The sequence below is a fragment of the Condylostylus longicornis genome, unplaced genomic scaffold (genome assembly GCF_029603195.1).
Source record: "Condylostylus longicornis isolate FDR11 unplaced genomic scaffold, ASM2960319v2 ptg000011l, whole genome shotgun sequence".
Classification (NCBI taxonomy): domain Eukaryota; kingdom Metazoa; phylum Arthropoda; class Insecta; order Diptera; family Dolichopodidae; genus Condylostylus; species Condylostylus longicornis.
This window is the reverse complement of record NW_026577980.1, coordinates 5,406,818-5,478,906: the sequence shown is the minus strand read 5'-3', so window position 1 is coordinate 5,478,906 and position 72,089 is coordinate 5,406,818. Positions and strand designations below refer to the sequence as shown.

The following is a 72,089-nucleotide window of genomic DNA, read 5'->3' as shown; positions in this document are numbered from 1 at the left end:
GCATTCTTAAGCGATACCAATCGAATGGTTAAAAATTTCTACGTGCTACTACGAAAATTTTTAGGTGCTACTACGAAAAATTAGGTGTTATAAGTCGTCGACTATGTTGTATCCTTTGATTATAAATGCTCTCATTCATGACTTATTTGCTTATTTTCATTCCGAGGACTTAAAAAAGACTTACTTTATACTCTGGCTGAGTCTTGTTTTAAAAGAGAGAAGTCAATAAGAAAAAGGTTATATTATTCAAACTACGCTACGGGGGGCCATTGGACTCACTTGTAAAAATAAAATTAAAATTACAATAGTTTCTCGTTAGATTTTACTAAGGTACTTTCTGTTCAACAAACACCGAAAATTTTCGGAGAGTACTGAAAAAATGTTGTTCCACAGTATCAATAAATTAAGTGTTTTTGTACAATTTCTGTAATTTCTCGCTAATAATCTTTAAACCATATGGTAGCCATAAAAAAAGTATTATACAATATCGTCTATTATATTTTATGTTTGTAGGTATACATGTATTACAAAATAATAACAATGGATATCATCTATGTTAAACTATTTATCATGACAAAAGATGTAATTTTTAACAGGTTCTTTTGTGCTATACTTATGTACGCTTACGTATAGGTAGGTAGGTACACATAATACTCATATGTACATAGCTATATACATATTTACATAAATATGATCTCTTATGATTTTTTCTTGTTGATCCAAACAAAATTCTAAAACAAAATATTATACGATATATGATTGCATATTGTTAACTGACTAAAACAACTGAGGTTAACATTACATACCACCACACTAATAGCGCAATATAAAAGAAGAGAAGAAGACATTAAACAACAATAACAAGAAAGACAAGAAACAGTAATAGCATTTATCATAAACAGCATGCAACCGTCATATATGCATAATATAGTATTTACATACGAATGTATGTATGTAGAAATGTTTGTTAATGTTCAATAGTAAATGTCACGACGAGGCTTGGTACAATAATAATTTTTCATCTAAATAAATCCACCAAACCAAATAAAACGAATATTTTGTTTTGTTTTTGTTTCTGCTTATAGAAAGTGAAAAAGAGAGACAGCAAGTTTTAGTTATGAACACTGTTATGACAAAGAATATATTAATATTTAATATATTGTATGTAAACATAAACAAGCAAATATTCAAACATTGTGCTCAAACTTCAAATAAATATACTAGACAAGAAATACAACAACAACAACAACGACAAAGAAAAAAAACTAAAAAAGTATAAGTGCTAATGAAAAGAGTAAGCGAGATATTTTTGTTCTTTTATACTTTCTTATATACTTTTATATTTATGGAAATTAGAAAATAGATGAAATAGAATATGAAAAAAGCAAGAAGGCAAAAAAAAAAATAGTAATAAAAGAAAAAATCCTTTTATATTCATTTTGTAGTCCTTGTACTTGCTTATACATTGTGAGCGCTCGCTATTCTTTAATATTTTATGTAGTAACTTAATTTTCTTATATAATGTTGAATTCCATGTGTCTGAAACGCTCCACAGTATTCATAATGGTAACATGATGTCTTTATTATAATAAATGACCATGTATTTAGGGATTGGTGTTAAAAAAGAAAAAATTAATCTGGAAAAGAGTTTAAATTTTTGATATGTAAAAGAGATTGAAGAATGTAAAAGAGACAGGGATGGATTTAGGATTTTTTTTTTTATAGAAAAACCTTTAGCATAACAAATGAAACCAAAGCTTTTAAAGTTCCGAACATTCCGTAACAGAAATATATTTTGTACATCCTATAAGTGTTACTAGTGACTCATTAGAGGAAAGGCATTAGTCAACTGAGAGTTCAATGTAATTTTGATGCATTATTCTGCATGTATTGTATTCGTTAAAATTCGTTTTGTTGATTGTTATCACCTGATTTACGAAAATTTTGATCATGTTACTGCAATATGGTTGTTGATTGTGTTGTAAGTGTTATTTGATTGTGAGTCTATTTAAAATGGTTTAATAGAGAATTTTTCATAAATCTATATTTAACCTTTTTTTGGAAGAGTACGAAACATGGTGGAACACTTAACTGTGAGATGCAAGGTGGTAGCTCACTTTCGGCTGAAATGTTTTGGGAAAATAACGAAAGTCAGGCAAGTCAGGAAGGTGGCTGTAATAATTCAATTTATCATGGGTAAGTATAACGCTAATATAGCGGTGGCGTTGTCAATTCGGGTAACCATGTATTATGACATACACGCATTCATTGTCTCTCTCCCTTTTGAGTTCATGCTATCTTTTATGTTACTTATTCGAAATCAACTCTTACTTGTAGTTCTATTCAAGTAAAATAAAAGTAGTGTGTACAATAACACATTTGTCAGTTTATATCGTAATATCGTAAAATGTCAAATTGTCTATATCGTAAATTGTTGAATTGTCAAATCTTACATAATTTTCGGAATTATTCATTTGTGATCGCTGCATTCTTAAGCGATACCAATCGAATGGTTAAAAATTTTCATTAAATAATCAAAAAATTATAAACTACGCCTCTGTTTGTGTACGATACATGTATGTATTTAAAATTAACAAATAAAAATTTAATGTCCATAAAACAACGATCATTTTATCACTTTACTTAGGTACTTAATGACAATTTTTGTTCTTTTTATAGATTTCAATCTAACTCTATTTTTCATAATAGTTCCGATTTTTTACAATAGGGACAAGAAGAAAAATAAAACTACAAATCATTTCCCCATAAATTATTTTAAATTTCTTTATTTTTCCAAGTAAATTTTGTTTCTTCTATACTACTATAATAACACGAAAATAATTTAAATAATGTACGCGTAGATAACCTGTAATGTACACCTTTAAAATGAACAAATAAAAACTATTATTTTTCTTTTATTATAACACTTCACCTACCATTTATATAACATGCTGCCGTGAAATTAGTACCCATACTCTCGAAATAATTTTAAAATTAATTTTTTCTTGTTGGTTATTTTTTAGAATATACCTTTGTTATTATTTTTACCGCACCTTCAAAATCCACAAGATTTTTAATTCATATTTTTGTAATATTCTTTGAAAAGTTTCTATTGTTATACTATACTTATTTGTGCTCATATAATATAATTTTCTAGGATTTTATGTTTAAGGTCGAGGTCGAATCCCATATTGAATTTTATACTTACCTACTATGGATACAAACTTTATTGTGCATTTCTTTGAATTGTTTTTGTCCCATAAGATATTTGAATGAGAAAATTATAATGTTGATTAAATTCACCTGTTTTCGTGTGATATCACATAAGGTAAATAAGAGGAATAAGTAAATAAATATAGAATCAAAGATCTTATTCACACCTTAATGTAATCTTGTTTTTATATTGTACTCTGGTTTGCTGTTGGGATCTACAATATTGTAATTATAAAATTTTTGAATATGAATAGAAAAGTTTATTTATTGTTAAAATTTTTAAAAATATTTTAATTTTAATTTTAATTTGAAAATTCAACAAGAAAAAAAAATTCCAAATTAAAAACCATTTAGGAATATGAATGGTATACAATAAATCATAAAATTTTCATAATTTCATTTATGATTTTCCACGTAAAGAGGCAACCATTGGAATTTTTTTCAAGTTCATTGAAAATAACAAGTCATTAACCGTATACATTTAATTTCATTTACAATTTTATAATTATGAAAGAAAAATTTATAGTATTTTATTCAGAATTTAGAATAATAGGTACTTAACTTAAGAAATTTTAGGGATTAATATCACTATTTGATTTTAAATTAGTGTAGAACTATTTGTTGTTGAATGAAAATACAAATCAAATTGGTAAGTACAATCCTATGGCAAGGACAAGATACGGAATTTTAATTATATGCAAATAAATTTGCGACATACGGAGCTAATTCCAGTTTAAGTAAGAATTTTAATAGGTCTGGAAACGTTAGGCGTTTTTGGTTAATTCAAAAAAGCAGTATTTTATTGAAGTAACAAAAGTGTCAAATAAGAGAAAATTTTTAAATTTTACGAGTATTATGTTCAAGTTTTGATTTGTGTTAAAATTAAAAAAACATTAACCTAATAATTTTGCATAATTTATTATTACGAAACTTTCGTTAATGGTCCGTTAATGATCCGTTTCACTAAACAAGGAATTTTCTGTGCATATCCAAGGTGTTCCAAACAATTTTCAAATAATGCGAAATGGACATACTTAGTAACTTTTCCCGGAAGCTTTAGATAAACAGATCCCGGTGAGAATTCTCACCTGATTCCTGCCTAGTCCTATTATTTTTCTAAAGCACCCGTGGTCATAATTTCTCAGAAGCTCCTTAGCCTCTGACCCAAGAAGAGGTGGACTTGTTCCCCCCTCGCCACGCGTCGGCCATGGCATGCACCCCAGTCTGAAAGACACTGAGATACGTCCCCATGGATTCCGAGAATTTTGTTCTTGGCCCAAAAACGTCGGCCCCCGTCCCCTCAAAGGTCTTTGATCCATCCGTGTCCCACACGATGGCATATGACCCGACCGGGTAGACTCCGTTTTCTTTTCTACTGTCTCTCCGGACACTTGTATGGTGCGCAGACGCTCAAGCTTTCTTTTCCTAGTGAAGAAAACCAGGATCGTCTTGCTAGGATTGAGTTTCAGCCACACCAGGACCGTGTCATCCTCAGGCCTCTTTGCACTATGTCGCAAAGAGCCTCATCAAACTTCCCCCTTGCGATAATATAAATATCATCAGCGTATGCTTGGACGCCTATATCCCGACGGCCAAGCTCCTCAAGTAGGCCATTCACAACCAGACTTCACATCAGTGGAGAAAGGACTGCACCCCGTGGACAGCCCTAGCCGTGCAGATGCTCACCTTGCGCCACCCGATCAGGCGGTCTTCGTCGATTTACCCGCCTAATGTGCGTGTTGACTGCCCTTTAGCGGCTTTCGCACCAGCACAGTGGCACTGATATGATTATCAATAACTTTCTCCATCGTCTTCAGTAAAAAAACCACCCTAGACACCCGCCATGATCCTCTAGACCGCGCTGCAGAGGTGCTGGTGACTGGCTGGCGTTGTCCTTTGCTAACGCCTTAAATCGAATGGTTTTATGGTATTGATTTGTTAGTACTATCAATTTTTCTCAATTATTAAAATCAAAATGTTTTGTTTTTATAAAAAGACGCCTGAAACCTGTACAGTTATAATCCCACAAAAAGTATATTATTTTTATAGGAAAATAAAGGACACGCAATTTCAATCTCTACTAATTGCAATTTATTGAACCCAAAACTTTAAAATTCCTTTTGATTTTGATTGTAGATGACGTTCATATTATAAAATACTCAATCAACTTAAAGTTTTTTCCACAAAAAATTTAGAAGTTTTCATCAGTAGTCATCAATCATAATTCATCTTTCTAGTATACAATGAAGGAATACAATATTCACGTGCCATTGTTAACTTTTTACCAATTGATCAATTAAAAAATTATTCTAGTTTTTTTTTTTCAAATTTTAAAATTAAATTATATTATCAACAGCTGTCTTAAACACAATCCAGTTCAAAAGTTAAGAACCAATCGTGTAAAATGCAATTGCACTTAAGGAACTTTATTTTTTTTTTTGTTTTAAATAAAAAATCATTTTGTTATTTCACAACAATTTCATTATTAAGAATTTTGTTTTCCATTCCATTGAACAAAAATTTTCTGTTATACATATAGTGTTATATGGAGCACTTAGATTAAGACATATTAAATTTATGGTGTTTTTTAGGAGTATGATATTAAACCATAAAAGAAGTTAAATGCAAGTGAATAACATACTGCTGAAATATTATATTCAATTTGCCGAATATGAGTTAGATATGGGAGACAATTTTACAAAATTGTGAATTTAAATTTTCATGCCTTTATAAGTTTAATCTATGATGGTGATACAAGAAGTTTTAGTTTTTCGCCTGATTTATCGTTTTGCAAAAAAAGCCAAAGCAAATAATGTAATTTGTTCCAAGTATCGAATAACTAAATGGTGTTATTTATCGCAATCTTAATTATTATGATATTATTAACAAAAATATTATTATAGACACGAATCATTTTCATGAATTGGTTTGTGTTTTTAATAATAATAATGAATACGGTAATCACTATAATTTTATTGATTTGATTCTCAGAGTACCCCAATAGTTTAATGGATGTATCTAATGCCATCGAAAGAACAGACTTTTACTTTGGTTATGAAGAATGATATTGTAGATACCGAGAAGGGTTGCAGATACAACGTCAATTCAGGAAAATTATCCATAAATCGCAAAAGTTTTTATTAAAATTACACACAATTCCTCGTTTTTTATTAAAAAATATCAACAATTTTTAATTTTATTGATTTACAATTTAAATTAATTTTAAAAAAAATTTTATCTTTATATTTTCATAATAATAACCTTCAGTAGACTAAACTAACTATATATACAAATTATTGTCTAACTAAAAATATTTTTCTTGAATTCAGAAACCTTTTTCAATTCACTTCATTTTCTTCATGTATCATTCTTTTCTTCTCATAAATTTCAATCAATTTAAAATTTATTTCTTGTTATGTTCAATTACAATAAAGGCAGGATGATTTAGATGACTTTACATCAGCAATAGGAATAGAAAACAATAAACATAATAAAAGCAACACAAAAAAAAGGATCAAATAATGTTTAGTACATTTTAAATTGGATTTTTTAAAATTGTTGGTATTATTTATTTTCGATTACATTACACTCTTTATCTATCTCTTATCTTGTATAGAAAAAAGTTGGCAATAAATATATGTATATACATATATCATTTATAATGTACGGTAGATATATAGGAAAAACAATTGCAATCGGACCAAAACAAAAAAAAATAATAACGATTCAAATAAGGATAATAGAACTGAGTAAAAAATATTTAGGAGGAAAACTATTTTAACTTTAAATTAAAATTTAATAAATTTATTTAATTCATGACATAAATGCTTTGTTGTGTCATATTGTAGGGTAGTCTTGGCTTTGCACTGTTAAAAACTTGATATTCGTGAACAAGAAATTCAATAAACAAGTTTAACGTGTACTGATTACATATACGATTACCTATGTGATTAAGTCTGACTATTCTTCTCCGATAATTTAGAATTGAAAATATCTAGTAGGGTTCAGACTTTACGTCAAAATTTAATAATTTTTCTATGAAAATTACAAACAAAATAAAAATCAACCGTCCGCTATTTTGCAAAAATTTGCAAATATTTTTGGGAAACAAATTTACCAATAAAATTATTGGAGAAAACGCAAGACTCTTGTTCCTTTCGAACAATTTCATTTAAATTGCCGTCTAAGAGATTTAAGTAAACGTGTAGTTTATAAGAAAAATTCGCGTGATTAAATTTATCACAAAATTATTTACGAAATATAATGCAGTAGGTTGAAGACAAAATGTTTGATTGATTTGAAAACAGCATTGTCATAATATTTTGATCTAAGACTGAATCAAGACGTAAGAATAGAATCCAATAGAAATTCTCTATTATAAAATTAAACTAAGGAACTACTTAGATAAATTTTCTTTTTTTTTTAAATCATATACAGGATGGTAGCATGGTATCTCTCGGAGACAGAAAGGTAGCACAATTTTATGAGAAAAATCGTTTCTTGGGGACTTGGAGAGGAAGGGTGACTATTGAGTATTTAACCCCTAAAATTCCAGTTGAAAATTTTTGTTTTCGACACAAAGTTGTATCGACTTAAATGGTTACATTTTACATAATTATTAACCAATTTAAAAAAAAAAATGTTATACACTGGAGAGCTGAAAAGTAGCTAAAAAAACTGTGTCATTTCAGACATTACCCAAAATGTTATTGAGAAAATATGTAAGTCGAAAGAAATAAAAAAAAATGTAAAAATTTTCACAAAGTGTCCAATTACGAAAAAACTTACCCTATTCAACATTTTTTTCCTTAATAACTTTATTAGTTTTTAGTTGGTCTTCAAATTACCTCTCAATAGTTTTTTTTGTGTGATTGCCCGCCCCGTTTCGGAGATAATTCGGTTGTAAACTGGACGGTTTCCAGGAAAAAAATTGTTTTTTTACTCTAGGTAAAAATTTGTTTCACAAAATTGTCCTGCCCTTTTGCCGCCGAGAGATTATACCACATTACAGATTCACCCTGTATTTACCTACATTGTTTTCCTTAACTTGTTGTTAAACGTTTTGCAGGATAACAAGTTTAAAAAAAAGGAATGAAAAATCTATTGTATATTAAATTTATTTTAAAAAAATTTTATCCTTCTCTTTACAAAAAAAAATAATATAAAAGAAAATATTCTTATTTTTTTTATTCCTATGCACTTTATAGCTTTTATGAATTCTATGTGTATTTGAAAGAGTTGAAGAAAATGCTGATGATAAAATGCATCATAATAATAACACTAACAACACAGTAGGAGCAAACATTTTGTTATTGCAACTACAGCAACAATTCTACATACATAGATTATTATTTAGGTACAAATGTATGTAGCTAGTATGTATAAATAATAATAATAATAAATTCTAAAGTAATCAAAGTTCTCTACAATTTTCAAAATGTAATCAACTTCAAATAAAATATTGATCAATTGATCCTTTTGTTTTATGTGTTCTTGTTTTTTTGTTTTGTTGCCTATCGTATAAATTATGGGGAAAGAACTAAGAAGTAGTTTTAATCTGAAACAATCAAAATTTTTCATAAGAGATTTGGTATATGAAAAATAAAATTTAGTCTAAATAAATCGGTCATTTTATAACTCTATAGTGTTTTCCAAAAAAAAATAAAGTTCATTTTTAAAAATTTTAAAATTGGATAGGAATTTTTAATTTTAAAATATTTCATTAGATTTATGAATTAGTGTATTGAAAAAATTCAAAGGAGTCGAGAGTACATTAAACGTGTTTCCCGAAAGTGTACCCCAACTTCAACAAGAAACATTAAAACAATTCAAATTTTAAGCTACAGAATCATCTTGGTAAAATTTTAGGAAAAGAAGCGCCGACCTTCATAAGGAGAAAATTCAAATATCTTTAGGTGTGCCTACCATAAATGATGCGCTGAAAAGGAATATTGTCTAACCTATGAATTGTCCATTTTGTAAATAATATCATAACTAAGTTTAATACGGTTAAACTCGGGCATTCTCCGGAAAAACTTTTTTTTCTTTCGATATACTGAGAAATAAGATTTTTCATAAGGGTCAGCCCATTAAATGGTTACCAAATTAAGAATCATGGTCATCGTTATCTGAAATGTAAGTATGAAAAAAATAAAACTTTTTCATATAAAATTTCTTTTTAGCACAATTTTTAAGTACGTTGAGTTATTACGTTGCGTTACGTTGCGTACGTTGCGTTATTAAACAGAAAATCTTGTATAATATTTAATTTGAATTAAAATAATAATATTTATAGTAAGAATTTACATTTAAATGGGTATGTCTATTAGCGTGTGTGCTGGATAAATATAAATTACACTTTATCACAAAAATTTTTTATCCAACTAAAATTTAAATTGTCAAAAATTTATCAAACTATAAGAAACCATTCACATAAATAATTTTCATTCATAGTTTTACTCAGATAACAAAAAAAAAGAAATATAAAAAATTACAAACAAAAAAAAAGATAGGACACTCATCAAATTTTGACATATAAAAATTAAAACAAAAAAAGTATTATGCATATTTTTTTTTTTTTGATAACAATAACAATAATATTTGTATAACAGCAATAAATTCTTAACCACACCAAAGTTAAGTCATTCGAACAATATAATAAATTACTTGCGAATAGTAAAGAAATAACATCTGGTCACACTATAAGTTCAACGAATATATTTTCATTCAAAAGTCACTCTTCAATAAAAAACGAGAAAAAATAGAGTTGACCTTGTCAACTCTGTGATACCCGTACGAATTTGTTATCGAATATGCGAGTAAATATGCCATAATTGACTATGGGACAGACTGTGACTTTAAGTTGCCGAATTACCATATTAATTTATGTAAAATTTCAGTACTGTGTTCTTCAAAATTAATGAAAATGTGCCAAACTGCTATTGAAGTTGTATGGCCGCTACCAAAAAAAGCCAAGAAATTTTAACGAATTTTATCAAGTACATCGGCTCTACTAATATATTCCCTTGTGTGAAATTTCAATACCATAGCTTTTACAGTTTCTGAGATATAGCCAAATAAATTTTGAAGTTGTATGGCAGGTACCAGAAGGAGCCAAGTAATTTCAACGCCTTTTGTCAAGCAAATCGGCCCTACTATTATATTCACATGTATGAAATTTCAATACCATAGCTTTTATAGTTTCTGAGATATAGCCAAATAAATTTCGAAGTTGTATGGCAGCTACCCGAACCGATACCCCGATCATGTCCAATTTAAATAGGGTTCTGGCACTTACTACAATAAATCATTTGTAAAAATTTGGTGAAGTTAGCTCAATTAATTTTTGAGTTATCGTTGGGACGGACGGACGGACGGACGGACAGACAAAGCTAAATCAACTCAGAATTCGACGCTGATCAAAAACATACACTTGAGTCTATATCTAAGATCGTTATTTCTTAGCGTTACAAACGATAAGGCAAATTTAGTATACCCTTCGAACATACGTTCGTACGGATATAAATATTACACATACATGTATAAATAAATAAAGTATTTGCATAGCTGAAAATTTTATATTCTTGCGTTCCTAATGTGGTTTAATAATGCGACTCTTTCATTCATTTTCGATTTTTTTTTTGTGATTCTAATAAGAACTATGTATATTTTGTGTCTTCTATTTGAAAAATACTTCATAATGGTTTTAACTATATAGTGCCTACTTTTGACAATGGCGCTTTAAGCACGTTTCTGTAAATAAATTATATTTACACTATGACTATACTCTATATTGACAACCTTTATGGCAGTCAGATGCCAAGATAAAACAGTATTTAAATATAATTACAAAAATTTTAAATAAAACTTGAAGAGAAAGAGGTTAGTTGCTTGTCACTAGATAAACTGTAATTGTATACGATTAGACAACTCAAACAATAATTACCTAGACTGGTTTACATAACCTACGTTAGGATTCATTGTAAATAATAAACCAGATATTGCTTTTAAATCTTAATTTGAGCGCATATTCAAAGAAACCCTGACATTCGTTGTTCCCCTTTACATTTAGACTTTTTACTTTTCAACACTTTTGATTCCGGCTCTAGTTGACCTTTCACTTTCCTACTTCTGTCTTATTTATGTAACTGTTATGCAAGGGTTGTATATATAACATAAAATTTTCATTCTTCACTCAACGCACAAAATTTCTGTCATTTTATTTATTCGGTCATACTTTGTTTTCTTTTTTTATAGCCGTGAAAAATAACACCAAAGATAAAAATAAAAAATTAACCGTATCACAATATATGGTCAACCGAACCACCTCAGAATCATTTCTAACCACACACTTTAAAATATAAAAAAAAAAATATGAAAAAAGGGACTTTCAAAATTTACATATTATTACATAATTTGTGAATGCAAAACTTCCAAATTCCACCCCCACGCCCCCACCATTTAAAAAAAAATGTTGTTTTTATTGTATTAAAAATGACTCAATCCATTAGAAAATGAAAATGGTGTCATTACTCTTTCTCTCTCATAGTGAAAACGAAAAAAAAAATACAACACGCTCACAAAAACTAAATTGATGTCCTTTTTATGCAAATTTTTTTCTTTTGAGTTTCTTTAAAAACGGGACATTGTTTTGCCTTCACATACATATTTTTGTTGACTAAACAAAGTCATAAATGATATGCATTGCAAAAGGATGAATAATATTAAAACAAAAAATAAGGGACGGAAGGAACACACACACACAAACAAAAATAACCGCTTAACCTCAAAAAAAAATTCCTTAAATACATTGTCCTCCTTTGTAAAATGATTTCCGAAAATGAAGAGATAATAATATAAAAAAAACAAGGAGAAACATTATTATAGCACTCTATGCAGCACTCGTCTATATGAATGAATCTATAATTTATATTGGATTAAATGTTCAGTGAAATGGAAAGTATCCTTGTACCCATTTTACCTTATATGTGTATTACAGAGATACAAGAAAAATACAAAACTGTACTACTTAACGAATTTTTGTCAAAAAATTTGATTTTATGTCCAAATGTCATCGGATTTGTAATGCTGAACCCTATTAATAATTTAGATAGACTGACAGACTTTGGCCAAAATTATGGTTCCGACTTCTGTTATCGTAATTTTTATCGTAAATTTAATAAAATTTGTCTCTAAAATAAAATTTTGTTAGAAAATTATCTTATGAATTCAAGAAAATTTTAATTGCTAAGAGCAAACTTTTTATTTGTGAAAATTTTTAAATATACAACCAAAAATACAGTGAGAATTGTAAACCTTATATTATAAGAAGACCGTATACGTATTTCTTTTTCATTTCAGTGATTTTCTTAACTTGCTTATATAAAATACCTTACTAGAATTGCAAAGTCTAAATTTTACATAAATAAACCCAATATTTATTTATATAATATTTTTCTATTTTTGTTTTTCTTTTCGTTGCGTGCAGACGGATTATAATGGGTCTTATAGTAATATTTAGACCGTATTATACTTTATTATACTTAATTAAATTCACAGATTTGCAACACAATATACGAGAATAGAAAATAGAGACCACAAATGAAACAAAAATTGTATGATAAAAATTAAAAAAGGAAGGATATAAAAATTTTTATTATAAAAAACGGCCACCTATAGTGCGAGAGAGAATAAGCGAATGTTGTGTTTTTTTTTTCTTGCCTGTTAATATTTTATTTGTGTCGGAAACGGAAGTTAAGTCTTTAGCGTTTTCACCGCACTAAAAATTTCGCCAAAAAAAAAAATATCGAATTTTTTTTTTGTTTATTTTTTTTTTTGAAGATTATTTAGAAAATTTCGGTAACTCATTTAATATAGAAATCGGTAGGAAATTTTTAGGAATTTAGAAATCGGTAGGAAATATTTGAAAAAAAGAAATTCAATAAATTTAATTAAATTTAAATTGAGTAAATTCAATAGAAATTGGAAATTTACTGTTTTGTCTTATACCCCTATATTGGAAGGTATAGAATTAGAATATGACTTGTGGTAAGAAAATAAAAAAAATTATTATTTTAAAACTCCACAACTGATTTATTCCTTCCTACAAGAGAACTTTCAAAAATCGAAACGAACATACCAAACATACAAAACGCAGATGATAGAGGTCTAAAATTATTCATCGACTTATGCTACATGTAAGCAATGTGCGATAACTGTAAATAGAATTTGTTTTATTGCTTAATACAAAGTTTTAAATTCGGAATAATTTCTTAGGTTTATGCATTTCAGACATTCACATCATTAGACGGTACATTTACCATGAATCCCACTATGTGTATGACTCCTACTGTACGACTGTGTATGAACTTAATATTATTTTACTTAGCGTTGAAAGGATAATTTATTTTATTTTTCTATTAAAGATTATGATTTAAAAGGTGTTAAGTATTTGAAGTCAGTAAAATTTATGTAAGCATCATCATTTAATATTCAATTGAAAAGCAAGACGTTAACCATTTATAATTTTAGTATTTTAAATATTCTTGTCTAATAACTTAATTAAATACCAGGAATATAACATGCTTCTTTACACACAGGTTAATCAAAAGAACAGTATTTGATTTTATGCTTACAGAATAAAAGGTGCAAGACCCTTAAAAACACACACATTAATTAAGTTGTTCTCATCTGTTCATTGATTTGTATTTGTCCTCAATTAGCGCTTCAAGTATACAAAAGGAAATCTTTTTTCGTATTTATTTAGTTACTTGTTTATTTTCCTTGGAACCTAAAAAAATGTTTATTTTATGGGCATATTACAACTCTGTTAAATACTTAAGTACATACAATATACGTCTGAGTATATATAAATAAACTCCCTTTTAATTTCATCACAAAAACTTTTGAATGGAAAATTAAATGCAAAATCTATTAATGTATACCGTTTCAGATTTGTATTTTGTTGGGAGTTTAATAATTTACTAGAATAATTATTAGCTCCCAATAACAAAAGCAATATGCGGGTAGAAGTAACTTATAATACATAGGAGTATATAAAATATCAAAAAAAAATTTGTTAAAAATTTCAAGTCGACCTGTAATAAAGATTCAAATGTTGAGATCTCACTTACTACAAAACTTATTTAATTCGTCTCAACTCCAAGATAATTTCAGATGTGAATGTTTTGGAAATTTAAATAAGCGAGTACATACAAAAGGCAGACCGATATGCCCTTGCCTTGCTAAAATTTGATTTTTTCTCTATCAGGAAGAGATAAATTTCCGCTTGGATATATTAAATTTGAAATAAAAAAATACTCTGTGACAAAATTGATCTTTCAAATAAAATCTACAATAAATAGTTAAAAAATGGCATTTTTATGGTTTTTGGACGGCTTTTTGAATAACATTTACAGAGGGGAGATAGGCGAAAGGTTTCTTCTTCTGACAGAGTGAAACTAGAAAGAATTTTTTGTGAAAATTTTTTTTTTGGAAAATTACTAAAAATATACTTAAGTTACTAAAATGCTTGAAGGTATTTATTTTATCTATTTATAGAAAATATTTCAAAGTTTTTCATCCTGAGCATACGTTCATACATTCCTCATATGTGTTGAAATTATTTCCATTACCTGCGCAGCCTCCATAAATAAATTCTTCACAGTCATGTGTTGCCACGTTATAAAAGTATCTAGAGAAGTTTCCTTTACACATTCCAGTTGTTAATGGCAGATAGCATTCGGGAGCTACGTCTATAATATGAGACATAATCAAAAAATTATTAAATTTTTAATGCGATTAAGAACATTAAATGAAAATAAAAATCTATAAATTTAGTTTTTGTACTTACTGCCGTTCACCAAATTTGTAAGAATCAGTGAAATGAAAGCAAAAATAATTGAAAAAAAATGCATGATTACAGAAACGAATTCCGTGTTATCACCTTTATGTATTAGACAAAACTGATTATACAAAATTAAGAAAATTTTATTTATATTTTAAAATAACAAAGCGAGAATATAAATTTGTACAAAGAATTAATATTGTTAAAATAAATAACATTTGTTTTGAAAGCTGCTTCAGGAATCTACAAATATTTTATTTCTAATTTTCAAATTTTAAAATATTCAGTGATTATAAAATTCATTTGAATTTCATAATACAATAATATTCATGTTTTGTAGACTTGAATCATTGTATACTGTTACACAAAACTAAATTTTCAAATAAATTAGTTTTAAAACAAAATCTTTAATATTTTATAGCCTAGCGAATATTTTTAAGTAATTTTGTCGTAAACGACAAGCCAGTGATTACTAAACTATTGTTAACTTTAAATTTTCCTATACATTTGAATGAATGAGCACAAAATTTAAAGTAAAATTAGGCCTTTGAATTTTTTTATCTTGCGTCTAAACAATACTAAGGTTGTCACTTATATTATTATTATCGTAACTGCAGAGTTTATTCTAACAATAAAATTTGATTCGCATTGAATAATTTATTATTAGCGTAACTACAAAAATTTATAAAATCGTATACAACCATTGATTTAGAAACATTCGGCGCTATGCTGAAACTCTTTCAGTTTAATTTAACCGATATAAACGTTTATTGAAATTTTTCGAAAATTAGAATATGTGACTCTCAATTTTATCACTCACAAATTTTATATTGGTACTTATAAATAGGCTCATAGGCAAAAACTTTTGGGTTCACAGGTAGTTTAGATAAACATTTTGCCAGTGACCGTATATAGTCTGCTTCATTTGTTTTTAGCTTCACAAAAGATTAAAGCAAAATTCTGTTATCTATACATTATTCCGTCGGTTAAAAAGCAGAAAGCACTAAGTGCATTTTTTGAGAATTCGGATTTCATGAATTAAATCAGAATAATATAATCTTTGTTGTGGTAAAAAATCATGCAAATCCAGAATATAGTTTATAAATCCAGAAATTAAAGAGACCAATCGAATTGCACTAATTGATTAGTTTTACAATTTTACGATTTTTTCAAATTGAAATTTCTCAAAACACAGTTTCCTGACTTAATGCTTTCTGCTTCTTAACCGACAAACTTTCCTAATTATTATTTGTACCCAAATTTAGAAATTAATTTTGAATTAGTTGCTGTTTGAACGAAGTATACATACATTCATATGTACATACATCTGTTTGCATAGTTTAATTGTTATATCAAGTGAAATTAAACAGAAAAAAGGAGTTGTTGGAATCAACCTTGAAGATCCAAGGTTGAAACTCAACAAAAAAAAATTTGCGAAAAGTAATATGAAAAATTTCGCATTAAAAAAAAAGATAAAAAGTGATTAAATTACGATAATTTATCATATAATAAATGTAAAATTTATTATATATTTATTATATAATATCCAAGTAAAGACAGAAAATTTGCTGCCGACGGGATTACATGTAGTGCTGGAATCACGGACTATTGCATCTCAAGATCAGAATTTTTGTGTCGTGGTCTGACCCTTTCATAGTCAGTGGAGGAAGGCGACTCATTTGAGGCGTTTTGAACTGGCTTTATTATCGAAAGCTCCAAAGATAGAAGTGGAGGCAGTGCTGCAGTCCCCTCCTTAACGTATGGTGTGTCTGAATAGTATCGGCTTCTAGAGGGGCCGAATGCGTTTCAGGGGGAATCTTAGATCTTGGAGGGGTCTCCCTATTATAGCTGGTAATATCGCAATAGTGAACGACAGCCGGGTCACGATTCTTGCTCTAAGGTCGCCTATGGTATCTTTGCATCTGATGGCCCAATGTCATCACACCTCTTTTGGTGCTTACTCTCCTGGGCCACGATAATATAATGGGGAATGAATGAGGGAATGAGCTGGCGCGTTGCTGACCGCAGGCGGAAAATTCTGTCCACATGCGGGATAGTAAGAAAGATGTGAAAGATCAGGCCAGACTAGTTACGTGTGGCAAAGACTGAGGGAGATATAGAAAGTTAGCGTCAAAAATTTAGATAGACTCAATGATACGCATAGTTATATTTTTAATAGTCGCAATAGTTTCAAAATAGTTTCGAGTAAAATCAACGTCACAAAATATGAATAAATCAAGTATTATAGCGTCAGAAAATATGAAGACGTTAAATTTCATCTAACTTTGTTACAATACCTAAAGTTAATTTTCATTTTTGCTAAAGTTCTATTTTAAGTTAATTTTACCTTAACTAACGGTTTCTTAAATATAAGGATTTTAAAAGTCTAATAAAGCTTTAATTTTTTAAAAGATTATTTTAAGAATCTTTTCCGGAACTTGGAACCTCAACGGATTTAGTTTCAAAATAGTTTTTCGAGATCTTTTTTGTAGAATTTTTCATAACTATATTAGCTGAGTTTACAAAAAAAGCTTTTTCAGGACCAAGCAACATTTTTCAGAGTACTTTTTAAAAAGATACTTCTGAACTATATATTTGGCGATTGATCGGGTCCTTGTACAGGAAGTTTTAGTTCTAATAGGTAAATTTTGGTAGTAAAAATATATGCATATGGTAAATTTGAAGTCACTAACTCTTTGCGTTCTGAAATAGAGAGCTTCAACAACAGACGAACGGACATTGCTATATCGACTTAGAATTTGACTTTAAACAAAAATATATTTGTTTTATAGTTTTACATATATTGCGACAAATTGAATAAACCTCCTACATATTATAGGCGACTATAAGAAAGGAAATATCTTTGAATAAAATGTTTGCACGAATATATACATATATTTGTACAAATATATCTTATAGAAATGGTTTAGGGACTCCAAAATATTTCGAAAGCAAAAACCTAAATCTCTCAAGCATAATTCCCACATTATTTTATCATAATTATCGAAAGCTTTCGACATAAATTGTCATTTTACTGTACATATTTTTTTAATGGTAAAAAATAAAAAATTAACAAAATACTTGAAGGTATTTATTTCATCAATTTTACAGAAACATTTTAAAGTTGTTTTAATTATATGAAATTTCAATAATTTTTTCAAGTAATTATGCTCCTGAACACGTACTCATACACTCATCATATGTCATAAAATTATTGTCATTACCTTGGCAGCCTCCGAAAATAAATCTTTCACAATTATTTGTGCCTGTATTATAAAAATATCGAGGTAAAAAAGACAGACAAGGGCCAGTATTTGGCAGTTGGCTACATTGGTCTGCAAAACAAAACATAATTAAAAATGATTTAAAGAAATTGTATTATTAAAATCTAATATTTGTAAAAGTCTTTAAACTCACTTCCATGCACTGAACTAGCCAGTAATAACGAAATTATGCTAACTAGCCAAAAATACTTCATTGTTAAATTGTTGCAGAAAAAATTTTGTGTTTTCACTTTTATGTACTCGTATTAGACAAAACTAATTATACAAAATAAAGAAATTTTAATTTAAATTTCAAAATGACAAAACAAGAATAAAACTTTGAACAAAAAACTAATATTATTAAAATAAACAACGTTACCTTTTTCAAAACAGCTTTATTTAACCAAAAATTTTGTTATTTGTCCATTTATATAAAAAGATATCTAGCACTAGCACGTATTATAAAACTCATTTGAATTTTCAAATAACATTCATCAACATCAAATATATTATCCAAGTTCGCAACCAGTTGTTTAGTGAATACTTTATGCATTATTTTGTCATAAGCAGTTAGAAATTAATCATTTTAAAATTTAGCTAATTGTATACAATATTTGATTTTTGTCTATTTTTGTAAGGTATGTGCACAAACCCAATACCCGACATGATGAATTAATTCATAAATTAAATAATTACCATATGTCGACAGTACTTTATCTCCTTGACAATATCCCCTACAGGGAACAGTAAATGTACTCATTTAATAAAATATTGTCATAGTTCCTTATCTGTGTTAAAGCGTCAAGTAGACCTTTATGACTTTTATTATCTTTTATAACACATTTGTTATTCTGTTTATTATTAATTTTTTTTTTGCACAAACATAATAAGAAACATTTTTTACTTTAAATAAAAATTTTGTACTTGAGCTTAGAACCATATACCATAATTTATAGTGTGGTTGAATCAAATATTTACCTATTGAATCAAGTGAATGTTCAAAAATGTTTAAACAAAATTAGAGCACAAATTTCTATGTATAAATAATTAATTCAATGAATGAAGAAAATCTTAAAATTGAAATAGGTAGTTAATTATTTCACGGATAGTTTCTTCGCAAAATACAAATAATTACAACCATACTTTACCAGTAAGTTGTAAATCAGCGACTAATCATATAGAATTTTGAATTTTAAAACAAATAAATTTTGTCAAATCAATGGTTTGTAATGTAGCACTTTTTCCTTCAACAAGTAAAAATACTGCTGTTAAAAATGCTAGGTCGTTTTTTATATTCATATAAGAAAATATTTAAAAAATTGGTGGTCCAGGAGAGTAAGCTTCTCAGGTGTCAAAAAGTACAGATGGGATTTGATCAATCCGTTGATGAATTCGTGGCATAGCCAAAATAAACTCACATATAAAATTTCATCAAATCGATTCATCGATCATTCATTTCATCGATTCAGCTGAACTTGAAATACACGGGCATGTACGCATACCAACATCTAGATAAAAATAATATATACAACTTCCTACCACAGAGAAATGCGTTCCCACTGAAAACTCGACATTTGGAATTTCGTGCCACCACATAACCTCCCTTATTGTATGCAACGCGGATGGTAAATATGACCCAAAAATTTTTATTCAAATAAAGGATCCTTAAAAGAGGTTACTATTTCTTTTTTTGTAGTATTGCGGTGAATATTAGTCAGTGATGAATCTTATAATAATATTTTTTATTTTTCACTTTTGGTACGGAACAGATGACTGACATGTTAATTGTTTTCAAAGTGTGAATCTGCGATATTTTATTTTTTTTTTTGTGTTTTCATCCAAATATTTTATTATTCAAGTATTTTATGTCTATGTATATGTATATGTAAACTATGAGATTAAATACAAATTATAATTTTTTTCTTTAAAATTGTTTTAGAATTTTAAATTTCAATAGAATCATCAAAAAATCATCAGTAACTTAGAATGTTGAAAGGAAACTGTTAAAATTAAGAAATGACTTGCATAAAATATTTTTTATAATAAAAAACAAAATTTTATTAATTTTTTGTTTTGTTTTCCGATACAATCAGTATAAAACTTTCAGTGTTCTTAAAAATTTTAAATGGATACTAATAACATTATTTAACGATTTTCTAATGTTCAATAAACGTTAAAAACATTACATAAGTGGTTACTAATTGAAACATAATCACAATTGGATATGGTCTGTGTAGAAATTGGCAGCTTCATTTCACTTTTTCTAAGCACTTTTGAAAATTTTAAAAAAGTTGAAATTTATAATCGACATATTAAGCTGAGAATCCTCATTTAAGCAAACAGATCATTGATCAGTACTCAAACTATTCCGCACTATGTTTGATCACTCCTCAAACTATTCCGCACTATGGTTGATCACTGTACGAACTATTCCGAGCAATGGTCGATTACTGCTCAAAATATTCCGAACTATGGTTGATCGCTGTACAAACTATTCCGCACTATGTTTGATCACTCCTCAAACTATTCCGAACTATAGTTGATCACTTTACAAAATATTCTGAAATATTTCTTGATTATTTGTTAAAGAATTCAAAATATTTAAAATTTGAGAGTTGGTTTTACCCTAAAATAAAATGTTTTTAATGAGATTTTTCTAATTTTGTTTTTATACAAAATTCATGTATGTATGTATTTGCAAAATCGATAAAATATTTAACCTTGTATTATAGAAAATTTTTCAAAACACAAAACTGTCATGACGTAAACCGAAAAAAAAGTGATGTTTTAAAAACGGAAATATTTCAAAAGTTCATTTTTTTGTGAGTTTGAATTCATAAATTTGGTAAAATATTTACAAAATATTTTTCAAATTCACTAAAGAAACCTTAACAAAACTACAAAATATTTTCCGCAAAAAATTTCAATATTTTGTTTCTTCACGATATTATTCCAGAAAGCCGTATTTTTCCCTCAATAATTGGAGTGAAAGAAACAAATTTGAACTTCGGTTCCCAGAGTTCACAGATTGGTTAATATGCACCGGTCATATGAACCAATCAATCGACCAACCAACACCTTAAATATGAGAAAACTAAGAATAGGTGACTTATTATGTAATAAGTTTATGTCAATATAAGATTTATCTTCATTCGTGTCTACTCACATATTTAAAGCTATAAACTAGAACTTAAATGTCTTAGAAAAATATAAGGTAAGTATGAGTTTCCAATTTATATATGGATTAGCAAAATAAATTAATCAAGCCACATATGTATCTGAAAATAAATTATTAAATATGAAAATATTTTGAAGTTACAAAGCACACGTCACACAAGAAAACTTTATTATTAAATTTTTATAATCTGAAGAAAAATTGCATTAAATTTATAAAGACTTAAATTCAATTTTGGGTTTAAATTCAAAGTTTAATCATAAATGATGTAAGAAACTCAAAACCTTTATATCTGAAAATGTTTTTGAGCTCGAACCTCTTGTCTTATTTCATAATCCAACCTAACTTGCATTTGAATATCCAAAGAAAATTCGATAACTACTTAATTAACATAATCCCTAGTATGATGAAAACAAGGTTTTTTTTTTGGAATTTCAGTATTCTCGTAAAATAGTTCTTTCTTTGCAGTACAAAATATTATTTGGATTTATTCAAGTATATTACAATGATCAGAGTTAAATTCATGCCGATTCTTTTATAATATTCTATAACGAATTGAATTATTGCAATATTAAGGATTCGCCCCCTGGTATAAGAACATCATCTAAAGTCTAATCTGATTAATAAAGAATGCGCAACTCGCAAATAATCTAAAGGTAAATTTTAATTTTTCTGTTTACTTATTCCACTTAGAAGCACTATAATCTTCCACTTGACTTTAGATGATGAATCAAGTATCAGTTTTAAAGGTCATTGGAGCTAACTAGGCGGGGACCATAGTCTGCCGTAGTTTTTCTTCATACTAATTATTGAAGATTATTGATATTATTATTGTTTATTTTTGTTGCTGTATAATATCTTAATATTTATGATTATATTATATATTAGTTTTGTAATCCAAAAACCTGACATTAACTCTCCTTCTGCATCTCTTGCTCTTCTTCTTAAACTTCTATAAAATATTTCTCGTTGATTGAATGACCGACTAATATCTTAACAAAATATAAGTTTTTATATTTTAAGTAACTGTGAACTTATATGTCCATATATGGTTAATGTTGCAAATTTATTTACTCTTTTTTGATAAAATGCCAAAATATTCTCAATTAATTTATTTTTCTTTAAAATTTCTCACTTCTTCTTGAGAATTCTTCTCAGTAATTATTTTATCTATTAAATTAATTACAAGCAATATTTTATTTGAAACTGATTAACTTAATATTGTTGCAATGCTGTAAAATTATGACCCAATAATAAGAGTACACCTGCAAAACACAAGATAAATTTATGAATTTAAAATTTGTTAGTTTGAAAAATTTTATTTAATATTGTAGCTTAAATTTTTTAGTACAAAGCATTTTTTTTTCCTTATGACATGCATAATATTTTTAATAAATCCATTAATTCTTATCTAGGTGCATCAAGATGTTATGCTTTTGTTATGTAATGGGAGATTTTTTTTTACTAAAATATTCAAAACCAATAAATGGCACAAATTTAAATTTTTTAATATCAATAAATTTTTTAACAAAATATTTGATATATAAGAAATTCTTGGTTTCTAAGAAGTGTGCCTTTTTCTTTCAAAACAATGTACAATATGCCATAAATATTGCACATTGCGTCCCTGTTGTAGATCCGCCGCTGCATAATTATGTAACTCAATTTTTGTGAAACCATTCTCGTATTTGCAGAAATAGAAAGGTATTACAATACAAGTTATTGGTGCTACCTTACCCCTTCAAATATGAAAATTGTTTTCACGAAAATCGGATTCCATAGTAAGGCCCCTGGAGTGTGGCTGTACTCTGGGTCAATATTTTTCTTCTTCCAATTTTTGCCTGGCAGAGTGGTTAATTAAAAATTGTTAATCAAAAACAAGCTGACGTAACTATCTTTTTTTGCTTATAATCTTGAAATTGTAGCTCCTTCTTCTGATTCCTTCTTTCTGATTCCTTCCTTGATTCCCAACGAATAGTATGTGGTCCGATTCCGCAGAAGGGCTCCGGCCCAAGAAGAGGTGGGTTTGCCTCCCTTCTTGCAAGCGAATCAGCGATCTCATCTCCTTCCACGCCCTAATGGACCGGAAACGCAAAACAGTGTGACCCGGTTGCGCCTGCACAACTCACTGAGCTTCTCAAGACAGCCCCATACTGCCTCGGAGGATGCTGAAAACGAGTTCAGCGCTCCGATCGCAGCATAATCATTACCTCTTGTCCCCGATACCCGCTTTCGAGGCTGAACCGCACGCTCAATTCAATGGCGTGCAACTCGGCCCGAAACACACTCGAAAAATTTCCTATATGTTTGGAGAATTTGGTTCATGGCCCAAACACCCAAAGCATCCGTCTCCATACTGGTTTTGACCCATCTGCGTACCATCCGATAACGTGTGTTCGCAATGGAGGACCTGAAAAGTCACCCTCCCAGTTCCTCCTGTTACTCAGCAACGATGCAAAATATGTCTCGAAGCTCTACCTCCTTACCATGTCGTCCCTAGGCACCGATAGGAACGGAACCTCCCCGACAAGATGACCTCGATCCCTCACTACGATAATTTCAACTCCATTTCTCCCCAAACTGAAAATCAGGTAACCGCCGTTGGACAAGTCCTCATAGCCCTTGTGATGTAGACGCATGCGAGTATCTGCAATCGTTCCAGGTTCTTTCTAGCCGTACTAAGAGCCACGACCCACGACCTGCCCGAGATGGCCCTGCGAACCATAAGGGGCCCGGATTGCCCGTGTATATAGAGCTTCCTCGTGACTTCGCCAAAGAAGCTTGGAATCAAATACCACCCCCAAGTATTTAACCTCCGATTTTCTCTTTACAGCCGCGTACACACGTGAATTGTGCGGAGATGCTTCAGCTTTCTTCTCCTAGTGAAAGGCAGTTTTCTTCTCCTAGTGAAAGGCAGCTTTCTTCTCCTAGTAAAAGGCACCAGGGATACTTAGTATTTTTGAAATTCAGAGGTAGCCCTACGGATTGTTTGAAGGAAATATTGGTTTAGTTTTTCAGTCTGTCTTCTTGATTATCAGTTAGAGGTTTGATCTTAAAAGCACTAACTGGTAATTTTATGATTTCGGTCTTCAATTTAAAAAAAATACTGTTTCCTTTCTACTACATTTTTGCATTCCTTCAATATAAATAATAAGATTTTATGACTGTCATATAATTAAAGAAAATATTTATTAAATCGACGTTTCCAGGTGATAATAAAATTTTAAAATAATTAAAAAATTTTATGCTACAATTTCTACTTAATAAGAAAAAAAACCACGTTGTAAAAGTTTTTTATATCGTATATTGTCTTTGTTCAAAAATAGTATGAAATACGAATCTAATAATAATTCAGGACATAAAATATTTAAAGCTTAAGATATCCAGGGGATAATTATAGAGAATATTTTCTATAAAATTTACTCTTATAGAAATGAAAAGAAGCAGAACCATCCTCTCATAAAAATATAACGATTTTCTAACTATTATTAAAAGATAAGAATTTTATTGATAGTAAAAAAGAAGGGAGAGAAAAGCAAGTAAATACGTGCCTTAATTTGTACTATAAAGGAGTCTATTTTATATATGTGTACATAGAGAATAAAAAATTTAAATTTACAGTTAATTTATTTTTAGTTTTAAAGGAAAAAATATAGAATACTTAATCCTTTTTATATTTTATAATCGATTAATTGTCATCTTAAAAATAACTTTATTCTACACCCCTACATACCAATAATCTTATTATTTCTCATTAGATGGTTGTTTGTACATGATATAAAAAACAAATTAATCCAAATTTTATTAGCATCAATTAGTTGTGATAAAGCATACAAGTACTTACTGTATTAATATAGTGTTTGAGTATTTTAAGGAACTGAAAATACACGAAACAAAAAATCTTTTGAATGAGATATTTTTCGGCGGTATTGACTGTACCTGTGAAATACTGCTCCAATCATCCCCTATTCTTCTTGCATAATTTAATACTTGCCGGCAAAATCTCATTCGGAACAATTTACCTTTTTGAATTTTGGTTTTCAATTAAATTCAAATCTATTAATGCTAAATCCATAGAATTCTTTAATATCAAAATTCATATTGCAGAAAATCTAGAAGAGTAAGAAAACGTACTTAATATTAGAGAATGAAAATTGTGGTAAATATTTATGTACCTATGTTATAAAGAAAGGAAACTTCAACATTGCCTGCAATAAAATCCCGAAAATCAAATACAAAACCAGCATAGGAAAAAGCTTCGGTATGTTTTTTCTTTTGAATTTTTTTAAAAACTTTCAATAATAAAATTTTAAATACTGCTAAGCATTTTTGGTACCTTCAAGAACAGGGAACTTACCAACATCAAATCTTGTTATGTCCTTTCCAACAAAAATATTATACGTGTTGAAAACTTAACTACTGGCACAATGTTCTTCTTTGAATAGCCTCCTCCGATGAAGTCCGGTTCTGAGTTGTTCGACGCCCTACGCGATTTCCAAAAAGTGCACCTCTCTCTCTCTTGGCTTTCAAAGATATAAACAATATGCAATAATTATTAAAACATTGCGAAACACGTAAAGGAACGTAATCGTAAAAAGCACGTAATCGAAAAAATTAAACTGTTATATGCGGCGCCGAATGCAACTGCTTATTTTGAATATGTGATAGATCTGACGCTGTCTCCGATTCTACTTAGAGCTGTGATTCGTCACATACAAATGAAAATTGAACTTAGACTCGTCAAAAAATACGATCTGTCCTCGATTTTCAGAAATTGAAATTTTTTTCAAAACTTGATTACAACAATTGACTATCAAATCTATTCCACTTCTGAAATCTATTTTAAGTTCAAAAAGCCTAATTTTTTTTTATTAATAATAAATCAAAATTCTGCTTTAAATGAACGAACGTTTGTTAATGCCACACATAATAATTTTATGACAGCAACTGTAAACTCTATATATAACGTAAATATTAAATTTACGATAATAAATTTATTATTCTTATTTATATTTACATATTTGTTGTCGTTTTGCTTTCAGCGCTATGACAAAGAAAAAAAAAAACAAAAGAAGCAATTTCAACAGTACAGTTATTATGTTATCAATGTGATAAACGAATAATAAAATAAATTCGCGAAATACCTGAGTTAAAGGTACTTTACATTTTTTATATGTATGTACCTTATGAAAGAGGAAAAACTGCGAAACAAATTGTAAAGAATAACAAGTAAATATGCTGAGAGAAATGTAAATTTTTATTAGAAAAATTTTGTGTGTGTCTTTTCAAAATAATTTTTATTCAATTTGCGTTGAATTTTTTATATTTTAAAATGGTTGCTTATTTTTGGTTACATAATAAGAAAAATTTCGTTTATAATAAGGTTACCTACATAATTATACGAAATTCAATTTGAAGATATTCAAAACAAAATTCTACTAAGAGGAAAATTCAAACTTTTCAAAGTATGTTAACTAAAGACTTGCTAAATTCCTTATAATTGAACGGCAGTGTTCAAAAGGCAAATTTGCTGCAACACTTTCACTAAAATAGGCAATACTCGTATGCAATGCGGTCGGTTATGTGCTGACAACATCAGATTTTTTCCTACCGCTTGAATTTGATTTATTCAAGAGTAAAATACATTTTAAGATAAAATGCAAGAGTAAAATTCTTTTGAATTTGGGCTAGCACTTTAAATGTTAGTCCGAATCTTTTACCGAATCAATCCGAATTCGGAAAATGAAAACAGTTTTTCTTTACTTATATTTTTATACTCAAAAATATTATTTTATAATCATATTTTTTAAGAAGTTTTAATAGTTTAAACTGATCTCCTAATTATATTAAACCCAATATTCTAAAGAGGAATTCGCTGGGCTTCTCTCACATAATATACAAAATTAATATTTTCTGAAACTGAATCGGAATTGTACAAGAATTTCTAATGAAAATCACAATTTGGTCACATACAAAATATTGATTTTAAAAGATTTCTTCATGATTATACAAGATAAACAGAAGCTACACAGACAACACAAGGAACAGTAGCTACAGGGACTTCCAAATGGGAAACATTACAGCAGAATTAGTCTTTTCAATATAATCTTAACGACTGCTCAAATGAAATAAAAATTAATGTTTTACTACGTTCAATAACAAAATTAACGAAAGAAATCAACTAATTGTTAAAGCCATCTTCGAGACCTACAACCTTGCAAATTGTGTGATTTTTTATACTTTATTTTCATAATTATTACAAATTTCAAAACCCATATGGTCTCAAAAGTTTAACGCACTTTCAAAATTTTCAAAATGTTTGACCTTCTTACAAAAATTGCAAAACAAACTTATTAGAAAATAGAAAATTCTGCTGTATATGTGTGCGTTTATGAGTATGTAATGCTTACACATAGCATATAAGATTCATATCCTTTTGTTTCTATTTTAAAATCTAATTTTTTGCATATTATAAAGCATAAAAAAACCGAAAGAAAAAAGTGTTGTATTCTGTGCAAAGTTACTCGCATAAGTAAACATGTCAGAAAATATCCTTAAAAGACATTCTTTTCTTATTTTCTGTCTCTTTCTCTTTCTAATATTTATTTAATAAATATTTTATATAGAAAAGAGAAAGGATTTTTTTTTTGTAAAATTTTAAAGATTTACATGTACATTTGTGTATGTTTACACAATTGTATGTAATGTACAGAGAATGCATAAAGAAAAATTTAACATTAAAGCTAACATACATACGGAAGCGGAGCAATATGTGTACAAAAAGTTTAGTTATAAGGAAGTTGGATTTTTTTCTTGCCTCTTTCTTTTCTCTTTTTTTTTTAAACAATTGTTTTTTAAGAAATATAAATAAAGAAAAAAATATAAATTTCTTGTGTTGTTAAAAAATGAAATGACAATTTGTTATACTTTATTAAAGGCTCATATTATTTTTAGCCTAAAGGAAATAAGGTCTAAAAGAAGTGTGGTGTATAATAATTGAGAAATAATTGATAAGGAGAAGGCTTTAAAATTTATTGTAATTATTAATAGAAGGATCTCGATAATTTACATTTATGCTTGTTAGAAGACGCAACATGAAAAGATTTGGTTTCGGGAATCCCATTATCATTAAATAATTGACAAAAGCTAAAATTTTACATCATCGTTCATTTAAAATGCAGACAGCAATATGTTGGAAACAGTGCCGCCAATTTGGATATTTCCCAAATTTCGACATTGGTAACAAAAAAAACACGAAAAGAGTTATACAATTAATAAAATTATTTTGACATATGTCAAGCTACATTCATGCTATGCCTTTAATAGATGGAAGATAAAAGAAGAGGGAAACCAATGCTAATATCTGTATTCGCCTCACTTACAGCCAAAATATAAAAGGAATCTATTTATTGTTCTTTTACTTTATATTCTTCTTCTTATATAATTCAATTTAATTTTCAATTCAAATTCATTTAGTCTTAATATCCTTGAGCCTATATTTAGAATATACACAATGAGATTTTAGTATGTTATTCAATTGTTTAGAGGAAATCTATTTAAAGAGTTTAAAAGTTTAATTCAAGTAAATATGTTGTCAAAATGAGAAGAAACATGGAAACAAAAAGTTTTGTTTTTTTTTTTCCTTAAATAAGAAAATTTTTTGAATATTGCTAAGAAAAAAAAAATATAAAAAATAAAATGCGAAGAATTAAATTCTTTTCAAAATAAAATTTTTAAAAATTCACTACTAAAATAAAACTTAAATAATTTTTTTTTTTCTCTTTTAAGAATTATGTTTATGGATTTGCTTTATGAATCTCAAATTGAGTCAATCAAATATTTTTTTCTGAAAATTCGGAAAAAAAATTATTCTCGCGAGTCTCCTGATATACTCGTATTAAAATTGAGCTCATTGCAAGTATTTTTGTTTTTCACTGAAATTCAATATTTCATAAAATTCATTAATTTTAATTTCAGATCAGTCTACAAGACAGAAATAAGCACTGATAATCTAAGTGAATTTCAAGAAATACATGGGAGAACTCATATAAAATGCCATTTAAAGAGAAATTTGCAGTTGTTAACGTACAACATTCCCTGGTTTCATGTTCTACATTGTATTGCAAAAGTTTTCGACGATACGCTAAGTTCCAAATTGTTGGGAAATCGTCTTGAATACGCAAAGAAAAGCACAGAGCGCCTCTAGAAAAATTTCCCGATAAATTTTGTTTAAGCAGTGCTGCCACTGAATGTATAAAATTTATTAACACCTTTCTGTTTGCTAAATATTTAACGCATTGTGTTAAAAGCTAGTTATATAACCGGCTCAATTCGGAATTTAAAAACATATATAACATATTCGGGATCAAATTCAGAAATATGTTTAAACAAAAAACATCACTAACAATGAATTTTGAAATTTTATAAATTTTAAAAATTACAAGTCATGAATAAACAATATATGCAATGTTATAACGTCAAAAATTATACGTTCTCTAAAAAATTTAGTTTAAAAGCTCAAATATGAAGGCGGCTTCCTACTGGAAGGAATAACAATCACTAATTTTTTTTTCTAATTGGAAATTTTGCATTTGTTTTTTATATCGTTGGGGCCTATGGTATTTTTGTTAATATTACTAATAACCTGGAATATTAAAATATTTTTTGGAAAAATAAAGCCAATTTTATATTATGAATTTTTGAAGTCATATAGTGAAAAGTTACCTACCAATCAGTTTTAACTTCGTGACATGATCGGTGACTTTTTAAGAGCGTAATCGCGGATATATAAAAGAAACAACAATGTAAACCCGAAAACTTTAATTTGTTTTACTAAAATTATAAAGAAGTAATTTCATGCTCGGCTCAGAATCTTTTTATATGCAAGTACCGAAAACAAGAAAACTATAAAATTTATGTGTATGTAGTCTTTCTTTCGAACACTGTTATCCTTTTCAAAAAATAATGCATTCATTCATTTTCCATTATTTTTCCACATTTTTCCTAATGCACTATAAAATAAAACCGCTAAAATAAATACCTTTACATTTTTAAAACCTGGTGATAACAAAAGCAATTAATAATTACCTCTGTTTCTATTGAAATCAAATTACCTACCATATGCAATTTTTTGTTATCAACTAACCAGACTCCAGAGCTACATTAAATTATTGTGTATTTGATTCATTCATTTTTTCAAGAGTAACCAGAATTGAGAAACGTAAACATAAAGAGCATAAATAAAAGTTAAGAAAAAGAAGAAAAAAAATTTTACTCCATCATTTTAAAATTGAGAACTGAGAATAATGTGGTGAATTTCCATAATGTTTTGAGTGAAATTTTCAATTTTCCTCTCTCTATTTAATCAATTTGTATAAGAGAAACGATTTTTACAAAAAGAGAAATTTATAGCTTATTTCTCTTTATATTTCTTTATCACAAAATGACTCAAATTTCTTTAATAATATAAAAGAATGCTCTCTCCAGTCTCAATTCTCTTCTCTATTAATCTTATCTCTTGTCTTATCAAAATTTTTTATTTCTCTTTTATTTTATCTTATTCTCGCATAAGGTAAATGAATATTCACTCATTACTCAATATCAAAACAAAAAGAGAATTAGATTTCTTTTTGTTTTTTCAGAGAAATATGTTTTTTTAATATATCTTAACAGTTTTTAATATTTGACGTTGGATGGTGCTAGTAATAACTAAAAGGGTAATGATTATTATCAAGAATAAGGACTTTTATCTTGATTTTAAGGATTTCATTATTTTTATTTTTTAATTAAGGTGATTTTAAATCAACGTGCAAGTAATTGTGAGCCTGCATATAGTTGATGAGTTCTTTCTCATCCTTTAAGTATGGTGTTCACTATTTTTCATTATAATATGAAAATGTTTCCGGCCATTCTGCTATCTCTTATATTTGCAGTATTCTGATGAAATGTGCTCGTATTCGATATTCATTTCGATTACACTGACAGCTACACGAATCTCGCAGAATATTACGAAATATTCGAATTGGATTAAGTACATCCGAAGTAAGGGCACAATTATTATAAGAAATCTTCTCAATATTTACATTAAATTGGTATGTTAACTTGATTTACAACATTACAAATTTCAAACTTAAAATGTACGACGTAACAGAAGCAAGTAATCTTAATTATTCTTCATTTAAATCCGAAGGACCAATTTACTTTAACAAACCAATCAACTATTATCATTTTTATCTTAATATAGAAAAGGTCTACTACAATGATACACCAATTTTATCGTAAAGACTACTGAATGTAATTCACATTTTTACAGGTGTAAAAATTCCTGTTCTAAACATATAAAATGCTTATTTTTCATTTATTCTCTTTTGATTTCTTTAAAATATTAAAAATTTGATGTAGTCCGTAAATTATTTTTTTATCTAAAATAGATTAAGACAATTTAAAGATATTTTTTAAATACGGTTAAATTTTTTTTTACCGATTTTACCTGTCCTTATTTAAAAGTGTATTCATAAAATTTATGATGTGAACAGGTGAATGCGTATGATTTTATATTAGTGTCTATTCATCCTTTATTTTGATTTTCCTTTTTTATATTAGATCCCGCTGTTTTTTGTATCAAATTTGAATAAGGTACAGAAATAAGAGGTAATTCTATTAAAAATGGCAATTAAGCAGGTGTAAGTTTAAGAATTTGGAGGTTATGTGAATTAAGATTGAATTATTTTCTAAAAAATTATGAATTTAAATCAATTATTCGAATAATTCTAATTATTTTGTATTAGAAATAAATTATTAAATATCTCTATTAGAGCTACAGAAGAAGGGTTTTGAAATTGACACCTGAGCATTGATTGTCAATTTGGTAAGTTAAGTAACGGATTGTCTTTCAAATTTAATTGAATATTTGCTCAAGCTTGTATTATGAAAATTACATTCAGCGTGCTTTTAAGAAATAACCACAGTATTTTATAAAAATTTTGTATATGAGTTCGGCAAATCACACAATCTATATTTCGAGAATTAAGCAAACTTTCATGATACGAAGAAATCCGCTTAGCAATTAAAAAGAATTGAAATTTTTTTTTTCCTATGTGAGCTCAGTTACTTATTCAATAGCCAGCAGAATACAAATAGAGGGTGAAATTCACAAAACTAAGTAATTGAGTGTTTATAGAGTGGACCAAGGTAATCTACTCCGAGGTCCCCTTGACTGATACAAAGGACTCTGGATTTCAAAAGAATTTCATATAGATTTTAGTTACAGGGCATGAAATTTTTGTGAAATTCGAGGTATCGGTGAAATTATCGGTTTTTCTCTTATCAAAGCACTCCTTTTTCTCTTACAACAAAATTCTCTTTTATAAGGTTTTGATATCAACCATTAATCCACATAATTTATGAAATATGCTTTATGAATAACTTTAAAGTTATTATTTAGTTATACATCGTAAGAGTAACTTGTACAAAATTTGCATATCTTACACATTTTTTTAAGAAACCTTTGAATACTTAAAAAATAAGTGGAATAACTTCGTTTTATCACTCGAATCGATTCCAAATGACGATTTGCTTTGATAATGATTTTCTTAACACAACACAAGACTATACTATTGAAATTATTCATCTATACTTCCCAATTTACATGGAAGTAGATGAATAATAAATAACTTGATCTCACAATGCACTGAGAAATCCAAATTCATTTTCAATTCTCCAATATTAAAATTCAATTTCTCGTACTTATTATTCAAATGAGAGAAAATTGAAATTTTCTTTTAATGTATAAAGAAAATCACCAGGACAAAATATGCATTTACACAAATATTTCATCAAGTGACTTGTATACAAACTTTTTAATATACTCGCAATTTATGGAGTCGCATAATACGGATCTCATTATTTTTAAATCGTGTTCTTATACATTAAACTTTTTAAACTATTTTTTTTCATTTAAATAATGCCATATTCAATTTGTTTTAAGATTTCAGAATGGTTGCGTGGCCTGAATATTTGATTAATTATTATTTTTTTTTTTCTGTTCTTGTATGTTTTTCTTTTTCCACAAAGGACAATACGACAATATTGGATTTTATTGAAATTCTGTAAAGAATTTATTGTATAAAATGTTGAAAAAAAAAACAAAGTGATGTTTTTCATATTTTATTATCCTTGCATTGTGTGTGTCCCATTGTTCTCAAATCATTTCCACGCATTTTTTAATTTGTTGCTTGTTTTTTCATCTCTTTCTTCATTCATGCCTTTTATGCACGCTCATGTTTCATATTATAAGAAAAGTAGTTCACTTATTTAGCACACTTTTGATTTAATTGAGTGGATTTGTTGACGGTTCCACTTCCAATGAAAACAGAAAAATAAAATAGAAAATGAAAAGCTTCAATTATAAAAATGGCTACTAATTTGTGTTTAAATGCATCCATCATGTATGTGGCTATTTGTTTATTCATTCATTTAAATAGGTTCTTTTTATCTAAGTTGTACAATCTCTAATTCTCCTTTATAATGTTCACTTGCGGAGTATGTACGATCTAAACTCTCTAATGAGAGAAAATTTCATTAATTTACTCTGCCATTTTAGTATTATCCTGGCAGTTCTGGTATTCTGAAAGTTGTGTTTAACATGATAATTCAGAAATTAGTTGTAAAAAGTATACCAAACTAGAGAACAAATCGCCGCATATTTCATATAGTTCGCTTCAGTAGTTTACTATCACGAGTCTTGTCTTGACCTATTGTTCTGATTACATCATTCAACTGACCTGAAGTAGTATGAAGAAGTTTTTGTTGTTTAAATGAATAAATTTTGATTAAAAAGTTATATGCGATTTTTTCCTTCTGTTTGAAATCTTTCTCTTTTGTGAGGCTCTGAGCTTACAAATAAAATTTTTACCTTTAATATGATTTTCCACTGTTAAAAATCTTATTAAATGAGAAAGGGTTAACGTCTCTTCATTCCTGCTATTATTTTTACACTTTCTAGAGCATCGAAAAGTATGGATTATTCACAAATATGCGATGAGTAGTTGAACGGTAAGTATGTTTTCGCGAAGTACCAAAAAAAAAAATAGTCTTAAAGTCGTTTTAGGGTCTGACAGGCCCCAATGTGAGTAATGTGTAAGAGATTTGGATTTTAGTTTTTCTTTTTTGTTATGGAAAACCCCAACGTGAGTAAATTGTTTCACGAAAATAGAAAGTGTTAGTGTAGACGATCAATGCGTGAATAAAGTTTCCTTTACTCGTGCTTCATATGACACAGTTTAGAATACGTCATAATTTTTACCAATTAACGTTAACAACTTCTTATATTAGTACTCTTAATTCCTTACATTATTTTGAACTTCACTTCTTCCATGTCCTTTCCGTGCTTTTTCCATGTTAAGTTTTCGATTTTATGTGAAACTTCATTATTCTACAAGCTCTCATGGTCTGTTTCAGTCAACGAAGATCAAAAATTGTTTGTTACGTCAACACAGAATTAATTTAATCCGTCAGCTATATGATAACTAATGTCAGCTATATGATTGTCTTCCGATAACTAATTACAAAGTATTCAATTTGTCAACTTACTAATTACCTAATACACCTACTTACATAATCTTAACACCTCATTTTATTACACTAGCCAAAACAAAAGAAGACATCTCTCATTTACAACAACCCAAGAGTTTCTATATGTGTATGTAATTAATGATTTATTTTCCAAATCAAATTAATCGAAGTTATTGAAATCTCCAATATATTGAATAACATTTTAATAAATTTTAATTTTCAATTGTTTAAATTCATTTATGATTTCCTGCCAAATTCACACTTTATGATATATGAGTGCTTTTTACATCGGTAAATGCCCACCTTTTCTTGTATTTCTGTGCATTTTACAATGGTAATGCAACAAAAAGTAAAACCAAAAGCAATCATTAGTGTGTCTCCATTTGGAGTATAATCAATCAATAAGAAATTTATGTAACAGCTTAATTTGCATGAACTCATTTAGAAGGTGGAATCACATTAATTTTTACCTTTTTTTTTTATGAATAACAAAAAGATACAAAAGAGGTGTAAAGTTAAAAGTTTTGAAATCATTTGAAATTTCATAAAAATTTTTATATGTACATAGGCATAGCAGTTTTAAAATGACTACTCGTATACAAAGATTTTATAAAATCGTAAGTTGTACAACATCAGCATGTGGTTAATCACCAAAATTATTTCAAGAATTAATGGTTAACATTTCAAGTAACTTTCCTGAACTTTATAAATTTTCTGAAAAGAAAACAATTGTAAAGTTCTAAAATTCTAAAGAATATTGGAGAAGAAGATTTCTAAATGCCGAGATTTTAGATTTTTGAAAACAAAATTTATGTAAATTAAGTTCAAAGTTTTTGAATTTATAATTTTGTTTGTTACATAATCTTTGAATTGAACATACAGGCAAATTAAATAAGCCTTTAGGTGAAATTTATTTACATGTTTTAAAGATTAAAGCTGCTGCTGTCTGAAATTAATTATTTTTTTTTTTATTTACCTTAAAATTAGTGGGAATAAAAGTAGATTATAATTTTATTTGAAATTTCAACTTCAATATTTGCTTCTTGGTATATGTTCTTGTTTACCTTTCCGATCTAGTATAGCAGAAGTGAAGAGAAAAATGTTACCGTTACATTAAAAACTTAAGCAATAACAATTTAGGACGCGTTTTTATAATAGGACGCGTTGTCAGGTTCGTGCTGCAAAATAAGAATTTTTACATTTTCATAATGAAGAGCCTAAGAACCTAGGATTCATAGGTTTTCCCAGAATGATGTTTCTGGAAATGCAATCCGTTATTCGCTGTTTGATTTATTTTTATAGATACGGAGACGCTCTATTGCCTCAAGTCTATTTTTAATTCAATTTGGAATAAATTTTGATCTATATTCAATTTATTACTGACGTATAAATTAAATTTGCAGACAATTTTGTGGAAAACATTACGAATGCTTTAACAATCGAACGTTCGTTAATTATATCGCCGATCATCCGTTCCTATAAGTTTAAATAACTTGGATAGCTGTATTTTCAAGTATACAATTTCAGATTACCGATTTTTTTTTCCTTTTATACTCCCTTTGGGAGCATAGAGCATCTACGAAACTTCGCCACCTGACTCTGTTCTGCGCCATTTCTTTTATTTCGGACTATGTGTTACGGGCGCCCCTCACCTTTTTTTCTACTGATCTGCGCCATGTTTCTTTGGGTCTACCTACTCTCCTTTTACCCTGCGGATTCCATTTAAGAGCCCTTCGTGGAATGCTACTTACTGGCCTCCGAAGTGTGTGGCCTATCCAGCCCCACTTTCTTCTTCTGATCTGGGCGTATACTAGTTCCTGTCCCGTTAATTTCCAGAGACCCTTATTGCTTATAGTTCTGGGCCAAAATATTCCACATATTATTCGTAGGCATTTATTTATGAAGGTCTGCACCTTATTTATATAGCTCTTCTTCACTAACCATGTTTCAGGTCACTGATAATTCGATTCTATAGCGTGCATAGAATCTTAGAAACCAACATTGTTTTAAAACGCTTCAATGCAATGATCAAATAGTTTTTGGAGGGAATTTGACAATGAACAAAATTGAAAATGACAGACAAATTAATAGATGAATTTATTTATAAATTACAAACATGTACAAAAATATGTAGGCAGAATTCGACTGTACAGACAAAATTCGACATTGTTCAAAGAGAGTACAGACTGCTACAATTTTCATTGTATATACTATAAAAAATTTTTCAAAATATTCAAACTTATTTTTGTATCCTCTATCTTCGAGAAATGTACTTTAATTTTGGAATGGAGTTTGTAACCATACTTGAAAGAGTCAAGTGTGGCGTAAAATTCTCCGTTGATTTAGACATATCCGTCCGTCCGATTGCACGATAACTCAAAAAGAATAATACAATCGACAAAACTAGAGTTAAATCCTCTACAGCAGCTAAACCAAAACTACCATTATGTGAGGGTACTTGTGAATAGGAAGATGTAATAATGTACAAAGAATCTTGGTATTTTCATTTGAAATTGATTTTGGTAAAAGAAATCAGTTTTAAAAAGAAAAGACTTAAATTCCAATTTTTTTTCATTTTGTTTATATCATACGAAGGATTATGGTAATTAGTAACCGAATTTTCTTTGAATATTTAAATACTTATTGGATTGGATTATAAAATAAGACAAGAGATTCGAGTTCAATAACATTTTCATATAAAAGCTTTTCAATTTCTTAAATCATTTGTGAATAAACTTTGAATTTAAAACCCAAAATTAAATTTTAATCTTTATAAATTAAATGCAATTTTTTCTCCAGATTTTCATATTTCATAGTTATTATAAATTAATTTAAAAAATAAATTTTGAAAATGAAGAGGTCTATGACTCAATTTTTTTATAATAATTGTTTTGAATAAAAAGATGAATATTTCTAATTCAAGCTGGTTAATATTTTAATTAACTAATTAATTAATCTTAATAAATTTAAAATTAATATTTTTAAGTTGGCTGTAAGTATAATCATATACCATAATTTGGGAATTACATCAAATTTAATCCGAGATTTCACAGCTTTAATCCGAATAATTGTGATAGAATTTTGGCACTTTTCGAAAAACTTATTTAAAAATGCATTTGCTTACGAATTTTATAATGTTTTTACAATTTCTAAGATTAACTCTGAATTACTTCTCAATTTTAGAAACAAATTATGTTTCGCTTTAATATAGAACTAGTTCAATTTTTTAAAATATTTTAAGAAATATCAAAGTATCACATGTTACCACAATGTTCGCTCAAAAGGCCAATTAACAATTGAATTGTAATTCAACGCTCCTACCGCTTTGCTATATTATAACAACTCAATATTCTGAATGCTTGTAGTTGAAGTCTATCATAATAATCAGATTTATGCCACGTAACACCTTATTAAATTACTGAATAAATCCTAATAAACTATTTTCATTTAATTGTCAATTTTTAATATAGAATTTAAAACCACTATGTTTTCACTCATAACATTCATATGGCACCTTGTATACTACTCATACCTCTTACTTTTCATTTATGACAATAAAATAATTATGACAACAAAAAAAAACAAATAATATTGTCCAAAATTCTTACTTTGATAATAAAATTCGGAATTCCATTGTAAGTTCTAGGACATTTTTCTAAAAATATTCAAATTATTATAAAGAGAATTTTTTAATTACGAGTAAACAGAATTTTTTGAATATTTGCCAGGAATTTGAATTTTTGTCTTTCTTTGTAAAATGCAAATATTTTATTAGTTTTAATCCAATAAGTTTTGAGTGCACGTTAAAATATTTTTAGTCGTTATAATTATGTGTATATAATAAACAATTATTCCGATTGGGTTATTCGTACTTAAAGTAAGTTCGTTTTAGTGTAATTATGGCGTGAAAGAGCCATAATTCATACAATTGCAGAACAGATGAAAGACGTAACCAAAAGAACGAGTCAAGGCAGAAAAATTTATTAAAAAATTTTTCTCCTTGAACTGAACTCTAATCAGTGACCTACCGCTTTCTAAGAGGACGCTCTACCAATTGAGATACAGAGCTATGAAGAAAATACCGGCAAATTGTTCTTTTCATTACTTAATCAACATTAGCAGAGGTACTTTAAGCTGTGACTTCCAGTTTCCCCTAAATCTGACACTTCAACGGATAACTTCATATGTTAAAAAATTTTTTTATGAGAAAATCAAAAAAAAAACTGGAACCCTTCTTTAATTTCGAAATTTTATTAATTTTCGTATATTTATTTTAATTTCAAAACTGTTCTCGCAATTTTCGATGAAAAATGTTCGTTCCCATTATTGTCATAATGTCAAAATTTTTTTTTTCAATTACCACTTTTCATACACCATAGTAGGTGTGTACGACAATGTTAATATTATGTTGTCATCAAGCTTCTCTTTTTCCACAATTTTTCGAAATTAATATTTTTTTTTTGGCTTTTCCTTTTTATTGGCGAAGGATATTTACGTTAACATTTTTATATGTACATGATAATTGCATATTTTTATTGAAATTGGAAAATAAAGAGAATTTTCATTGAAAATTTTTAAAATTTGTGTGCGAGAGCAATAATAATAATAATGATGAATGAAAATTTTCTTGAAATTTTAACTGTGACATTTTATTTAAAAAAAATTCCTTCGTTTGCACGAAATATTCCAAAATTTATTTATCATGAGGCATGTGGTATGGTAAAATCAATTAAAATAAAAATTTGTTGAATTCCTCAATAACGCAATTTTAATATTAACAAAATTTTTGTCTAAATACATCAAAAAGGTTTGAAAATATTTTCGACGTAATGTACAGAAATGCATGTGTAATGCAATATTATCATACACACTTACGTATTATTTTGGTATACGTCCTGTTGTATTTGCTTAAAATTAAGGAATGATGTCGAAAATTTCAAAAATCCAAAAATAATTTGTCACTTTCGAATAAATCATTGGCGCGTGTGTACAAATATTTCATTGCAAAGTTTTAGAGAAAAACATATTGTGCATTTTCTTGCCTTAAAGAACAAGAAAAGTCTGATCAGGTCTATCAGGTTTTGATTTTCACATTTTTCCCAAAAATTTCTAACTTTTTGCAGTGACATATTCAGGCAATAAAATGTGCCATTATTTGCCGTGACACACTATCATTATTTTGCCGAGAACAATGTCTAGGTCAACAATGCTATATTTTACTATTCACAATAATAATAAATTTGTACATGAGTAGCACACCTCAATAATCAGAATTTAAGAATAAAATATAATAAGAATATATTTTTCCGTTAATTGTGAACCCATAAGCTCTGTACATATTATTACAAACATATTTGTTAATATATAAGTAGAGGCTAATGAAATTTAATTGAGTTCAAAAATCTCATCAGTCAATAATAAATTTTAAACGTGTTTCTAGCTCAACCTATGATATTATTGGTTTTACCAAACATGACCAAATTAATTTTGTTTTTTTCCCAATGTCAATGCAATATAAATGTCTTATTTGTTTTATTATAAACTATTAAAATCAACAACCGCAATACATTCAGGAAGATCATTATCCTTTATATTGCTTAATTTATTAATCTCTTAGTAAAATGAATATTATGTATGTAGCAATAATTTCAACTATACAAATAAGAATTTTAGGCATATTGTTCTTTAAACTTTTATCGAATTTATAGGGTTTTATATTTGCATTAATTCTTTTTTTTTTTTCGACATAGAAAATTAAAACAAAAGAAAAAAAATTACCAAAATTTTTCTCCTTGTAGCAAAGAGGATTTATTCGACCCTCTTAGCTTAAATACATGTGAATTTACTTATATATGTATCTACATGTAAAGGGTGTCCTAGATTCGAAAGAAAAACATAGTGGAAGACGACGCCCTTTTTTTTCTTCTGCTTTGAGAAGAAGTTGGAATTGAGAATAAAGTTGGTATTTTTAAAAAGCGTTGTTATATTACGACAGAATGTCAAATTTTATAAATTTACAACTTAGTTTGAAATGCTAAGGAATATAAGTTTGGGATATAGAGGCAAATATATGTTTTCTAATCTACGTGGAATTTAGAGTCGATCTTGTTGTGCCTGTTCGTCTGTCCGTCCCGTCGATAACTGAAAAATTTTCACAAATTTTTTGTTAAGGTAAGGTAAGGGTACGAACTTTATATAATTTAGACACACAATTCCAAAAATAATTTCGTAATATGATAGAAATCTTAAAGTATAAGGCATTATGCGTAAGCGACTATGTTATTGCACCGGGTTGTAATCTTGTTATTGCACCGGGTTTAAATCTTGTTTTACAGCCAATTGATTGCTTTTTATTTTCGGTTTCGAAATTAATCAAGGAATAATTAATAAAATTATTTGCTATGTTATGTAAAACACCCTGCCTGCATAAGTTTTACCTCGTCAGATACTCAAAATATTCGCGTCAATTTTCTTTTGTACATAATTGTATAGTCTACAATAATTCAGACAAGACAGCAAATAAATCTTTCAATACAAATAAGATGGATTTTAAATATGTGTACATAATATTATTATGCATGTATGTATGTACCTACATGTTAGTTATAATGTATATAGGACGAAGGATTTTATATTATTCAATTCAAGCAGATTTATATATCAATCTTATCAGTATCATGTTATTCTTATTGCACTTTACATATTTTATTGCAAATAATATAGAGATTTCTATTTAAATCAGTATTTTAAAAGAATTTAAAGAAAATTCTTGAATTATTGAAATTTTATTTTTTTTTTTTCTATATAATTCATTTCATTTAATATACATACTTAGGTTTATCGTATGTTCATGTATAAATCATTGAACGCCTGTTGTATTATAAATTACTAAAGTAATAGAGAAGAGAAACCTTTTAAAATCTACAATATTATAGAGAAAAAAAAATGCTGTCAAATTATAAATTATTAACAGAATTATTCAAAGCGTTTAGCTTATTTTTACACACTTATTGTTATTATTATAGTACTCGTATACTCGTATTACGTGAATCCTTTTACATTTTAAAAATAAATACTAAAAATCTGTTTTATATTATATTTGTTGTATTGTATGTGGAAGGAGATGATCTCATTGAGCCGCCCAGAGGGGTCCTCACTGGACATTGTCTCACCATAGCTCATTTGAAAATGAGGGGTAATATTCGTCTAACATGTGTGATCTATGCTTAGAAGAGGACGAAACATCTGCTATGAGAAAATGAGGTTCCGGCCTTGCTAAATCTTAAGTGTTTCAGGCTGGGTTTTGTGATTCCTTCGGAGGTCTCTCTAGGTGGATGTAATACTGAGATTAGTCAGGGACCTAGGAATGATGCTCATATAACGGGATAACGAATCACAAAATATCCTATCCTACGATTCGAAGTGAGATGAGCCACTTTTGAAAAAAAAAAAATTATATTTAAATAAAAAATTATATGCTAATAAAATTTGGCCAGACATTGAAAATTTTACACCTTTCTTATACATTTAAAATTTCTTAATATTTTGTAAATTTATTGCATATTATTTATTTTAAAATATCCAGCATATTCTTGTATAATGTTTAAGCAAAAATATGTAATCCTCAAAAGGGCTTATAAAATTTATGTAAGAATAAATAGAAGAAAAAGGTTTCAAATCAAGAAGCGATGAATGAGAAAAAAAAAAACTCAAAAACATATTGCACAAAACAATAAATATTAAGGATTCTTTTTTTTTTTTTGGAGGAAAATGGAATAATATGGATTTCATATATGAAAAAGGCAAATAATGCATACACACATGTGTGTGATTATTAATGAATCTCGCTTTATTCAAATTATTTTATTAACCTAATTTTTAACATACATAAATCTATTGAGTTGGAAATAATGAAATGCAAGCAAGTTGAAAAAGTGACACGTGATAATTTTCACAATTATATTTACATATACATATGTAATAAGTGTTATACGTACGTATATATATAGGAATTTATGGATTGAGAATGTTTAATGCCTAATGCAGAAGAAGTTTTATACAGACTCATAAATTTATATTATATAATGTACAATGTGCATTGAAGTATATACAGGCGACATTTTCATTCCAATACTGTTATACGTGTTTAAAAGTTTTTGAACTTTTGATAAATAATGTATTAAAAGGTCCTTATAAGTTTACAATTTATAAATAATTTTGCTCTCGCCTTAAGAATAAGGATAAAGGGGGAGTCAGAAGTATTATGACTTATTAATTCGACGAAACGATTGCATAAGATTATGAAGTGGCCATTTGAGCATTCTTGAAACAGTCCGGTTTCGTTCCGGGCCAGGACTAAAATATTCAATTTTAAGAAATTCCGTTAATTAATTCCTTAGATACGTACATGTGAACATTTCGTTTGCGACCCCTGATGTTATCAAATAATTTGATAGTTCATTTTGTTGCTAATCACAGTTAGAAAATAAAATTTTAGGAATTCGGTTAATTGTTTCTCTATTTATGGAAAAGAATGTAAATGCGGCCAGTAGTAAAGGTGTATGTGATTTCTGTGATTCAGAAGTTAGATTTTTCAGAAAATCCACTGGTTATTTATAAAACATAAAATCTCATAGTAAAAGTCGAATTGCTATAACGTCCAACTAACGCCAAAATAAATTCTCCGTCATAAGAAAATCCGTCACAAAAATTACCTTTAAAATCAATTGAAAACGCAAAAAGAACTGACAATATTTCTTAGTGAAGACTCAGTCTTCAGACATATTATTTGCGGTGAACTAGCATAGAGAAATCACTTTCGCCTAAAAGTCGACATGGATGCCGTCACATAACATACTTCAAAATTCTTAATTTCAATATTATTTGAAATTTAATTAAAGCAACCTTGGTGCAGAAGTTTGCAACAGTATTACTTAAGTCGCATACATTTTTGCGGCTACAAGTAAACATCGTCTAAGTTTGATACTCTTTTAATTTTTCCATAAAACTACTAATTTTTTATAAGACTCAAAGAAGGTGTTCTTATGAAATAATTGTGAACGTGTGAACGAACCTGTACGTTGCAAAATAGATTCATTTGATTTATATTTTCACTTGCCTTTTTATGCCCTATAAAGCAAATTTCTGTGAATTAATATTTTTTTTTTTTCAATTAATTTTGCAATTTCTCGACTGAAAACAAATTATAAATGATGAAGCTTTGATTCTTGAATTAATAAAATTACATAACACGATTTTTTCTTTTCATATCATAATCACTGGATTATTAAACACTTGAAGTAAAACATCACATGTCAAAAAACACACAAAAGAGAAGGTTTCTTTTCAAAAATAATTTCTTTATTCAAGTGTTTAAATTAAAATATTCGAATATTTACAAATAATCATGTTTTTCGGTCAAATTAAAATTATTAACCTCAATTCCCCCATTTTTTTTCTTTCTTTTATTATAAAATTATTTTAAGTGTAGAGCAAGAAGCAAGAATTGAAGAACCTTTCCCAATAATATTCTTTTGTCTATTAATTAAAAAACAAAAATTCTTTTCAATTCGATAAACTCTTTTAATATGAATGAAATTTTTCTCGCCAAATAAATCAATCAATAAAAAAATCAAATAATTTTTTTTATTTTCTTCAAGCAAATAATCATTTTAACACAGTAAAAATTTCAATTGAATCAACACCATTTCAATTAAAATTAATTGAGAACTATTAAATTATTAAAATATTTTTAGAAAAACAAAAATTATTTAAAATGTATGAAAAAATATTAAAGTTTTATTTGACAAGCTTTTCATCTTTTGTTCGTTGTGGTTGTGGTGTATTATTTGTTCCAATGCAACCAAATCAATTTGAAAGAAGCTGTGAATTTAACTGAGTTGTGTATACCGACATTCCATTTGTAAACCCCAAAAAAATAATCAAACTTAGCTTACAGATTGTAAATAAGGTAATGCACCGCGTCGAACGTCTCGAATCTTTTTGCGCTTCTCTGTAAGTATGAATGCATATTCCTACATTCTACCATCGCAAATCAAAACCTTGACAAATTCAAGTAGCTTAAAAAGTTCCGATTTTATTTTAAGAAGAAACTATTGTGAGCAAAAAAATTAATTTTCCTTGAGAAACGGGTGTACATATAGAAGTAAAGAAAGCACTCAATACAAATATCAATACCTTGCCAAATATAGTACCTATATTCAAATAAAATAAAGGAACTGCCGAAAAGGATTTATTTCTTTCGAGTAAAATTTTTGAGGAACCAGCAAATACTTTCAATTTATTTTTTTTTTATAAAAAAATTGTAGATCTCGTTAAATAATACATGTTTTGAGGTTTCTCCGTTTAAGAACAATTTGTCCCCTTCTGAACAATTAGAGCAAAAAAACATCCCAATTTAATTATTTATTGCGTTTTGTTACCTTGCTTCTGGTGGTGCATGGTTCAAGAATATTGTATTCCTATTAAGTGATGAATCTCAGAATTACCCTGCGGTTTCGTATAGGATAATTTAAAATGAGCTCGATGTATGTATAATAAATGTAGAAAATAAATTTTATTACTAAATTAATTTTTCTTGCATTACTTTCAAAAAACGTGTCCCTTGGACGCTCCAGTTCTTTACGTCATATTTTTTTTTTTGTGATACTCTAAGGATTAAAATTTCTAAAAACTAATGAAAATTGCACTAGCAACGTTCTTATTTTCAATATTTTTCAATACAAAAACTAGAACTGGAGTGTCTCCTTGATAAGAGCTTTTACAAGATGCAATCCAAGCAGTTTTAATAAAAGAACAGGTTACCGAAAATGGTAATCAAATCAACGTGTACTTCATCCATTATAATCAATATTATATGATGATATTATGCTGATAGTAGTACAAAAATTTTTTGATAATGTGCCAAAAATTAATGAGGAAGTTCCCACACACACATAATTAAAAATAATAAGCTCAATAATAATTTCCCACCAAAACAAAAAAAACAGCAGCTCAAAATTAGAATTATGCCTCAACCAAAATTCTAAAAATATATAAAATTTTTAAGACAATATTGTAGGTACTTTAAGAGAAATTTATTATAATTTTAACTGCACCTTCAATACAAAAATTACAAAAATATCATAATAATATTGAGGTTAGAAATGGCACATAAATTTGATATTTATCCATTTATTAAAGATAAATTTTTATAAAAAATCGATCAATCATAAAACATCAATTTTTATCGATTGTCATTTAAGATTTTTATAGTTCATACATAAAAAATAAACGCGTGTTTGTTTATTTGTGTATACTTAATATATAATAACGTTTTATGTGTGTACATTTATGTGAGTAAATAACACACATTATGTGATTATATTATATACAATATAAATATAAAAATAATAATTTTCTTAATAATTTCAAATAACCAGAATTGATTATGGTTTATAATGGGTGGCCAGTTTCTATTTTTTCAATTTGACAGAATTATTTTCGTATGACAATAATTATTATACATCCCGTTGTACCTCCGCAGGAGTTTGCATTTAATTTGAAGGTAAAAAAGAATACTTTCATATTAGAATTGATATTGCTATGTAATTGGTGCAGTAGCTAGCCGCTGCAGTAATTACTATGAAATTTCATTTTAAGCTCTAAGTAAACGTCATCTATTTCTCAATTTACATAAAAAAGAGAATATTGAATGTCAAATACGTTCAAACCAAATTTGGATCGGAGGCTTCATTTCTCTTAATTGATATAAATTTTAATATTTGCAATTTATTTATCAATAAATCTGTACAGAGAATAAACAGTGAATATTGAAAATTTCTTATGTTACTCTCATGAGACATGAAGAATCTAAAAATAATAAAAACAGAAAATATAGTAATTTATTCTCTTTTATTATGATTTAGAATAAAGTATGATTGAAAGGTAATAAATGTTATTTATGTATGTTTTGTTTGTTGTAATAATAACGATAATAATAATATGAAACGCTTCATAAATGTTCCATGAATTTAATGAAGATTGACTATCAAACTATTTATACGGTATTCTTTCCTTACGTTCTTAGAATATTGGTAAAATGTGAAACCAGAAACAAAATCTATTTTAATGGAAAAAATTTTATTTTTATAGAATTTCGTCTTTTAAGAATATTTTTTTTTTTATTCTCAAAGTTTATTTGATTAATTATAATCAGAATGTACTTGAAACAATTATTGTTAAGTTCAATATAGGTTGTGATTTTGTAGAAAAGTTCAAAAGTTTTAGAACTTAAAAAATTTTATTGTTTTTTTTTTTTATACGATAGAATGGGAAATTTTAAGAATCCTTGTGAACTCTATTATTTTAACAATTATTTTAGATACAGAATAAAATTGAAGAGGACGTTATTATAGAAAAGCAACCAAAACAAAATGAAGTAGTTCAGAAGATTTCGATTAATCAGTTGGAAAGTTGTGAAATTCTAATTGATATTCCTGATATTGCGGATAGTAGTTTTCTGTATTATACAATCATTTAAAGCTCATCGGATTCGCCTACTACTTCAAACTCATTTCATTCGCTTTATTTTTAATATAACCAAAATACTTTATACATAAACCTTCGCACAAATTACATAAGCTCGACTAACTTCATATTCACTTCTACTCGCATGCTACAACTTAAGACACATAAGTAAAATTTAATGTATAAACTTTAAAAACATAACCTAAGATTGTTGCTCTCTCCATAATTTTTATTCAATTGTTCAATTGGCTGCATTCTTCAAAATTTTCTATTCTTAAATTTTACAACTTAGTTGTAGCAATTTGCTGAATTATCTGGACTCCATTAAAAAAAAAATTTTTCTTAATAAAAAAATTTTCTTTCCATTCAATAATTTCTTTGAAATGTCAAAATTTGTATGGCGAGACTTTTTAATATTCACTACTGGCAATTAATGTTACTAATTTCAGCTGCTAAATGAGGTTTATTTTTCAAAAATATTTTTTTTTAATTTTTAAATCGCACCCAATCCGAGAGAAATCCATTTAAAAATTTCAAACCATATAGGTGCCATTTTCTATGCCAACTGGGAAAAATAAAAAAATTATCAATTTTTTTTACCAAGAAAAGTTCAGAAATTTTTTTTTGAGTACTAGATTTTTTTTTGTTTTTCAAAAGTACAATATTAGTTTTTGTTTCAAATATTTGACAAAATTTTAAATTTGACAAAATTTTAAAAAATTGTATTTGTTGTGCTTATTTAAAAAATTTTCGATTAATTATAGGCAGAACGTTCAATAAGAAAAAATTTCAAAAGTAGCTGGAAGACCAGGAACATTCTGATGAATTAAATCGAATATTAGAAATATATAGAATTGAATTTCATAATTTTTGGGAATTTAAACCTAGTTTACATTTACAAAGCATAATTTCAATCATATTCAGCTCATTAAAACAGGTTATGTTTAGTGTTGTGTACCTATGCTATCATAAGTCTTTAGTATGAATACTTTTGTGGTGGCTAAGCAATGAAAATCCATTTAAGAAAAAATAATTTTAACCATCAAATGATTATTTTGCTGTCATAACATAAACTATCACTTTTGAAACAGTAAAATGATGTGCCACAATTTCAACTTATTATAATAATATTGTATACAGTACCCACAACACAAGACATTCAGGTACTATTATAATGGCAATTTAACACATCAGGACCTCATTCTTTTTTCTAAAATGATACGAAGCAAGAACCTTCACAACACTCATTCTCGCCTTTTTTTTTCAGTTGCAGTAAAAACGACAGTACTATGGAAGTGAGAAATAAGTTTGAACTACGCACTATTTTATTTACTTCAAATACATACGTTATCTTGGACTTTTATGTGATAATTCATAGGAAAGGAATAGCAAAGAGAACTAGTGTTAATGAAAACAGCAAAATAAACTAAACCATGTAAGCAGTTCTTATGTTTAGTTATTTCAAAATCAATTACGGCACCAACATTAGAAAATAATGAGATAAATGCCCTCGTTCAGCGTAAATTGGTAATTTTAGGCTTCATTGCTTAAATAATCGGATTTCAGAAAGGTTCGAAAAACTAAAGCCAGTAAATCGCAGAAACAACTCTATACAACTCCAAACAGACTTTTCTAAACTAAATAAAATACATGTCAATAAGGCAACAAAGGATAGATGTGATTTAGTTGACAAAAATTCGTACATATGTATATAATTTCGTATTTATTAGCACATGTAAGGGGCCTTATACTATATTCGCTTTCGCTCTCAAAAATGGCACTACCTGCATACACATGTAAATAATTATAGTGATAACGTTAAATTTTAAAATGTTTTAATTAAAATGTTCTTCACAATTTTTCTTTTTTTTTGCATTGATTTTAGAGTATTTTCTACTGAATACGGAAAAAAATTCAACTGGATTTTACAGTCACTCTTTTATTATTCCATTTCCTGTAAATTATGGTGTGTATAGGTGGTGTGTATAAAACGGTTCATTGACGGTGAATAATTATAAAAGAGTGGTAAGAGAACATACAACAAGTTATCTAAATTACGTACTATAAAGAACTGAAACTAAAATAGTATTATGGTACGTGAGAAGCACAGCAAAGTATTGAACTGGAATAAATAGCGCTTAAAATAAATGATTTGGAAGGATGTTAATATTTTTTTGTTTTTTATAAAATGACCTAATTATTCAATAATATTTATTATGAAAATTAAAATCAGAATGCTATTTGCAACATGCAATATATTCGCATTCTAAATTTGTTGGTTTTGCATCATATGAAGTATAAATTATTGTTATAGGTAGTGGAGGCAAATGTGAACTAAAAGAGTAATCCGCAGTAGAAATGCAAAATATAAGCAAAATACGAATTCAATACGGAATGCTTGGTTTTAAATAAGCAGTAAACAAAGTTTTAGTTTTGAGCTGTGTGCATTGCCGGTTTGTTAGGGTAACCAAGTGGCTAGAGATTTGTTTTAAATGCATGCTTAATTTTCTTAGCATATTCATTGGTTATCATAAATATATTAAAGTGCTAAAGAAATGTGCCAGGGAAAACTGGTTTATTAAGCATGTAAGTTACATACTAACATAATATATAACACCATTATTTAATTCACATAACTAATCTGTACAGAGGCTATAAAATGAAGAATTTATTGTATAAAACAAATTTTTCTTATGTGATCTCGCTAAACATCCATGAACCTATAATCAATTTATCTCACTAAACTGTAAGTACGTACAAGAATACTATTATTTAATTAAAAGATTCAAAATCCGTAATATACTTCCGATGAAATTCGTGCTTACATACGTAACATTTATTACAATGTGCAACAGTATAACACTTACCTACTTCTATATAGACGGTATACCAACCAAAGGGCTGCCTATTTATGCGAATGTTAGTCATATAGTAATAATGTACTTTTAAATATTTTATTTTTCCATTTCGTGTATCAAAATATTGTATATGACCACCAAAGTCACATCATTACTTCATACCAAAATTACAGCCACCAGTTTTGTAAGTGATGTAAGTAAATTGCAAATATAGAACACACATACATGGGTATACGACTAAATTGAGTAGATATTTAGTATGGCCATTTAATAAATTGCAAATTTTTGACCTACATAATTATATTAAATTGGATTTGTATGTTATCACTTTTAATCTTTAACACAATACTTCAAAAATTATATATACATACATACATAATTATATTGTAGGTATATTGGTAATAAGTAAATTACAATATTACATTCATACATCTTGTATAACACATATAAATTTGAATACAATCATAGATTTTACAAAAAATATAGTTTCATTACTGCATATATTCTGTAATCATACGTCACATTGTGCATAATTGCATATGTGTTGCATTTATTGTCGTCGCTATAAATGAAAACTTACTAACTCCATTTTTGACTAAAATGAGGTAGATATAACAAAATTAATGATAAAATTTCAAATTTTATGTCAAAAAATGTTGGGAGCTGTACGGTTAGTAGTGACTTATGGGACAAGTCACATATTTAAACAAAAAAATCACCTTAATGAAAACTCACTTATGGCACTTGGATATAAGGTAACAGAATTGGAATACCATCATTTTTTAGATCTCAGTTTATTACCGGAAAATCTAATTAAAAATAGAAAATTTTGTACTAAACAAGAATAAGTAAATGGCTAAAAGTGATATGTTTTAAAAAGGTTCCTCTTTTACCGTTTTTTTTTTTCATAGATGAATGAAATTAATGAATCATAGTTCATTAAGAAATTAAAATTCTTTACCATTCAAAACAGGTACTGGCTTAAATAAACAACTCGCTGACTTTATCAATTAAATTTTAACTTTAAAATTGAAATTATTCAATATGCACTTTTTAGATTTGGTGAGTTTTCATTTAGTGACAATGATATTACAATGCAAGTTTGATGAAAATAATTTTAATAAGTATTTAATATAATTTATTTAGAATTTTACTATTAAAAATTAAACAAAATATAGATGTATAACAGAATTTATATAAATGTATATAAGTTTACAAAATTTAACTGTTATAAGTAATTGATTGTAAATCGTGAATTTTATTACACTGTAAATGTATGTATATTGGTTTGTCTATTGTATTATAATTAAGTCAAAATTTAATTTGACAGATGATTAGGTGAATCAGCGGTTGATTAAGAGTTTTATATGTACATTATATAATGTGTGTGTTCATACATAAACGCACGTATTATGTAAGGGAATTAATAAGTTTTAGCTGCATTATGGTATACAAGAGTGTGTTATATTGATGAATGGATCAATAAGTAAAAATGAATTTTAAATTATTTTAAATTTGTTAACAGCAATAAAAGCCAAAAATAATGGTTGATTTTTAATTCCGTTCTTTTTTTTTGTTATACATTTTTATACAATAGAGAAATTAATTGAATTTTAAATAGAATTTCACAGAAAAAAAATTATTTGTCATTTTTTTTTTTTTTTGATATAATGGAAAATTCGCTCAAGTAATTAGCAATTAATCAAGCTTAAAAATGGTTAAAATACAAATAAACTCAATGTTATTGAATTGAAATTAAATTAATTTTTTGTCTCTTTTTAACTCACACAATATATACTTACAATAAATATATGTATAATGAATATAATAGTATAGTGGTATACATACAAATTTATTATTGATATTTAAATTTTATTAGTAGGTCAAAAATTTTAATTTCCAATTTAAATTCAAAGAATAAAAGAATTTATAAGCGTTTATAATCGAAAAAATAAAAATAATGAAATTGAAAATTAAAATTTAAAATGCTTCAATTATTCGTGTGTGTGTGTGTGTTTTTTGTGAATTTTAATATTGTGATTTTTACCTAGTTATTTTTGACACAAACAATGTAGGCTCACTATACTTTTTGAATTAAAATTATAAAATTTATATAGAAAAGTGATTTTAAGAAGGACGAATTATGTAAAGTAATTTTGTATTAATTGAATTTTTGTTTTATAATAGAAATATTATTAATATTTTGATTATAAACGAAAAGTTTTCTTTTAATTTACTTAATTTTATTAAAAATTCTATTTAATTTTTATATTTTTTAATAAGGTTTAATTTCATAAAGAAAACAATTTTAAATATTTCACTTGAGTAAATATTTGGATGTTTAGAAAATGACAACTAACACCGTTTTATGTTTGCCAAGTCTTTTTACTGGTCTCTTCCTACTCGTCTTGCTGGTCATAGCAATTTTTGAAAATCGGTTATCACCCATTCTATTGACGTAATCTCTCCAATATCGCCATCTATTGAGGGTCCAGCGGACGATGTCTTTTGAGTGTTACATTTTTCTCATAATGTAGGTACTGTGTTTTTTGTCTCTTAGTGTGTACCCACACATCCGCTTTACTGTTTTCATTTCGGTTCTTCACAATAATTGTTTGGTTTTGGACTTGTCAGAACTTATTCCGACGACATATGCCCATATAGAGCGTAGATACGCATTTTATTTTCCAGCTAAATATATCTATTACTCCATATTACATCACGTAAGTATCCTAACATTGCAACGCCTGTACTGGCTTGTTCCCTCACTTTTCTATTTGAATCCCGTTCTCTAGTCACTTCAACTCCTAAATAATTGAAGGTCATTACCTGTTCAATTAAAGGCGTTTTCTATCGTCAACTTAAAACGGAGTGGTTCATTCGAGGTGTTTTGTCTTCGATGCTGATATTTTCATATGGTAGTGCTCTGCAGTATTTTTAAATGTGTATAACAGCACCTGTAAATCATCTTCATTTTCAGATAATAAGACAGCGTAGCATACAATACTAATATCTTTGCTTATGTCCTCTTCCACTGTTGACAACATTATTTTCTAATTCCTTGCCTTATGCGAATTAATATTGGAACTTCTTTAGACAGTTTTTAATTCACCTTGATTTTGATTTTGTTATTGGTGTTAATATCTTGGATTAGTCCGATGATGTTATTTTTTATGTTCTTGTAGTATTCGTACTACATTCTTGAGTCTGACTCTATCAAAGGCTTGTCTAAAATCTATGAAACACATTATCATGGGTTTAGTAAACTCGACTAATTTTTTAACAAGTTGACGTAAAACAAAGAATGTGTCTTTCTTATTCTTAAATGAAGTCACATTGCAACATGCGAATCTTAAAGTGTTGTTCTTTTTCCGTGTTCGTTTCTGTTGTCTTGCCGAATCGTTACCGTTGTTTCCATCAATCTTTTCATCCAAAACTGTTTTTATACCCGTACGAACGTATGTTCGAAGGGTATACTAAATTTGCCTTACCGTTTGTAACGCTAAGAAATAACGGTGTTAGATATAGACTCAAGTGTATGTTTTTGATCAGCGTCAAATTCTGAGTTGATTTAGCTTTGTCTGTCCGTCCGTCCGTCCGTCCGAACGATAACTCAAAAAATAATTGAGCTAAGTTCACTAAATTTTCACAAATGATTTATTGTTGTAAGTGCCAGAACCTTATTTAAATTGGACATGATCGGGGTAGCCGTTCGGGTACCTGCCATACAACTTCAAAAGTTATTTAGCTATATCTCAGAAACTATAAAAGCTGTGATATTGAGATTTCACACAAACGAATATATTAGTAGGGCCTTTGTGCTTGATTAAATTCGCTAAAATTTCTTGGCTCTTTCTGGTAGCTGCCATACAACATCAATAGTAGTTTGGCACAACTAGTATTTTGAATAACACATAGAACTGAAATTTTGCATAAATTAATATGGTAATACGGCAACTTAAAGTCATAGTCTGCCCCATAGTTAGTTATGGCACATTAGTTATTCGCACATAGGATAACAAATTTGTACGGGTATCACAGAGTTGACAAGGTCAACTCTATTTTTTTTCTCGTTTTCAATCTATTTTATGTCTTGGGCAATTTGCTAGGCCTAGAATATAAAGCATGCCTTGGCATGAGTATAAAAGGTCAGCGCTTACCTTATTGAATCGTACCTACCACCATCTCAGGTTTTTGTTCAATAAAAATGGAAACGTCAATCAAGTGAATTATTTCGTTTAATAGCTTTTTGATTTAATTTTTGAAGCAAAAATTGTTTTATTCAACCATAAAATCTGTGATATTATTAATACAGTGGGAAGAAATGGGTTAATAGTATGAGTGAAATAAAACAAGTCGTTACTTAAGTTTGTTTTTGTCTTAAATAGTCTCTGTAGGTGAATAACAAATATGGAATGAAAAAGTAATAAAGCTAATAATCTTTCGGTTTTTTCTCATAAAGTGTTTAATTGTAAAAATTCCTAAAAATTAAAAGAATCAATACGTCTAAGCTGACATTTTCCATCAAAGAAGAAAAATTTATGCATAATTTGTATGACTTTCGTAGTAATTGCAAAAAACAACTGGTAGAGGTCTTGTACACTAGCATTGCATAGGAGAAAACCATCTTTATTTAAAGAATCAAGTTTCCTACAAAACCTAAAAAAAAACTTTAATCTCAAACTTCTTTATGTAATTTAAAAGTTAACATTTTTCGGTTAACCATTAGTTAATAGAATTTAAAATGAAAAGAAGAAAAGGACATTTTTTCTTTCGTTCCTTAGCTGAACATCCTTTTAAGTACCTAAAAAAAATATGGAATTTCCTTTTTTTTTTGTTACTTAAATATAATGAGGTCATGATAAGCTCCTACAGAGGTTTTTTTTCAAAAAAATTAAAATTTATTTTTTTTATGAGTGGATAAGTTTCCTTGACTACAAGTAAAAGATTGGACTTTAAAAATTGTTGGGGCTAACTCTAGAAAGTTTAAAAAAAAAAATTAAGTAGTTTCAATAAAATTTAACTTTTTCTCTACCAATTTTTTTTTTGAATGTCCTACAAAGGATTAAAAGAGGATCAGAAATAATAGAAAAAAAAAATTTTTTTTCTTCTCTATGAAATGCAAATAAAAACGATTCATTAATGAAGTAATTCGTAAAATAAAGGAAGAGCATGAGACTTGCAATAGCCTTGAGAAAAATTTAAACTAAAAGATTTCTTGAATTAATTACTAATGATAAAAAATAGAATTTATTTTCTGCTAACACATGAAAATTTAAATCCTTTTTCTGAATTTTTCTAATTAAATAATATCAAAAACCATGAAAAATATTTTTTTTTTTAGTTTTAAGGTATGGATTAAAGTTAGTAAGTATAAGCAGTTGTTATAGAAGAACTCTACTAATTCAAATTTGGAATATTGGAAAATTTAAATGTAAGATCTATTTCCCTGTTCTATTTTCACAAGAAGGGAGAAAGCAAGAATATTTGTTGGATAATTGCTCAAAATGATTAATTACGTTAAAAAATTATTATTTGAGTTATTGTTTAAACTTGTGAGCTTTAATGTAGCAAATATCCAGAAAATATCAGAAATCTTGAATGTTCGATTGAGAATATTTCGTGATCATGTGGCCGATTATTGGCAAAATGAGCAATTGACTCAGGGTACTGCATATTAATAGATTGCTTGTTAATAGAAGGGTTCTCTTTTATGGCTAAACCTGATAGAAGACCGTACTTAATATTGAAAATATGAAATTTAGCATTTGGTTACTAAGTTTAGTGTTTACTACTTAGCATTTATAATGTGGGTAAATTTTCATTCACATTTCATTAAGAGTTGAATTAATGTATCATTGCCTAACAAACGCACTTTTTAGTACTCGTATATTTAGCTCAATAGATCCAAAGGAATCTATGTAAAAAAGCTGTTTGCTCTACAGTAAAAAATCTAGCTATAATTTTGCTTTTTAACAAATTTAATATCCATTATCTTTACCCAATTTGCCCTATTTGCTTGTATTGATTTTTAATATCCTCCTAACGGTATGCAATAGTTTGAGATATTGTTATAATAAAAACTTCAATTATTATTCTTCTTTATACACACTATTGATTTGACCAGCCTTTGTTTTAATTTAATTTTCATTATTTTACATTAAAGTCCTTAAATATTTTAATTATTACTTTAATTCATTTACTTAAGTATTTAATTAAAAAATTTTCAACTTGTCACATGGATCTTATATTTCAAACGAAACAGAATATGATAGTATAACAGATTTTATCATTACACTTAAATAATTTCAAATATACAGAGGAGGTTTGCATTCTTCATTTTGAAAAATCTTCTTTTTTACCTTCATTTCATTCTAATATAAGATTTTATTGTTATTTGCAAAAGGATATTTGAAAGATAAAACTTTTCGTTTATATTAAATGAAAAGTTCTTAGACATTCTAAGAATTTTCAAAATTCAACTTTTTGCTTTGTTTATTTTAATTCTGAAAATTTTGATTTCTCAAATACGCTCCTAAAATAGGAAGTGTGCAATTACAAACGTATATGGATTCAATTTTCCGTACAATAAAGTTTTTCCGAAATGTAATCAGACATCAATGTTCTCGGGTTTCAAATAATAAGAATATACTGACTGACTATATCGAATTAATTTCGGAAAAAAGGCTGCATTAAAAAAATATTAATAAATTTAAAAATTTCAAAATAATTATAGGCAACCAAGAATTTTGATCTACTTCAAAAAATTATAGGGATTTCTTGTTGATTTGGCCGTATTTATCGGATATCTGAATTTCAAGTCAACAATTCACGTGTTTATTAATTAAATTAAGCGATCATTAGAGTCTCATTATTAGTGCTGTTGTATTTATTTGATTATTTCTACTTAAAACTATAAGAAAAACTAGATTCGAAACTAAATGACAGAAATATGACATAATCAGATTCAGTGGGACTAAAATCAGAGGCAATTTTTGGGAATGAATTATAATCTCTCTATGCCTTTGTAGACCCATCATTACTATAATTATGTATGTATGTTATCTTCAAGGAAAATATTTAATGGCCACAAGCAAAAGATCAAAGAGAAATTCTTTAGTTTTGAAAGCTTTTAATATATGTGTCCTTTTTACATGTATAACAGTAATATGTCCGACTATAAATATTATGGCAAATAAGGAATTTTTGTTGAATATTTATTATTGTTCTTATTACTATTTTAAGGTTTATCTAATCTTATTTCTTCCTGTCTGTAATGCTTTTTGATTTTTTGGTCAAAAAACCAAACCACCTTTGTCTGATAACAATAAAAGTATGTTTAGTATGAGAGAAATTCTTTTACATCAACATTATTACCATTATTTTTGTATAGTAAAGTCAAAATTTTGAAAATATTTCAAATATTTTATATTGTTTTATAAATAGTAACAAAATAATAATCCTTGTTAGAATGATGATCTTTCAAAATTTGAGTAAATTTTTAATACATGCCAAGACTACGTATATACACAAGACTACACAAGATTATAAATTTTATTTAAAAAATTAAATTTCAATTATTCTACATATTTTTAAAATGACAGAAAAATTCTAATTTAGTTTCACAATTTTGCAAATAAGTTTTGGAAAAAATTTTTTAAAGTTCTTAAAAAAGACTGAAATTTCTTATACAAAATCATTAAATTACGATTGTTCACAATCACAATCTTCGAAATCGACCCACAATTTCAATATTGTCCTTAAAAAAAGTCTTTAAATCAACAGTAACTATTGAGACACTTTAAAAATTGATATGAACTCTAGTTGAGTCTTCGTAGATGGCTCAGTTTTGAAGAGGTCATTTAAATTAAAGCTAATAAGGCTAAACCAGTGCAATTCAGGCTCAAGTAATTTATTGGCGGTTAGCGTAGTTGTTATACGAACAAAACTTACGAACAGATACACAAAACTTACGAACAGTGGTAGGACAACAAGAAAGTAATTGGTTTTTCTTTCCATTTTTGTTCCGATAATTTCATAAAACGTTTTGCTTAAGAATTCCTGAATATCATCCGGCCGACTGTTATCCGAACTCTTTGCAGTCCCAATAATCCCCGAATATGTTTTTGAATTGTATGATTACAAACTACTTTATGCTAAATATTTTCAGCACTGTTTACTTGAACGTTTTAGTATTACCCGCCCACATGGATATCACTTATTTCTTTTGTGTTTGGAAAATATTTCAGGCATGAAAAGGCTATGCTATGTTTATGACGCTAGACTCTCTTTTCAAATACAACATAACTTGACTGTCTATTAAGTAATCACTGGGTACATACTGAGTATCAAGAAAGTTTAATCGAAATTGAAATAAAAACTTGAAAATAAACTCTTTCTGTCTAAATTAATCTACAATAATTACACCTATAAGTATGGTATTTTTCAAAACACAAAACACAGGACATTGAATTAACAAATCATTTAAAACTTAATACAAATCATAACTTTGTGAAATGAAATAAAAGAGCAGAAAAGTAATTTTTCAAGGAGATTTTCAAACTCTTTGAAAGTCTACTGATTACTTATTTTGTAAAACTCTTTATACTTTTCAATTATTTTTCAAAATTACATTTAAGAAAGTTTGAAACTTAAACCTTTATGTAATCAGCATTTTAAGCCCCATTTATGCGCAGCAATTCTCATATTACAACTTTAATTCATTTTCCCACTTTAAAATCAATTTCGAATTTATTACCAACAAAGTTGATTTTACACACGGAACAGAAGTTACTAATTTTATCCGGAGTAAGTACTTATAATATGTAAAGGTAAAGGTAATAAGCAAATCAGTGAAGCATATTAGAAGTATGGACGTAGAAAAATATTGTTGACCCTTTTTTTCTTTTCTTTCCTTTTTTATTTATTAATTTTAACGAAGTTTTAACGATTGAATTTCATAAACTAATAATAATTGAAAAATCTTCATTAACTGGTCATAGAGTACCAACATAATTATAAGAAATTAAAGAAACAAGTACAAGAAAAAGGTAGAAAAACGAAATATGGACGACTCTTATGTAAAGTTTTACTCGTCTGCATTTTTACGCTTGATTAAATTAATGTAGTGAAGTGGCAGCAGCACTCTTTTTCATTTTGAACACGGCAGGAACATGTTTACTGTTTACAATTTACGTGTAATATGAATATTATTATGTAAGTATGTACATATGTATTGTTAATATGAGTAAAAGTTCTACATATTCGATTTCATCTGATGTTGTTATTTGCTATTATTGTTATTTCTACATTGTCCTTTTGAGTATATGAAGGTGGCATGTATGTGTTTTAAGTACTTTTAACCCTTTAATTTTTATCATTTCAAGTACTTTTTTCTTCCACATCATTTCTTATATTTCATTTTTTTATTTACTGTTATTGTTTATTACATGTAAGCGTTTAATAACAGTATTACAATTTCCATAGTAATAAATGAGCTCTGGTTTTTTTTTTCATTTAAAATACCCTTGAGTTAAACACAAAGTATACATGTGTATGAAATCTATAAAGTAATTAGAGAATTTATTGAAGTTATTATTAAGAACTCCAATATTGTAGATATTTTAGCTCTTTAAATAAAAGTACCCTTATATACATACAAGGACATACCGTAAAAAAAAATATTTCTCAAATGGTATACGGAGAAAAGAATGTTGGAATAGAATTTTTAAAGAAAAGAGTATATGAAAATTCTTTCTGTTATTGTTGTTGAGTATATTGATGAATATCCGGCTCCTATATCTAATCTAATCTAAATTACGAAATATTTATATAAATGTCTCGTAATGCAATAGAGGAATGGCTCTCCATTAGCAATATTTATAATTACAATATGTTAAAAAACGATTGCATATTCAAAAAAATTAAATTTTTTCAAGCACTGACCAGCAGGAAATCAAAACCTTTTCATGGCTAAGTATCAAAAGTAAAACAGAAATAAATAATTTAAGCATTCACAAATCGTAATTTGTGAATTGACAATTGTTGGCCTAATAAAGAGTCACAATTGAATTGACCGTGACAATCCTGCGTGACTACTCATGTAAGTCACGTTCAATTCAATTCGTCTATCCTGCGATTTTCTTGTAAGAGTTATGTGAGAAAGGTTGTAACAGTTCCTGTTACCATTTTCATATAATGTTAACGCTGTTACTAAATTTGTTCTAGCAAAATTTGAACACTTTTAGATTTAAAATTTTTTTTTTTGATTTTTCTGTAATTGCTCATTTGTTTAATCAGACACCTGTATAATGTAACATTTTGTTGAAACCTATGGATAGACCTATGATAGAATCTACATATTTTGTTAATCTTTTAAAGATTCGGAATTTATTTTTCTGTAATTGAAGTTTTTATTATTGTTATTCCAATAGATTTTCCAACAGTATAAATTTTTCATGAAATTCAAATTTCTTTTTATATTTCTCATAATTTTAAGAATGTTTTAATTCTTACCAAAGGTCTTAGCCGTAGATTGCTTTTAAGAAAATGAAAAGCATTTAATATTTTCAACAGAAAAAAACTGTTAATTTAACATTCTAATGATTTGAAATTACAGTCCCTATTAAAGGCTCTATATTTCTTCTAATGTTCGATTTATTTTCACATAGCATAGAAAACCAAATTTTATTAAAATATTCCAAAAACTCCATGATTCATTCAAAATTTATTTTATCCACCAGACCAGATTATAATTTTACATAATCATGAGATTCAAGTATAATGACTATTTCATTATAAATAAAAAAAAATTGGTTAGTAAAACACGTTTAATAAGAAAATCGGTCGAGAGCACAAATATTTCGAAGGGGACAAAAAAAAACGATTTGTAATACGTTTAACTACTCGTTTAACGTTTTCGGTACTGTTTTTTTTTACATGCCTGCCTTTTTTTCTCATTTTCATTTATTTGCCATGAATGTAATTTGATGCATTCAATAAAAGAATTTTTTGTCATCGGTGGGGGTAACTACGACAAAACAAAAAAAAAAACGTGGTAAAAAATCAAAAAATCATCTGCAACTTTAAATATGTGCGGCATATGGGAGCCTCATCAAATGCTGTGTCGATTCTGTTTGTCATTGATTTTTCGTTTAAAAATTTCCTTCGTCATTCTGCCATATGCTTTTCAATTATATTGCTATATAAGTATATGAACACAATAATTGTAAGTAAGTTTATTTTTTTTATTTTATTGAATGATGCTGAACAGATTTTTTAAATCCAAAGAGTTAAATTTCATTTCGTACACATATTATTATATAAAAATTATCCATGGATGCTGAGGAAAGAAATAAAATAAAAAATAAAATGCATGCAATAGCAATCATTAAGAAATTTTTAAAAAATAACAATAAAGAGAAAAATAATCGAGCTTGTTATTTCTTTAAAAAGTGTTGCACGTTTTCTTATTTTGATGAAAATCAATGAGCTTTTTATATCAATCAGTGGCGGCGGTATTACAGCGGCAGCAGCAATGTCATTATTATAATCAATTCCGACCAAACAAAAAAAACAAAAATGTGATAATTGGAATAGTTTTATGCTATATAACAGTTTAACCATAATATTTTACGTTTGTATAAGTGAATTATTCGCGGTATCATTATAAAACAGAAGATGATATTGTTTATAATATTGGATCTTTAGTGAATAACTGCATGTGAGTAAAATATATTCGGATTAAGTATAAAAAAAATTTCAAATTATAAAATATCGTATTAGTTTTATAATCAGCTCAAATAAGGTGTACGTGTAAGATAATTTTATTGGAGAGGGATATATGTATAACACTTCACTCTGATGTGATCATTGAATTCAGGGACACACAATATGTTTGTGGTTTGTAATAATCATGATAATTTTCTTTTAATTTTTGAATCGCGCGTATTAAAATACGTGACCGTTCGAATATTGGGATTTTTATTTTAATTTAACAATCATTTATTTGCTAATTGATAGGTTATTCTTTGAAATTTTCAAAGCGTTTCATATTATAGTAAAAAATTTCTTATAATTAATTTTGGATATGTGAAGAAATTTGAAGGAACGGAGTAATGTTTTGTTATATAACATTAAATATTTTTTTTAGTTTTTGGAATTTTATAGCAGTGTTGACCTTGAATCTATTTTGAGTATTATAAAATAGAATTTCCTTATACTAATTTTATATAATAGAAAAAAAATATACGTGAATCAAATGGATTAAAGCAATTAAATTTCATTCTTTTTTAATTCAAAGGTTGTCTTATTTGTGACGGTGTTAACAATTAGTTTTTTTTTATTGTCATGTTATACACCACGAATTGCCGTATTATAGGCCGTGTTTGTTAATAAAAATGTATTCAGAGTTGTACTCTTTTTAGCACTTTTCCAAAGAAATTTTGAAAAAAATTGCTTATTAGTCCGTGGAATTGTTTGCAAAACTTCTACACCCTTTTAGATAGAAAGCTGAAATTTCTTATGTACATAGGTCTTTATTTCCGTAGAAAAAAATTTTTACCTATCTCCCTCCACCCCCCCCCCCCCACAAAACCTAAAAGTGTCATTTCTTATCTATTTACTGTCGCGAAACCATAAGGACTTCCCAAATTTTGCAAACGCAGAAAGGTAGTAGTTGGCTTTTTCTACTCCAACATGCGATACCTGAACTTTAAGAAAACAAAATGAGCGTTATAATTTCGTCGGCTGTATGCTTATCGGCTCCATACGCCACTTTTGCACTTTTTGACTTATGAGTGCATCCATAGGTTTTAAGTGATGCTCTTTCTGTCTGTCTAATCCGTTTTTCTCTATCTTGATCTGCTGCTGAGATACAGAGTGTCAGGTTTGCTCCATAGACTGCATTTTTACGAATTTCTAATGCTTATGTGCCCCATGAACCATTTTTTGGTTGTTGCGGCACAATTTGTATGGAAAAATGAGAACATTTTTACGTTTTTCTTGTGTTCTCTATTTACATAGTACTGCGTGATAAAGGTTGACTGTGTTCATTCAGTTATTGAAAAGTACTTGAAAAATTTGGAGATACATAGCCCTCTGCACTTAATAAAATTATTAAAAAACATGCAAATGCCTAAAGTCAAGCTCGATGTAATTCAAATGTTAGATACCGACTTTAAAAACTACTCAGCAATGGCATCCCAATTAAATTACTCGGCTATACCATTTACAAAAGCAAAATATATATTCTACGAAAGCAATCAATCATTTAATTTAAAATATAAAACTTCTTTCTCAGACCTAGAATTCAAGGTGATTTCCATTTATAAAAAAGGGACAAAAAAAACGTTTGCAACACCTAAAAATCTATTTGAGAGCAATGTTAAAAATATGGGATATCGCCCTTATGTGACAAATGAAAAGAAAGGTGATATAAAATCTATATTGCCATATTTACCTAAAGTCGATCAAGAGTATTTTAAAGCTTTACTGAAACTTAATTGAAAAATTTATATTACTAAATTGAATTAAAACAAAAAAAAAAACAAATGTATTAACGTTCTGTTATAGTATAGTATTTAAAAATGTATAAAGCTAAGAAGAGGCTGTTATTTTTTTTTTTAAGTAATTAATTTTTATTTTAAAATGATTTACTGTTAGATTATAGGAATTTCAATATTTTATATTGTAGCATTTAAAAATGAAACAAAGTGCAATAATTAATTTCTAAAACTTAAGCTACTAAGGCTGTTAATTTTTTGTAAGAAGTTATTAATTTTTTATTTTGAAAACAATTCCTGTATAGATTATAAGAAGAATTTATATTATAGTATTTAAAATATATCCAAAGTACAATAAATCATTTTGTAAATGCAGAGGCTAATAGTTTTGTTTGAGTTGTTATACTTTTTTTCATCATGGTAGTATTCTCTTATTATTTTTGTTATGAAATTTTCGGAATTTAATAATTTCAATAAAAATTTTTAAAAACATTACTTAAATAACTTGTTTTACTTTATATATTTCAGTACTAAATGCTTAAAATTTTTTTTCCGCAAACGGAAATTTTAAATTAAAACTAAAAATAAAAGTACTATTTCGTATATAAAATATATAAAAATCTCAGCGGGCAGTTTTTCTTTAATTCTTTGTCAAACTTTCTTTTTCAATTTGCGGCCGACAAGCATACAGCCGACGATTTACCATTATCCAAAAACCGTTTTTTCAAAATTTTTGATATCGGTTTTCTTGTGTATCGCTGACTGTAGTAGTCCGAAATTTCAGCAATTTCAGACACTAATAAATAGTTCATTTCATTGGAAGAAAATTTTTTTCCGTTTTCATAACTTCTCAAGTTATCGCCTCTCGAAATTTGTAAAATTCGAATTTTTGGCACTTTATATTTCCGAAACTGTAAGCATTTCCAAAAAAATATAATTATTTTTCTTAACTCACCCAATTAACACTTGCTTTCGAGTATTATGTTAAAGTCTCCTTAATTTTTTTTTTCTCATCCTAGAAGTATGCAATTTTGTAAATAGTTTCGTATATGAATGAAAGTAATTTTAATAACGCTGAAGGGAAAAGTGTTAAATTACAAACCATTAGGTTGACCCAACTTTATTAAACATGTGCTTATAAAGAAAAGCCACTTACCGAAAATATTATTCATTAAAAAGGGATGTGTGTACAATGGTTATTTCAATATTTTCAATTGTCCAAAACTGAAATTATCGAATATGCAAATATAATATGCATGGAAGTATTATGCAAAATGTTCTTAAAATTTTCGAAAAATAATCTCCGAACATTCACATAATAATATTAAGGTCTCCATATTACTCTAATTTATTTAATGTATTTTATGTAGTGATACTTTTTCCCCCTTTGGTGTTCCTTTATTTTCAATTTTTCATATTTATTTTTTAAATGTTTTGTGCATAAATTTTGTGTGTTCTTTAACTAAAAAATACTTAAAGTTTTCATTTTAAAAATAAAAAAATGTCATTATTATTCATTCTAAGTTTCTATTTCTTAAAATGTTTTTTTCATTCAATAAAATAAATTTTCTTTTCTAAATTTATACTCTTTTGCTTTCTTCAAAATGAAATCCTTAATCGTTTCATTTTTTTCTTCTCTCTCTATTTTTGTATTGCCATTATGCTCTTTTAATACCTTTCATATTATTTTTTCTTTCTTTATTATTTACACTAGTCTTTCAATGTTTTCAATATTATTTTTTCTTTGCAATATTAATTTTACTTTCATATATCGTGTCCTTACTTTCTTTAGATTAAATTTTACCAATACGTTTGGTACATGCTTTACGCTTATTGAAAAAAAAAGAAGGAAAATAATGACAAAACAACAAGAAAAAAAAAATTATATAGAGGAAAGAAAAAAATTCACTTACTCACTTTCATACATGCAAGATACCTTTATTCCGATATTTTTTACCATTAGCTAATCCACCTTCATCATATATTTCATATACTTAACCATATTATTAGGTTTTTTTTTTTACATCCTTAAATAAGAAAAAGCAAGAAAGGAAAAAATGGAAGATAAAATGTGGAGCACTAAGCACCTGGTTTTTTTAATGTTGTTCTTGTCTTGTTTTCTGTTTGTTTTGCTTAAAAGAATTGCGATTTTATAATATTTTCTTTATGAAAATCCAAGTAATAGCGAAATTGGAACAGTGAAGAGGTGAAAAATTCAATATAAAAGATCTTATTGTGCACATTTTTGTGTATATATGAAAAAGCAAATAGAAGAGATGAGCAACCTAAATATTACAGGAAAATAGTCTTTAAAGTAAATTACTGCAACACGGCTGTAGAGAGTTGTCGGACTGAATATTTCTTGAAATTTTCCAAAACTTGATTTTGAAAAATTTAATTGGTAAATTTTGAATTAATCGAAAATACATCGTCGGGTTTTGATATAACAAAAATTTAAGAATTTGGAACCTACTTTCTTACTTTCGGAAAAATAATTCCGAAAAATTCCGAGTTAACCGAACAAGTAAAAGTTATTAAGCAAGGGTGGTGTTATTCTCAAACTAACCATGTCCAATTTTTTCTATTTTAACCATGAAATTTAGGTTCTTTTATAATTTCGATACACCACTAATTTGGATATTTTAGTAAAGATATTTACAAAAATTTTTCAACAAGGTTTGTCATTACTGGGAAATTAATAACTTTTATTCATCCTCATTCTAATATTGTGTTCGTATTCCTATAATAACCATTGACTGTTTAAGTTGACATATGCACGTATATGTTGTAATTTAGTGTATTTACATGTATGTATTTGCCACTACCTTATTAGGTTGAGCATTGAATCGCATTATTATTCAAAGAACTCAAAAAATATTTCATAAATTATCCTTGAATTCTTAAATTAGTTACATTCTTCAGAGTCTCCAAAAATGCCTTCAAGCTATAAATATGATTATTGAATTTTTTTATCTTATTTTCGCTTTCTTTCACAGTATTTTTTTTCTATAAAGATTTTTTCTATAAAAAATCATCAACAGACAAAGATAGGCGAATTTTATCAATAGTGGGGAATCATTCAACCTCAAACACTCCTGATCTGGCCACAACTTCCTAAAACTAATCAAACTGACTAATCATTATCTTTATTTCTTCACTTACTTCGGGAATACCCGAATCCCTATGAATGTCACTATTACATACCAGAGAGCATTTCAAGCATATCAAGCAAATATATTTGTATTTGGTTGATATGGCTTTGATTGGCACAACCCTATAGTACAATTTAAAATTTAGTTGTAGCGGATGAACTAAACTTTTCTTTGTGAAATTCACATGCAGAGATTTACTTATATTGTTACTTGCTTTCTGTAATTTTTTTGTCGCTTTTTCAACTGCCACTGTTAATATTGCTGTATCGTTGGTTAATACAGCCACAGTTACACACAACAGCTCTGGTGTAAGTAAGTATAATATGCAAATGTATTAAAAATTTTATTCATTATCACACATATTCTTCATTTTGTTTTCTTTACTTTCAAAAGCGAATTTCTATTTATATGCAATTAAAACTCTATGTGTTTGCTAACTCTTTTTACATAAGTTTGTGGCATTCAAAAATGGTACAATATTCTTCATTGAGCAAATTTTGGGGACAGTTTAATAATTTATGATATACGAGAATTCTAATTTGGACGACATTCTATAACTTATTCAAAAATTTTTTTTTTTAATTTATAAATGAAATAAATAATTTCATATTATTTATAAACAGGTATGAGAATTGCAGAGCATTGAAAAATGCGGGGAGCAGAATATATGGGGATGACGTAAGTCTATGTTTTTCTCTATTGCTGGAGTTAAGTATTGGGTGTTTCCAGCGAACAATTTTTATTTATTTATTTTGTTTTATAATTTAACCAATTTTGTTTCAGGTTCATGGCCCAATATTTTTTTTATTTATTTTTTCTAACAAAATCGTTTTTTTACTTATTTCCCTCAGGTTAATAATGTACTTGTCTTTCTCACATATAAACTGTATGTAACTAACAAAAAGGTGGTTGTTGATTTTGATGATAACGGTTAAAAGCAAGGATATTAAAAAATGAAAAAAAAGAAAAATGAAAAATAAAAATCAAGAGTAAAACATATAGAATGCAGGTCACGTTTACAAATACATCTCAGAGGAATGACAAGAAACAGAAGCACTAAAGTTCGTTTTATCCTGATCTGGTTAGATGATTGGTAGGTAGATAACTAACTAATACTTATGGTACATACGTATTATTACTACAATATATTCGTTTTGCCATAAAACTGACACATCTGAAATTACAAATAAGAAAAGCATACAAACGATTTCTTCAAAAGTCGTGTATTGTAAATGTAATAAATGAAGAAATTTTAGATTAAAAAATGGTACAAGAGCAGTTTATAAAATATGATAAGAAAACATGGAAAATGACTAAAAAGCAAAATCTTTTGAGTTATTGCTACTAAAGAAAAAAACTAAAATAGTAATATTTAGAATAGAGAAATACAGGAATCTGAAGCACACTTATAAGAGCATAACGAACAGAAGAGTGAGAAAGAGAAAGAAAGGTAAAAAATTTTAACTAAACTATCTTACATATTTTTTGAACGACAATAAGCAAATACAAATGTTACTGCGAAGAGAGTGGCAAACTGATAACTAAAATTTTTCTGCAACCTCTTCAATAAATTATAACGTGAAATGTCGTTACGAATAAAGGATTTAAATGAGGCATTGACAAATTGGAAGAGGGGGGGAGAGGGGGCGCACAAAAGATCCTTATACGTGGTCGCGGTGCACTGTTGCCCCCACTGTACAAATCTACAAATCTATAATCTACAAACCCTTAAAATTGCCATTGTCGTTTGTTGTTGTTAAGCTTAGTAATCAGCGAACTTAAACAATTATACGTATTATTTTGAAAACGAATAAGCCGCAACAACTACGTTATAGTTCTTTGAATAATCAATATTATCTCCATTCTTGGTTTTTCTTCAAAAAAAGACTAATATCAGAATAAATTTTACAACAATAACCCAAAATTTGATAAAAATTTTAAAAATTATTAAGTATCTTAACGAAATAACACTATAATAAAAGAATCTGACAAAACACAGAATAGCTATGTTATAACGACTTTTGAAGTTGAGTAGTTAGTATAAATGAATAACTTGAGTATGGTGTTGAAAATCACAATCGGATTCTGAGTCGGTTTAACTATATCAGGCCACCTGTCCTAGCGATAACTCAAAAACGCATTAAATTATGTCACATGGTTCTTGAATTGCCTTGATCAACTATAATTTGTCACATTTTCCACTAGTTTTTGATTAGTACTTAAATATAGAACTCGTGAGCTTTAATCTCTTTTATTAAACATTATTTAAACTGAAGTAAAATTTAGAATATTTTGAAGAAAATTTTTTGAATAGTTTTGGAAATGTTGAAACTAAGAATGTTCTAATCGTATATTAGGGTCAGTATTTTTTCTCATATTTTCCCAAAGTTAGATAAATTATTGATCGTTCGTTAACATATTTTTACAAAGTCCTTGAGTAAAATTCATTTCAATTATAAATTTTGTACGTTCCCAATGCAAAAAAAGTGCAATATTATAGAGCTACTTAAATTGTAATATGAAAGAGAAAAAACAAATTTACGTTTTACAGACAATTTCGCCCAGTAATACCAAGAATAATTATTCTTTTTTGGTTTTTTAAATATTCTAAAATAATTGCAACACCATTACTGGCTTTAATATGCCAGAGAAGAAAAAAAAAACATGCCAAACCAAACTAATGATAATATTTTACGTGAATTTCATGGAAACCAAAGGTACGGTACCATTTTATAAATATCTTAAGTCAAGAAATGGAAAATTAAAACTAAAATTGATAAAAATAAATAAAAAATAAAGTTGGATCAAACCAATGGTTTGTATTGTAGCACTTTTCCCTTCAGCAAGTGAAAATTCTGCTTTTAAATACAGTTTAGGTATACCTATCACACATTCTGAAAATTATTGTCATTCATATACAAAACTCTTTCTAGGATTGCATATATTTAGGATGATACATACATGCAGTCTTTAGAAATAAAGCAAAAATTAATATAAAGAGGGGTTAACATAATGCTCGATTTTAAGGTTTAATTATGTGAGTTAAGAAAAATAATTATATTTTTTAATGTCATTGAATTTACCGTTAGCTTTTTGTGTTTATAGAAATTTGAAAAAGCTTGCGGTTTCGGAAATATAAGGTGTCAAAAATTCCAATTTTATAAATTTCAAGAGGCAATAACTTGAGAGGGGAAGGAGATGGAAAAAAATTGTAAATTGTAGAAGTTTTGTAAACAGACACACGGACAGACGGACGGACGGACGGACAGAGTGAAACTAATAAGCACTTTTTTTCAAAATTTTTTTGGAAAAGTGCTAAAAATAGTGGAGAACCAGCAAAAGAAAAAGAAAAGAATGAAAAATTTTAAAGAAGTCACGTGCCATTAAGAAGTCAATGCAATAAATCTGTTTTGTGTCCGCTGAGAAAATATCCTTTATTTTATAAGAGATGAGAGATACTTAAATTCGCTTACATAATACATAACGGTATTTTAGTCCAGGTAAGTATTTTTATTACCATTATTTGTATACCAATGTTTATGCAATATATTTACCTATACTTACAAATTTATACCGAAAAAAAAAATCATTGTGTTTTTTTTTCTCTCACCATTTCTTCTGCTACCAAACCATCTGTGTACAATTTTTTTCCGACAGTTTAATTCTTCTAAATGTTATACAGTTTTTCCTTAATTTTCTTTTTTTTTTTGTTACCAACTCTCAAGACGGAAAATAAGAAAAATTTCTTCTTTCCAACTAAAAAGAAAAGAAAAACAGAATAAAATGAAGGAAAAACTTTATGGCTTTTTTAAAAATTTAACAGCAAATCCTAGAATGAAATGAGCAAAAACCAAAAAAAAAATTGTATATGTGAATGTATGTGCAAAGAAGTTAATTTATTGGCGAGTTCTTTAAAAGCGAAACACTCAACAAAAATGAGAGCGGACTAAAAAGACTTTAGAGGTAGGTTAAGAATTTTAAGTGAAAATAAATAAATAAAAAAAAATTTCTTTTAGGCACTTAAAATGTTAAAAATAAATTTACAATTAAATTTTTAATGACAACTTTTATAAAATACTTAAAAATTTTGGTGTCAATCATTTATAATTTATATTATAATTATAAAATAAGGGCTATACAATAAAAATGATTTCTAATTTTTTCATACCTCTGTGGTTCAGTTGGTAGAGCGCCCGCCTAGAAAGCTGTGGGTGACTGGTTAGAGTTCAATTCTTTGTTAACTTTTCTGCCTTGGATCATTCCTTTAATTACGTTATCCATGTGTTCTCCGGTTGTATGAAGGGATTTTCATTTGTTATTCTCATACACAATTAATAAGAAAGATAAAGAATTCCACATTTTAATGTTAATTTGTAATATTAAAAATGAAATTTCCATTCATTTGAAACAATATTGAAGGTTTCATTTTCTAAAGATTCAATGTTACTCGAAAATATAAAAACGGTCTATTTTCATATTATAATTTACAACGTCTTAAAATCGACGGCACGATTACGGCAGGAACGAATCCGATAAGGGCCAGGAACGATTAATGCCTGGTTATTTAATTCGATTCATAACTAAGTGCAAATGGAACGAATTAATATTACTGAGAGTGTAAAGTCAGATTTCTCAAATTTTTAATTGCTCGTGTAAGAGCATAATAGTTTTTATAAAGCAAGTATTTTGAATTACCTAGGGACTAGAAACACAGTCAATAACAGTTCAAGGGTATGTAGCTTTACAAATTCGAAGAGTAAAGTTGAGAATGGTACTAAGATAATTAATAGTACTAACATAATTATTTAAAATAATACTTAACTGTATTAGAAATTCTGTTGTTCTGTTATTCTGTTTATATTAAAAATCATAATATAATCATCGTCATCAGCGTCGTAGCCCCAGGTGAGCTTTAACTTGATTAACCACACTTCTCCATCCATTGCTCTCGATCAACCGCTATGCTTGGTCAATTATTTAT

At 27.7% G+C, this 72,089-nt stretch overlaps 1 protein-coding gene across 1 annotated transcript; it reads right to left on the bottom strand.

Annotated features, from left to right (window-relative positions):
- Positions 1-14,790: 14,790 nt before the first annotated feature.
- On the bottom strand, positions 14,791-53,280 carry LOC129619332 (thrombin inhibitor hemalin-like). Its single transcript, XM_055534573.1, has 4 exons — positions 53,163-53,280; positions 18,230-18,393; positions 15,065-15,176; positions 14,791-14,966 (listed from the first exon to the last, which is right to left on the bottom strand). Exons 1-4 carry the CDS (start codon positions 53,278-53,280, stop codon positions 14,791-14,793), a joined length of 570 nt encoding a protein of 189 aa, XP_055390548.1.
- Between the last annotated feature and the right edge of the window lie 18,809 nt (positions 53,281-72,089).

Excerpts from the sequence above, each read along its gene's own strand:
- LOC129619332 (XM_055534573.1), bottom strand. The coding sequence starts at position 53,280 with ATGACCTTCAATTATTTAGGAGTTGAAGTGACTAGAGAACGGGATTCA. Across the intron at positions 15,177-18,229 it reads GTATGAGTACGTGTTCAGGA|TTTTGTCTAATACATAAAGG; the intron begins GCATAATTACTT and ends TTGTATAATCAG. Across the intron at positions 14,967-15,064 it reads TACAAATTTGGTGAACGGCA|ACGTAGCTCCCGAATGCTAT; the intron begins GTAAGTACAAAA and ends CTCATATTATAG.